Below are 72,089 nucleotides of genomic sequence, written 5' to 3' on the forward strand. Positions count from 1 at the left end.
AGTAGCATCTGTAACACTGCTCTTTTTTGTCCTTCTTTAGAAACTTACAAACTCTCAAGATTTTATTTTTTTAAATTAATTAATTTTTTTACTTTATTTTTTGAGACAGGATCTTACTCTGTCACTCAGGCTGGAATGCAGTGGTGCAATCACAGCTTGTTGTAGCCTTGACCTTCTGGACTCAAACAATCCTCCTGCCTTAGTCCCCCAAGTAGCTGGGACTATAGGCACATGCCACCATACCTGGCTAATTTTTCTTTTTGCATTTTTTGCAGAGTCAGGGTTTCACTGTGTTGCCCAGGCTGGTCTTGAACTCCTGGGCTCAAGTGATCCTCCTGCCTCAGTCTCCCAAAATGGTGGGATTCCAGGCATGAGCCATGGTGCCCAGCCAACTCTTAGGATTTTAATTGCCCATTGCGTCTATGGAGATGAACCCCAAATCATTATTTTTGGCCAAGTCCCCTTCTGCTCTCTACCTACACATTCACTTTAAATGTTGTTACCTCTAATCCAACTTATATGATTGATATTCATCTTCTTTCTTCTTACTCACTTCACTCAAACTTGGTCCTTCTGCTGACTTCCCTATTCTGTTTATTGTAGTAGCACCATTTTTTTTTTTTTTTTTTTTTTTTTTTTTTTTTTTTTTTTTTTTTTGAGACGGAGTCTCGCTCTGTCGCCAGGCTGGAGTGCAATGGCGTGATATCAGCTCACTGCCCCTTCTGCCTCCCAGGTTCCAGCGATTCTCCTGCATCAGCCTCCTGAGTAGCTGGGTTACAGGCACACGTCGCCATGCCCAGCTAATTTTTGTATTTTTAGTAGAGATGGGGTTTCACCATGTTGGCCAGGATGGTCTCAAACTCCTGACCTCGTGATCCACCCACCTCGGCCTCCCAAAGTGCTGGGATTACAGGTATGAGCCACTGTACCCGGCCATATTGTAGCACCATTCTTATAATTATTTAGACTTATGCTTCATAACCTCACCTTCCCCATGCCTATATTAATCTAGTCACCAAGCCCTAATGACTCCTTCCTGGAGGAATTACTCTCATTCCTCTCTTTCTTTCCATTTTTGTTGTCACCACTCAGTTTAGACTCCTATCATCATATGCTTAAGCCAGTTTGATTTCACAGCTTGCCACCTGCTAGCTGTGCATCTTTAGGCATAGTAACTTGCCTTTAGAAGCTTCAAATTTTGTATCTAAAATGTGGTTTTTAGGTGAAGCAGAAATGTGATCACACAATAAAGAATGCATGGAACATAGTAGTTTCTCAATAAAAGTTTATTATTGAACAATGAGTGGCAATTCTTGACATTAAGTCTTAAAAGACCCTCTCCAAGCTAAACATTTGAAAGTCTTGACCTACCTCTGAAGCTTTATCTCTCTCCTCTCACTTTTTCTCCATGGACTCAGTAATATTAATTTGTTTCCCATTCCCTGGATAGTGCAAGCCCTGCCAAATATTCCATGCTCTTACATATATTTCTACTCTCTGTGAGGTTCTTCTTTCTTTGTCTACCTGGGGAGCTCCACTCATCCTGTGAGATCCAGATTGAAAGTCTTCTCTTCTCTAGTCTTGCCATTACTCTCATGGAATAAATGGATTCATTTCTCTTCTGGACTCTCGCATATGTGGATTTTTGAGCCCCTATCTATTTCCACTCTTGGCCTATGTGCCCACTCAACACCAGGGCACATCTCATACCTCTTTAATTCCCATGCACACAGTTTAGGAGCTGTTCAATAAATTACTATGTATTTGATTCAATTTCATTGTGTTTTGAGCACAAGGAAAATAAAATATCATTTCTGTACTTTAATTCTTCAATAGACTCCAGATGCTTTTCAAACCAAATCCAAGCTCTTAACCATGCTTTACAAGACCTGCAGAGTGTGGGCTGAATTACTCTTCAGCCTCATCCTATAGCTCTCTGTCTTGCTCACTGTGCTCCAGATCTATTGGTCGTCTTTCAGTTTTTTAAAGAATCCAAACTCATGCCTGCCTCAGAGGTTTTGCATGTGTTCCTCCCAAGAATACCTCATTCCCCAAGATCTTTATATTTCTGTTTTTCAAAAAATCCATCAGGACCATGTTCTCCTATAGCCTCCCCCGCTACAATCCCCAACTGTCAACCAATCTATCCAGATTGGCAGCCCTAGCTTATTCATTACTCTATCACACACTCTCAGTTAATTTCTCTCTAAGAACCCATCTCCAAAATTGTCTTGTCTCTGTGCTAATGTTCACCATTTGAAAGTAAGTTTTTTAGAATAAAATCCAAACTTCGTATCCTTGTCTTACAAGGTCTACCCTCTCCAGCCACATCTCTGATCACTCTTCCCTTTGCTCCTCACACAGTAGCAATACTAGCTTTTTTCTGCTTCTCAAACATGGTAGTTTCATTTCTACCCCAGGGTGTCACACTTAACCATTTTCTCTCTTGGAAATCTCTATCCACTGCTGTTTTCATGGCTGTTCATTCCTTCATTTACTTCTTAGCACAAATACCTTTTCTCAGGAAGCCCTGCTTCCCCTGACCTCCCAAAAAAGAAGCCTAATTCTATATCATGCCATTCTTTTTATTTTCTTGATAAGACCTACCCTTATCTTAAATTATCTTCTTACTCATACTTGATCTGTATCATTCACTTTGATATCTCCAATGTCTAAAACAATGCTGGTTTAGAGTAAATATCTAAAAATATTGGTTGAACAAATAGAGCAAATAGGCAAATATTCTTAGGCTGTTCACTACTTCAGTATAAGTAATAAAATGTTTATTTCTGTACCCATCAAGCATGTTAATGAATGCATTAGTTTTCTATTGCTTCATAACAAATTACCCTCAAAATTTAATGGCTAAAAATAATCTTTATCTCACTGTTTCTGTAGATAAAAAACCTGAATGTGGCTTCACTGGTGGTTTTGGCTCAAGATCTTTTATGAGGTTTCACTCCTAAGATGTAGTCTGGGATGGATGTCTCATCCAAAGGTTCAGCCGGGATGGGAGATCCATTTCAAGCTCATTCACATGGTATTGGAAGTTCTCAGTCCCTTGCCACATGGGCCTCTACACAATCTCGCACCCATCAATGGCTTTCCCCAGGATGAAATGATCCAAGAGAGTACATGTGAGAGTGCACCAATGGTGGGAGTCACAATTTTCTTATCACCTAATTTCAAAAGTGACATCCCATCGCTTCTGTGACAATCTATTGATTAGAAGTACGTTGGTCAGTTCAGTCCATACTCAAGGGCAGGAGGAGATTATCAAGGACATGAATACCAGTAGGCAGAAGTCCCTGGGGGCCATCTTAGAGGGTGCCTATCACAGTCAACGACTTTTGGTTGACAAAACTCTAACAGAAATTACTTTTTCAGAAAAACAGGAAATATACTGGAAGAATACTGAAGCAGCTCATAAAATTGAAAAAACGTGCAGAAACAAAGCATCTCGGACTAAATATAGCACATCACCCCTTCCTTCTCTGACATTTTTCTTCATATTATTACAAGAACATCACAGTCCCCTTGATTTTCTCCCACCCACTTAGATAGTCCTTCTCAGATTCCTTTGCCAATTTCCTTCTTTTTCCTGATTTTTAAATGTTGAAGTGACTCAGGGCTCAGTCTTCATATCATTTCTCTTCTCTATCTAACTCCTCTCCCTAGGAGATGTCATATAACCTCATGCTTTAAATGGCATTTATACCCTAATTCCTTTACTAGTTAAAATAATGCTACCTGATATAACAAACAAAATCAAAAATATATAATGATTAAGCATGATAGACTCATTTCCAGCTGATATGAAGTCCAAACTGAATCTTCTTGATTAGTCAACAACACCCTCAATGGGGAGATGTAGGCTCCTTCTATTTTTTAGTTCTGCTGTCTTCGACTCATAGCTTTCAAGGTTGTCATATTTGATTGTAACAAGTGAGCGAAAAGTGAAAGGATCAGGCACAAGATATTTTTATGGGCCAGAGAATGGCATCCATCATTTTCGCTCATATAATACTGGCTAGAATTTGGTCATATGACCAGATTTAAATTGCAAGGGTGGCTGGAAACTTTAACCTAGATGTGAACCCAGGAAAAGAAGCAAGTAGGCTTAGGGATAAGTCTCTCAGCACGCTCATAAATTTTTACTTTTTGCCTCAACCTTTCTCTCTCTTTTTAACTCTTGACTTACATATCTATTTACCCAGTTGGCATCTGCCCAGGTGACAGCCTAAAAGCAATATGACAAGAAAGAAAAAGCAATATCTCTTTTAAAATTTCAATGTAAGGCCAGGCACGGCAATTCATGCATGTAATCCCAGCACTTTGGGAAGCTGAGACAGTCGGATCACTTGAGGTCAGGAGTTTAAGACCAGCCTGGCCAACATGGTGAAACCCTGTCTCTACTAAAATTACAAAAATTAGCTGGCTGTGGTGGTGGGCGCCTGTAGTCCCAGCTACTCAGGAGGCTGAGGCAGGAGGATCGCTTGAGCCTAGGAGGGTGCAGCAAGCCAATATTGTGCCATTGCACTCCAGCCTGGGTGATAGGAGTGAAACCCTGCTGTGTTTTTTTTTTTTAAAGAAAGAGAAGAAAAAAGAAATTTCAATGTAACATATCCCAAGGAAGACTATTACTGGCCCTCCTTGGGTCATCTGACTGCCTCTTGGATCCATCACTGTGGACAGGAAAATGGGATATTCTGATTGGTCTTGCCCACTCTGTGACCAAGAAGACTGAAATTTACTAAATGAATTGGAGGTAGCCATTGGAAGCATTCCTGTGAACGGAGCAGACATCACAATTTATACTTTCCTCACAAAATGCTGATGCTGATGTAAAGCACAGAGGTTGAGGTAAATATTGCTAAGGTATAGACTTTAATTCAGCAAGTTCACTGGGCTGGTGTGACACCACATAGAAGACATTGTAGTACTGATTTTTTTTACATTCATTCATTCCCTCACTCATCCATTCATTCAGCCTTTATTAAGAACCTGATATATAACAAGGCCCTGTGCAAGATGCATTAGTATGTTATACGCTAGGAACATGGTAGGCACACAGGAATGACAACTGAATCACTGTCATATTCTTATAACTCAGAGATGCTTTTATTCTGGGCCGGAAACTGCCCTGTGTGGCTTCACCTTAGTATTACGACTCAGTCTAATTAGTGCCACTACCTGATTCCTTGAGGGGTTTCTGCTGATGATTCTTAGAAACCACTAATGGGAAGAGAAACAAAACTAAGATTTCTGCGAGTGTGGCAGTTAGAAGAAAATCATGTAGCTTCTGACTCTTTTTCAATGAAGATTGCTGAAGAGAATCTGACTTCAAGCCCATCTCCTCCAAAAGGGTGATGAGCAAGTTGCATTCATTTATAATTGCTTGAAACAGTGTCTCTTGCATCTCAACCTTGTCAGCATTTCCCTCCACCCCCAAAAGCAGGAGAGCTAGAAAGTGGATAGAGTATGGGTGTAATCTAGAATTTGATTGCAAATTGATCCTCTCGCCCTCCTAAAAATTTCAGGTTCAGACATTGAACTGATCAAGTAGAGCACTCACATTCTTTGTTATGATACCATAAAGGAATTATTCTCAAAGTGAGGTTCCCCAAACCAATAGTATCAGTACCACCTGTAGACCTGTGAGAAATAAAAATTCTTGGACCCCATCCCACCTTGAGAAATCAGAAATGCTGGAGTTAAGCCCCAGCAGCCTGTGTTTTAACAAGCCCCCTTGGAGACTGTGATACCAGATCACACTCAGAACCACTGATTTTCAGTGTTCTGTTCCACCAAAGTGATTTTTCTGATGATGCATAAAATAAAAACTTTACCTTTTCTTGGCTCTACATTTCCAATGGTGTTCTATCCAAGAGTTAGAATGGTCTTAGCCTAGTTGTTATGCTACTTTTAATAATGACTCCCCTCCTGTATAAGGAATGAAGAAAAGAAAATCTGGTCATTGGCTGTGGTTTATATTTTGCTTGGCTTATTCAGCCCGATAAGAATATAGGCATGGCCTTCAAACAAACTCATTCCCATCCCAGTTGTTTTGAGTGGGATATAAGTAGAGAGGAAAAGTTGTGTTTTTTCCTCTATTTCCTTCCAAAAGCAGAGTTAGATTGAAATCCAGTCATATTGAAATGTGGAGTTTGACTATAGCTAATGGGTTTTTTTTTTTTTTTGAGACAGAGTCTCGCTCTGTTACCCAGGCTAGAGTGCAGTGGTGTGATCTCAGCTCACTGTAGTCTTGACTTTCCAGGGTCAAACCATCCTCCGGTCTCAGCTTCCTGAGGAGCTAGAACTCTAGGTGTGTGCCAACACACCCTGCTAATTTTTGTATTTTTTTGTAGAGAGGGGATCTCTTCATGTTACCCAGGCTGGTCCTGAACTCCTAAGCTCGAGCCATCCATCCACATTGACCTCCCAAAGTTCTGGGATTACAGGTGTGAGCCACCATGCCCTGCCCATAGCTAATGTTGTAGTTGCTAGTTCTCCATATTGATTAAAGCAACAACAATAGTAACCTCTACCCTTTTGAATAAAAGATAATGAGACTATTATAATTTCGGGCCCTCAGATGATGACTTCGATTTTCAAAATTGCATTTGACTATGCATGTAGGGAGAAAGAAAAGAAAGAAAGCAAAAAGGATATCATCTCAGATAATGGAATCTGCTAAAATCATGGAAGATGTTGGGAATGGTGTTGTTCCCAGGAATGTTGCTCTAGAATGTCATCAAGAATCTCAGTGAAGACTTTGCCTTTGGCTAGTATTTTAATGCCTTTCTGTTTCCACAAAGCTGTCACTGCCAGCAGAGACTCTGAGTGATACGCCTCTAGCACTTTTTCTATTTATGGCTATGTTATGACTGAGAATAGAAAGCCGGTGTGTTCTAGTGTACATTAAGACTTAAAAGGAACCAAATGTGAGCAACTCCTTATGAGTTTTGGACTGTTTAGGGAATTTGTTCAAGAGGATTTTGCACACACACACCCCTGCAGTATTTAACCGAAATATCATAATTCAAAAGACAGAGCGGAAGGGAATCTTGGTCATCATCTAGTCCAATGCCTTCATTTCATAGGAAATAGAGCTAAAAGCTTGCACAACTTGCAGAGTTGATTAGAGGATTCCCCTAATTTCCATACCTATTACATATTTGAAGTTGAATGACAATATCTTGAAACTTTTTGTCCAAAAAAGTAAATATTTCTCCAAATAATCTCTTTCCAAACCTTAGCTCATTTTGACATATTATTGGTGTTCTCTACCCAAGCATTTACTCTCTGCTCTGGCATAATAACCAATAACTATTTCTGCAAAGCAGAATTGTTTTGTTTTTGTGTTAGTCTCTTTCTTAAAGGCAAAGTTTTGGTCGACCAAGTAGTGGTCATAAGACATGAAAAGCACAGCAGTGGAATGACTCTGAGGAAGTGAGAGAACTGCTGGCCACTTGTAATTGTACTAAAGAACTTTAAAAACAATGTCAGGTACAAAGCTATAAATTCTCTATTTAAGTCATGGTAATAAACCATAGCATTTCAATGATTACTCTCAAGGAATCTCATCTCTAGCAGCCAAATGTCAGTGGAAGAGACGAATCCAGTGGGTTGCTGGATTACAATGTAAGTAGAATTCTCAGCTTCGTCAAATCTCCAAAGTGAAAATAATCAATTACAATTATTGAGCTATTTTATAATTTTTTGTGCTGAGTCTAAAGTATAATGTGTATTTTATACCCCCATCACATCTCAATTTAGACAAGCCAGGCTCAAGTGCTTAGGGGCCACATGTGCCTAGTTACTGGCTGCTGAATTGGACAGCAGAGGTATGGGCCATGAAGCCAAGCAGGCCAATTACCACCTCACAGGTTTAAGGAGAGCTGGGAGCCCTCCTTGGGTAAGTGGCTGAGCAGATAACTCACTCCCAGTGCATCTACTCCTCCTTTTCCACCAGCTTTACCTCAACCCACTTCTAAGAATTTATTGCATGCTCTCCATGACAAGTTGACCAGTGGGGAGGAAGAAAGTTTTATCTGGTTTCCAGATGACTCAATACACTATGTGGGCTGGTGGAAGCTGCAGGTCTAGAGCTTCAAGAAAATGGAAAAGAAAGAAGCTCATTGAGCAGAATCACAAGTGACACATCTGATTTCCTACTTTCCCTGAAAGGAGACATGTTGCTTTAGGACTGACAACTGGCAAAACTCAATATGCTGGTGTGTGTTGCCTGTTCTATAAGTGAGAGTTGCCCTCAGGCTAGAGTCAGCCACTCTATAGAAGAGATGAAATGCCATAATATACCTGTAGACCTACTCTGCCTAAAGCCTGCAATTTATGACTACATTCAATAATTTTGAGTTTGTTGGGTTGGAAGTCAACTGCGTTTGTACCTCAGTCCAAAGCAGGCTAGCTGGTAACATCCTTAGCTGGAGATGGCCACACTAAGGTGGTGGGTCACTGGCAAGGTGGGATTTAGGTTGTTGTCTTATCACTAGAGACCACTGTTTTTACTCAAGGTAACCATGCTTCTTTTGAGGACTTGCAGATGGACAGAGTATGGAGGCTAGTAGGTGAAATAAGTCTTCAGGTTTAAAACAAAATAAGATATTTTACTGCAGTCACCTGCACAGACACTTATTAACAGCACATGGATTGACATCTACTAAATTTTTGAGAGAACTTTACAGCTGATGAAACCCCAAGCCTGTCCTGAAATAGCTTGTGACTATAAAAATCCTTAAGTTTCCAGGCCCCTAAACACGTACCACCTGGAAGGGGACTGCTAAAGGCAGGTAACCCCAAGAAAAGAAATACTCTCCAATGTCGATGTCAGATGTGGTTGTGAAAGACAATGGAGAAAGAAGAACCTCCTGGGGCAACCAGTATAAGAGGCTGTGGGAGACAATGGCCATGGGAAATTGTCCCAGGGACAAGAGCCATGGGCTGCCAGCTGGGTCAGCAAGAAACCTTCCCATTGCCACAATCCTTTCATGGGTGTGCTGTTTCCAACCTGAAGAACTGGATCATTGCTGGAGAACTGGGTCATTGCTGCGGAACTGGATCATTGCTGGGAAACTGTAACAGCTATAGATTTTCTCCCTCCTCCCAACCCCAACACAAGGATTTTTTAAATGTGGTTTTCCTATTCCCTTCACTATCATTTTATATTTCATCTAGTGGAAGTAATAACTTGTCTTTTGGTCTTATAGAGACCACAGCTGAACCCTATTGAAAGGAATGCATGCTGAGGGATTATGTGCTTTGAGCTATATACGGTAAATGAATAAAACTTCTTCCATGCATAGAAATAAGTATATATATATATATGTGTATATATATATATATACTCACACATACACTCATTGTTGAGTTGTTGTCTTATAACTAGGGACCACTGTTTGTACTCAAGGTAAGTGCCCTTCTTTTGAGGGCTTGCAGATAGAGTATGGAGGCTATATATATAAAATATATATATATATACACACATACATGTATATATATATACACATACATGTGTATATATACACATACATGTGTATATATATACACATACATGTGTGTATATATACACATACATGTGTGTATATATACACATACATGTGTATATATACACATACATGTGTATATATACACATACATGTGTGTATATATACACATACATGTGTGTATATATACACATACATGTGTGTATATATACACATACATGTGTGTATATATACACATACATGTGTGTATATATACACATACATGTGTATATATATACACATACATGTGTATATATATACACATACATGTATGTATATATATATCTGAAAGGATACAGTTTGCTACTCACTACTCACTTCCCAATAATCATTCTCTCCTTCTTCCCTAGTAACAGAACCCTGGGTAATGGCCAAGCTGAAAAACTACATTTCTGAGATTTCTGTGCAGGTAGATGGGGCCGTATGTCTATATCTGGCTAGTGAGATGTAAGCAGAAGTGATATAAATAGAAAAAAAAAGTACAAGCTCTTCTTCTACTTGTTTTTCTTTCTGCTCTTTGGAAAGCTGTTGTAAAAACAATCAATTGTTGACCATGAGGGGCCTTGTAGACAGAAGTCACTTGTGATGTAAGAGAAAGATAGATGAAGCCTGGCCCCAGATGACTTTGTGGACCCTATTCCAACCCTGGACTGCTACTCTGCACTTTTTTTTTTTTTGTTAATGTGACAGGATAAACCCTTGTGTGTTTAAGCCATTGAGCTGGGTCTCTGTTACCAATGGCAGAAAACCATTCTGATATACTAGTTCAGATATGACATAGAGTGTTTTTCTCAATTTTATTGATTGCAAATAATAGAAGCCCAAATTAGCATGTTTAAGGGGGAAAATACTTTATTTGAAGGCAGCAAGATATCTGGTGCAGTGCAGTGTGCTAAATATCAGAATCAACTAAAAGAAGGAACTGGAAATCCAAGAGAAACTATGGCCTTATTAAATTATCTCTGCTCTTGTGTCTGGTGCCTTTATGTCTCTGTTTCTGTGTCTGTATTCTCTCCTTCTCTCTCTCACTGCACTGTCTCTTTATCTTAGCCTTTCTACCCCTGCGCTCTGCTCTGTCTCTATAGACCACCTTCTCACTTTTTCTGCTCCCATTTGTAATATCTCCACTAGAGGTCTGGAGCAGCAGCAGCAGCAGCAGCACAGACTTCAATACCACCAACCAATTTCATAGAATCTTAATATCTCAATTTTACCTTCCCAAGAAACTAACAATAAGTAATTTGTAAGGTGAAAGGATGTGGACTGAGCTGTAAAACATAGTTTCTAGGACACATTCCTACTGGTTGGTTGGTTGGGATATCAGAAGGAGGAGAAGAGAGAAATTCTCAAAAGAGTGCTGGACACAGGGCAAATACTCTTGTGTGTGTTTGTTATGTGTCGTCAAAGGGAGTCTGAACTAAAGAATGTAAATGTGTCCATGTAAATCCCTCATTACTACACTCATAATTTGCCAATACAGACATATATTATTTCCATGTATTCTGGAAGTTTTAGAGTGATTTCTCATATTTATCTCATTTGGAATACCTCCCACCACAACGCTTGTAAGAGGTAGGAATCATTATTCCCATTTTACAGAAAAAGAAAGTTAATCAATTAAAAAGAAACCACAGCTAGTAAAGTTGCAGATTCAAGACTCTGGTTCAGGTTGGTCTTGAAATTCCAAATCCACATTTGTTCCACAACACTTCCTTTGTTGCCTACCTAAAAACTCTATCATTAGTTCTCAAATATTGGCCTGAAAAGCTGCTTTATTTCAAAACAGTTTTTATTGGCTCTGACAATGCTAATAGTTAATGGTAGTTTGATGTTATTTTGTTTCATATTTTGTCTTCTTGTCTAATGGAACATTTAGGAAGCCTAAGTCTAGAAACCACTAAATTACATAAACTCAGCTTACACTGAGTTTAGCATTAAAGCCCTAACAAGCATACTCAAAAACTGAGCAGATGAAAACGCTAGGGCCTATGACAAAAAATATAAAAAAGGGCCTGAATATATTCTTTCTATTCACCTGGGTGACACAAGACGGTTGAGTCTGTTTGGGCCATTCTCAGATGATTGAGGGCAGATTGAGCTCACAAGAGCTCAAGGGTTACAAACTTGCTGAATTCACTTAGACTTTAACTCATTCATCCAATATACTTTAAAAAAAATACATTGGTGGTGCTTGCATTCATAACTTAATCTAGTCTTTCAAAAAGCTATATGATAACATTCAAAGATTGAGATTCCTTTTTTTTTTGAGACCGAGTCTCATTCTGTCTCACAGGCTGGAGTACAGTGGCATGATCTCAGCTCACTGCAAACTCTGCCTCCTGGGTTCAAGTGATTCTTCTGCCTCAGCCTCCCGAGTAGCTGGGACTACAGGCGTGCGCCACCATGTCCAGCTAATTTTTGTATTTTTAGTAGAGACAGGGTTTCACCATATTGGCCAGGCTGGTCTCGAACTCCTGACCCTGTGATCAGACCGCTTCGGCCTCCCAAAGTGCTGGGATTACAGGTGTGAGCCTCCATGCCTGGCCAAAGATTCAGATTTTTATATAATTTGTCCAAGACTGTATGTATCTCATTAACAAGCAGCAGAAAAAACAACTGGCACAGGCTAAAACACTAGCAGGGTATTTGTCGGCTTACAGAGCTGAAAAAACCAAGCAGATTGGGATTCAGCTGATCAACTAAAGTGGCTCATCAATGTCACCACAAACTCAGTTTATTTCCATAGATCTGCCCTGCCTTTCAAGGTAGCATCCTCTTTCTAAGGCTAGCTCACCTCACATCAGCAATACGACAGCCAACAGTTCCTAATATAATGATCTTTATCTTTCACCATCAGTGATTGCACCTTGCCTTGTTGTAGTTCTGTCAGAAGAAAAATGATTTTCTATTCCTCAGACCCTCACAAAATACCACCTGAGCCTCATTGGTCCAAAGCAGTCATGTGTTCACCTTTAAATCAATCAAAGGCCAGAAAATTGGGCAGTGATGATTGGTTTAAAGCAAACGAGATCCACGGTTGTAGCTGAGAACGGGGTGAATTCCATTCAAACTGCATGGCTAAGCAAGGGGAAAATCAGTCTACCAATCCCATGAAGAAGAAGCAGATGAGCCAGGACTTAGATCCAGATCTCTCTGGCTCCTAAGCCCATGATTTTGCAAGTAAACAGTACAGTTTCTGATCTCTAGAAGCTTTGAGTCTTAAGGGAGACAGGGAAACCTACCATAGTAATATAACAATTGCTCTGAGCAAGTTCTAAGGCAGTGTTGTGGAGCGCAGCGTACCTTTAAATGGCAAACCAGAGTCTTTAAGAGTCCAGTCAAACCCTAGTTCTGTCACTGGCTGTGTGATCTTGTGTGAGCTACTTAGCCTTTTCATGACTCAGTGTCTTGTCTGCAGAATGGAGCCAATAATAGTATTCACTTTACAGGGATTAAATGAGGACAATATTTGTAAAGTGCATTAAAAATGCATAGTATATATTATAATAGGTTATTGTTAAATAAAAGAAACAGGAAGTAACCTCTAGGTACAATGATGATGAGGATGATGATGATAATGATGATAAAATCATCTATCTCTACTCTGTATCAGGCACTCTGGGGATACAAATGTCCATAAATCACAGTTTCTGTCCTCAAAGAACTTGTAGTTTATTGGCAGAAAGAGGTAATTCGTAATGCGATGAACCCATTATGACATTTGAGGCAATCCGGGGCCTTCTGGGTGACTGGGAGCCCAGGGAAGGAAACCATGAGCAGTGGAAATTCAGTGTCTACATGACCAATTATCCTCTCGTTAGCTATTTTGAAATGGCAAATAGAGGAGACTATTTTGGGGGCCCAGGGAATTGAGGGATTAACATAATTGTCAGTTTTAGATGTATTTCCTTCTTCTCCCCTGTCGAGTTCAAGTTCCTCTTTTGATCATATAAGATGTTATGTACAAATGTGAAGCATCTCAACTGCCATGTAAAGGTGACACGATGGCTTGTCTTCCTCCTTCTGGGGTGTGCAAAAAGCCACGCTAGGAAATGAAATACTTTCCCTAGAAAACAGAAAGACCTCATGTTTTCATGACTTAGAGACTGAGGTAACCTTCGCTTTCTGACATACTTCTAGCAGAGTTAAGGAAGAAGACTCATTCAAGGAAATGTCTCCTGTATTCCTTCTTCTTGTCTCCAAAGCTGAGTCTTGTTTGCTAGCAATTAAAGAACAGCATGCTATTTATTCATCACTCCAAAATACTGTAAAAGCTAGAACTTAAATGACGCAGATTAGTAATAAACCTTGTAGAAAGTATTGTGTTTATAATAGTTATTCATGTACTAGTGAGATTATACTTACTCATTTTTCTTTTCAGTGAAGCGATGCCCATGAAATTGTCCAAGGGAAGATGGCTAGTAATAGTAGAATGAGCTTTAGAGTTAGCTATCAGCAAATTTAGTGAAAAACCTAGTGAAGCTTCTAAATCTCCAGTAGTATCTGACCAATGGTTTGTTATATCTATAAATACTCTCTCACCTCTACAGAAAGATATATAATAAATATTCCTCAATGGTGTGATGTTTGGCTCCACTGCATCTCGCAGATGGAATCTGGGTATAGTCTGTGATGAGTCCAGGTAACAGGATCTTAGAGTAAGTCTGCTTCAGTGTTGCCATTAGAATTCAATAGAATTGTGTATTTGGTACCTCAACTCACTGACATATTTAGAGAACTGTGTGAATATTCTTTCCCTTACAATGTTCATGAAATATTGAAGTAATTAGGCAGAAAATAACTTTTTTTTTTAAAGAAAATATATATTTTTTGGCTACTTGTGGTGGCTCACGCCTGTAATTCCAGCACTGTGGGATGCTGAGGCAGGTGGATCACTTGAGGTCAGGAGTCTGAGACCAGCCTGGCCAATGTGGTGAAACCCCATCTCTACTAAAAATACAAAAATTAGCCAGGTGTGGTGGCAGGTGCCTGTAATCCCAGCTACTCAGGAGGCCGAAGTGGGAGAATTGCTTGAACCTGGGAGGCGGAGGTTGCAGTGAGCCAAGATGGCACCACTGCACTCCAGCCTTGGCGATAGAGTGAGACTCTGTCTTAATAATAAAAACATATATAAAAATATTTTTGTCACTCTTTAATCTCAAAAAAAAAAGGATAGTGGAGGCATACCATCTTAATGATGGTACTCTCTTCCTCTTATTGAAAGAATCCATTAATAATCTTGGTTAAGCAGGCTATTGTCACAAAAATGGAGTATGAAAACATCCACACAGATGGTTTGCTTTGAATTTTCTTAATTTTAAATATTAGATTTGAAACATACCGAACAAAAAAAACGCAACTGCGTTGTAATAATAGAGTTTCTCTTCTGTTTTTTACATAGCTATCCATTTAAGAAAGACATTTATCCAAGAAATTCCTGTGCTGAGTATAGGGCTTAATCTCACACACAGACTTTCCCACATTTGATCCTGAATAGGCTGCTGAATGATAAGGTGATAAGTTGAACAAAGCAACACCAGCAGGTTGTTTTTCTTTTTTTCTCTCTCTCCTTTTTAAAGGAACAATAGGTTTCTTGTGTGGGTCTCCAAATGACAAAATAGCTTACTAAAAAATGCAGGTTTGAAGCTAGTTGAGGTTTCATTGCAGTTTAAAAGTCCTTTCCAAGCTTAGATTAATGTATTGATAATTGAAAACTATCTGGACACGTTATATGTTCTAGATATTAATCTGAGGCTTTCATGAGTATCTACACCTTCAGACCTCCACATTACCTAAGCTCCCTAAATCCTTTCTGGAAGAAGGCAGGGAATAAATACACCCATTGGTTAAATTAAATTAAATTTAATACAGTTGTTTCACATTTGTTGCGATGGCTTTCAATCTAGAGTATCTGTTCCTTTTACCTACTCAGCCTCGTTTAAGATGCAACTGCCTAACACAGCTTCATAAGGGCTGTGTTATAATCTGAATTCAGTGATTTCTTAGGGCAGTGTGAAATAACTTCAAGGATAATTTTACAACACAATGAGCCAAAGGCATTAATTTCATTTTGCTGCTGTTTTTTTTTTCTATTTAAAAAGATGGAATTTGCTTTTTCTGGAGAGATGTTTACCATAAGATGGTTTGCTTACAGTTATTTTCATGTGAACATAAACATCTCCCAGCCACAGAATTTCACACAGAAATCAAACAAAGGAAGGCTCTGCTGTTAAGGCTAAGTTTGTCATCACATAAACTACCAGAGACATCAGCCAATACCAATGGCAATGGGTTTTCTGTGACTTAATACCATTTTATTGACCACTGAGGGCAGAGTTTAGGCACTTCCAGTACATGAGTGAACTGGGGATATACAATTGTCCTGAACACTTAATTGAGTGTCTTTCCCCGGAGTTTGTTTGAAATGAGTCTCCAAGGCTCGAAACTTCTGGGCCTAGCTCTCGTGTGCTTATGAGACCTGGTGTGCTTTATGAAAAGATATAGCCAACCTATGGCTCGTCTTTTTTCCTATCCTGCTTCTTTTTAAATCTTCTTTATTCTGCTGTAGTTTTTTTTTCCCCTTGCATTAAGGTTTATGAGAACCATTATCATGGAATATAATTTTAAATTTCAAAGAAGACTTGGATTTGAAAGTAGTTTTATGATTTCCCCCACACTTTGGGCTGGGTGGTGATTGTATTCAATTGGGCTTGCATGGAAATACTATCATTAAAAACCCACGGTCTCTAGAGACAGGATTTGGAAATGCAACTCAAGCCTTTCTGATTAAGGTTATGAGAACTCCCACTTGTTTGCAATAGCTTTATTTTGCTTTTGATTTATAAGAACTCCCAGCTAATGATCCTGATTTGGAGCTAAAGAAATTCTAAATTAAAATTGTAAAGGAACTAGATGACTCTCAAAAAACATTCACATAGCAAATAAATTTATGTCCTCACCCCTGGCAGTGCACAATCTCTCAAACCTTCCTCCATATTTTTCTAGTAGAGACAGGGTTTCGCCATGTTGGCCAGGGTGGTCTCAAATTCCTGGCCTCATGTGATCCGCCTTCCTCGGCCTCCCAAAGTGCTGGGATTACAGGTGAGAGGCTCATGCCTGTAATCCCAGCACTTTGGGAGCCACCGCACCCTGGCTTGTTTCTCTGTATTTTTCTACCCTTCTTTGATTTGATTCACTGCTTCCTCTTTCTCTCCCTCTTTACCCTCAGGGGGCCTGGCTATTCAGCTGGGCTCTAGAATCTTCATCTGCTTCCTTTCATTCTTTCTTTCAGGATCCTGCAGGTCTTTAGTTCTGTTCCTCTGTCCTGCCACTAATTTATCTTGACTTTTCTGTCACGGGATCCTCCTCTGGGCCACTCCATCATCCTTCTATTCATTTCCTTTGACCTGAATCTTGGGGGACTTATTTTTCCCCCCTGCCTTCTTGTTCATTCTGTGAGTCAGAAGTCACCTCTTAACCTTGGATGGTTTTTTGTTTTTGTTTTGTTTTTCTGAAATTAGTTCAAATCTGGACAAATCTTTTTTTTCTGGAACTCTCAGAGCAAGAATTTCCTGGCCTCTGCAAACATCAGAGCATAGCATCCTATTTTTCAAGAAGAGATTGTTTTGGTTTAAGGATAGTAACTAAATATGCCCCTCCCCACTATAAGCTGTGAAAAATAGATCAATAGGTATAGGAGGCAGATAAGAAATCAAAATATCATCTAGTGATAAATATTGATGTTTATGGATAAATCCAGACTAGACACCCTGGCTTGGCCTACGGTCAGGGCCAAGTTTCCATCTTAACATCTCCCTGCTACACCTACTATGTGCTTTGCTGAAGTGGTGCAAGGATGAATGGAGCACTAGCATAGGGAAACAAATCACTGGAAAAAGTGGTCCTGCCTTCAAAAATGTCACTAGACTTTCCAGTTAGTTCTTTTTCATTAAAATAACAATAATTTTTTCTTTTACTGTTAAAAAATAAAATAAAATAAAATAATAAAATAAAATCTTCCTTTTAGTCATGGGCGGAGTAGCTGAAAAACCAAATGTGGAGAACTTTCCCCAGGTGTCTCACAGCATGCAGAAGGAAAGAATATTGGTTTGCCGGGAACTCTTGTTTTTCAGCCTATGCACTGTTCTTCACATATTATTCCCTCTGGGGAACATCAGGGCTAATGCAAGTACGCAGTTCAGGCTAATGCTCAGTCCCTTATTTTATCCGTTAAATCAAATCATGTGTAGGAATTAATTTAATCTATCTTTAAATCTAGTTCATCAATATATTTTAAGTAAAATTCTGACTAAACATCTAGTAACTTTCTGAGCCCCAAGGACACAAAAAATAAATTGCACATGGACACTGACTATGGTCAACATGATATAGGTGCATGAAAATTATTCATACATAACTATATGTGGAAATATTATTACTTATATGCAGAAATATTATTATCTAAGGGTCTGATATGAAAAGTCCTCATGAGGCAGGGCCATCTTTGGTACATGCTATGATAAATCTAGTTAGGCAGAATAGACAAGTTTTGTAGAGCCTGAAGCTTATAGAATTCGGAGAATTCTCTTTTTGAGAGAATACAAAATTCTGAATTCAAAATCAGTCTCAAAAGCAAATATCTAGAGTGAGGATAGAAACCACAAGAAAATTGCCAGAGGCTTGGAGATGCAGACCCCTGGCTTCTGAGATTTCTTGAGGTATTTTCACCTTGTTTCCCAGTTCTACCTAGAAGAATCTATAGCTGCCAGTGACTTGCAGAACTCACAGGAATGTAAAACTGGGGTCTGAAACTTAAGCTTCAATGGCTTCAGGGTAAAATTATTTTGGGGCAAATTTCCAGAGCTTTGGGGTTGGTTGGACCATTCCTTCAAATAATAGAGGCAACTGCAAAAAGGGGGCAGGCCATGGAACAGCTTTATACAGGGTGCTGTGACTGCTTCCTATACCACCACAAATCTTCAGGGAAAACGACAAAAACCACATTAGGCCCATTGTAATTGTGTTTTTTATGGAAATGGGTGAAAAAATTAGTTTTGCACCTTCGTTGGTGTGGGATCAAAACAGAATTAAGAGGTGTATTAAAACATAAGTTAACTATATTGCAATATCTTAAATGCATGATAGACATAAAGCCATGTGTCACTTAATGTTGGGCATACATTCTGAGAAATGCATCACTAGGCAACTTCATAATTATGTGAACATCATAGAGTGTACTTCACAAACATAGATGGTGTAGCCTACTACACACCCGGACTGTGTGGTATAGTCTATTGCTTCTGGGCTACAAACCTGTACAGCATGTTACAGTACTGAAGACAGTAGGCAATTGTAACACAGTGGCAAGTATTTGTGTATCTATAAGTGGAGAATGCATAATAGAAACACAGTATTACAATCTTATGGGCCCACCATCATATATGTGGTCTGTTGTTGACCAAAACATCATTATGTGGCACATGTGCAAAACAACATAGCTACATAACATATTTTCCCAACATTTAGCACCTTAGAACAACAAACATTTGTTATCTCCTAGTTCTGTGAGTCAGGAATCTGCACATGGCTTAACTGGGTCCTCTGGTTCAGGGTCCCTTGCAAGGCTGCAGTCAATTAGTTAATTAGTTTTCTGGGATTGCCATAACAAAGCACCACAGACTGGGTGGCTTAAATAACAAAAATGTATTTTCATACAATTCTGGAGGCCTAGATCAAGGTATCTGCAGGGTTGGCTTGTTCTGAGGCCTCTCTCCTTGGATTGTAGATGGCCATTTCCTCTCTGCGTCTTCTTCACATGGTCTTTCCTCTATATGTGTCTGTGTTCAAATTTCCTCTTCATATAAGAACACCAGTCCTATTGGATTAGGACTCATCCTAATGACCTCATTTTAACTTCATTACCTCTTTAATGACTATGTCTCCAAATAAAACCACGTTCTGAAGTGCTGGGAGTTAAGACTCAAACATATAAATTTGGGCAGGATGCAGTTTAGCCCATAACAGCCAGGTTGTAGGTACCTTAAGTCCCCACTGGGGAAAACCAGATTCCAGGCTCACTCCTGTAGTTGTTGGTAGGATTTAGTTCCTTGTGGACTATTGGACTTTAGGGCCTTAGTTCCTCACTGGTTGTTGGATAGAAGCCAATCTCAGTTCCTCGCCACATGAGCCTCTCTGCGAGGCACCTCTCAACATGGCATCTGTCTTCCCACAGCAACAAGAAACTCTGACACTGCCGGTAATTCATTCTTTGCCATTGTGGTCGAAATAACTCCATCCATCACCGTGAAGTATTTAAAAAAAAGCTAACATTTAAAAATATATATTTAAACTATCACTGAAACCTTCACTTTTATTTCCCTTGAGGCTTTCCTCTTCTGTTTGTGTTGGTCCAGGATCCCAGGAACCAATCTAGAACAAAGGACAGGTAAGTCTTGCTTGGAAACCCCAGATAGTAAGAGAGCTGGGACTCATCCACTGGTAATGGATTGTGGTTTTCACAATGTCTCAGAGGAAAACCTCCTGTGAAGTTGGTGGCTATGTATTTACTGCTGTGATGGTGGTCTTGCTGGACCAGGGTCTTGGTAGTTTTTAAGGTGAAGATAATCTGGGTCTCTCTAAAGGCCAAGCTATTTTCCTAATGCTGCCATATTTATGTTAGGAGATGCTTCTAGTCTTAGCCACTTTGAGCCAGACTCCCAAGACTTGATGCTGAGGCTTTATTACTAGTTCATATCCTTTGCCAAAGAGGCCAAAGGGGTAACCTCTTTTTTTCTTTTTTTTAACTGCCAAGAGACCTCAGTAGGTATCATCCCAACCCACTGCAGATGTTAAAAATGAATGGGATTGTAATCTCTTTCCTTCTAAGGCAGTGATTTGGTCCAATGCAAAACTTTTCCTCCTCTCCATTGTGGACCAGCTCTACACAGTGGGGATACTGGAAAGAGATTAAAGACACATTTATACCTTCCCCAGAGAAATAGGTGCCCATTCCCCTTATCTTACATGATTGCCTAGAAATAGGAATAGGAAATTACTATAGACCCAATATTCCATATTATGGGAATAGACAACTTGACTGCAGTGGGTTGTCAGTTAAAGAACAAAATGTTTGAGAGAGTTAAACAGCTGAGTAGCGTCCTCAGGCAGAGGGGTATGGACCACATATGGTCCTGATCACTTACGTAACTTTAGGTCAGGTTATTGCTACAGGTCCCAGCTGGACTATAGCTGGGCTTGTCTCCTTCAGGTTTTTCTGCTGTTAGAAAAAGGGAATTGGTGGAATTGCCATTCCATAAGTGTTCCAGTTTCTCCGTAAGAAGATGACTGCAAGAGCTCTATTTGAAGTGATCTTTTGGCAACTGGAAAACTAACTCGTACGCTGTTATCTCCCTTACTATTTCTTTCTGCTTTTTAGAAGTATGTCAGCTGTTTGAGGTGCCTTGGTTCCATTAAATATTCCCTGTTATTCTGGTTTATTTTTTTATTTGACATATTTTTTAAGTTTGGGCTCTAATACAAGAAGGAACAAATCTATTTTTATGTGATCACCAACAACCAACCTTGTTCTAAATTTCTATCCCAGGCTTTCATCAAGGCAAAAACTAAACAACCATTCAAATAAACAAAAACCTTACCAATTTTAAGAAAGTTTATTGTGCTTGTTCTGCCTTCCAGGCACTGTGCCAGGTGCCAAAAATAGAAAGATAAATTAAATCTAGTCCCTGCTGTAGAGAAGCTCCCAGTTTAATGGTGGGAAAAAACATGTAATCATGGTAAAGTGCATAACGACTCAATTAATATTTGAGTTCCTACTCTGTTCAAGTTTCTGCGGCTTCAAAAATGAACACAACAGATATGAAGCCTGCCTACATGTAGATTAGAGTTTGTCAGAGAGAGCAACCATTGAACTATTTATTACAAGCATGATCAGCGTCTCCATGGGAAAAAAAAAATGAAGCATTATGAAAATGTTTAACAGGGGCACCACTTCTAATGTGAAGGGCAGAACAAATATTCATTTGGAAATAGTAGTGGCAATTGGGGATGGGGTGGAGAAAGAGGGCAGGTAGAAGAGTTCCAAAATAGCATGTGCAAAAGATCTTTGAGGCTGGAAAGAGAAAGACGTGTCCTGAAACCACAGGTAAGCTATCATGGCAGGAGTAAAAATGAGGCAGGACAGCGGGCATGGCTTCATGGGTTAAAATCTTAGGAGTAGCTGAGTTCTCTCAAGTATAAAGATATGTCAATGTCAATAACATTTTTTTCTTTTTTTTTTTTTTTTTTTTTTGGTGGAGTCTCACTTTGTTGTCCAGGCTGGAGTGCAGTGACGTGATCTCAGCTCACTGCAACCTCTGCCTCCCAGGTTCAAGTAATTCTCCTGCCTCAGTCACCTGAGTAGCTGGGACTGCAGGTGCACACCACCATGCCCAGCTACCCTTTTTTTTTTTTTTGTATTTTTAATAGAGATGAGGTTTCACCATGTTGGCCAGGCTGGTCTTGAACTCCTGAGCTTAAGAGATCCACCTGTCTCGGCCTCCTAAAGTGCTGGGATACACTTTATCCCACTGCGCCCTGCCAGGAACTTCTTTAAACGATGAAACAATTGTAGAGTTTGCCTGTGTTGCTGGAGGTATTTATTTCTTCAATAAACACGTATTGAATGTTATTTATGTGTGGATTCTCTGGTACACACTGAGAATAAAAAGATGAGTAAGGCAGAATCTATGCACATCAAGTGGTTTGTACTGCAATGGAGGAAGATAGAAGATGTAATAAAAACAGAGATGAGAAAACAATTCTATGTTCATATTGTTTAAAGAAGAAGTGTACTTCTTAGGTAGCTATTATAAGATTTATGGCCCAAATCAAGTCTAAAAAATAATAAAGGAGCACTGACTGGCTGTGGAACTCCAATCTAGTGATGCATCAGAATGTTCTGGGCAACTTTGTAAATTGCAAATTCCTGAGTTCCTCCTTAGATCCAGTGGATTTTAATTTGTGGAGGTGAGACCCAAGAATCTATAATTCTTGTTTTTTTTTTTGTTTGTTTGTTTTTTGACAGGTTTCACTCTTGTTGCCCAGGCTGGAGTGCAGTGGAGGATCATGGGCTCATGGCTCATTGCAACCTAACCTTCTCAAGTGGCTGGGACTACAGGTGCATGCCACAACACCCAGTTAATTTTTTGTATTTTTATTAGGGACGGGTTTTCACCATGTTGCCCAGGCTGGTCTCGAACTCCTGGGCTCAAGTGATCTGCCTGCCTTGGTCTCCCAAAGTACTGGGATTACAGGTGTTAGCCACCATGCCTGGCAGATTTAGAATTCTAAAAAGCACTGTCAGTGATTCTGCATATATTCTGCAAATGGCATTTGGGAACCATTGAGGAAGAGCATGGTATCTGTGAAGCCACAGTAACATCTCTCTAAACGTGTTCTTCAGGCTGTTAATAGATGACATGGGAAAAAAAGGATTCAGTGGTATAATCAGTTGAATTACATCTCCCTCCTCAAATTCAGATGTAAGTTCTAAACCTCAGTACCTCAGAATGTGACCTTATTTGGAGATAGGGTCTTTACAGAGGTAATCAAGTTAAAATGAAGTCGTTAGATGGACTCTAATCCACTATGACTGGTGTCTTTGTAAACAGGTGGAATTTGGAGATAGACACCTATATGGGGAGAATGCCCTGTGAACATGAAATCAGCTATCTACAAGCCAAGGAGGGAGGCTTAGGACAGGGCTGCCAACACTTTGACTTTGAATTTCTAGCCTCCGGAACTGTGAGACAATACATTTCTGTTGTCTAAACTACCTAGTTGTTACTTTGTTAAGGCAGCACTCAAAAATGAATACAAGTGACTAAGTTAAAGAGAGTTATGAATAAAATGATTTCTCTGCTGCAGGGGCTCCAGAAGCTTGGATGTGCTCTGTCGCCCTCTGAGAACTGATAGCATGTGAATCTCATCCCAAATCTGAGTGCAGAGTGCTTTTTGTTTGGCATAGAGCATTTCATGAGACTGTTGTTCTGTGGTTCTGACTCAGAGAAACATCGAGTTTATTTCCCCTAAGGAAGCAGCCATGTCGTGGGTCTCACAGCTGCAGAAAGTTGAGCTTCATGGGACTGAGCTACTTTCAGGAAATAAGGATGCAGGTGAAGATTTTTGATTACATTTAGTTCAAATCCATTACACCTCCTGGGGGCAGAGCAGAACAGCTCCAAGGAAATAACCTACTGGAAATGATCAGAAGTCATTTTTCTTGATCCATGAATCCTTTGATTTGTGTTATTTTACATCTGTGACTCAGAAGCAGCCATTTGAAGAGAAAAAAAACCAAGAAGTACTAGGTTGTCTCCCTTAGTGGAGTGGTTCAGGAAATGCAGGAGAAAAATATGCAAGCGTGAGTTTATCAAATTAAAGACACCACTACAGATTTGCCTTTGGAACACTCCATTTATTCCTACTGTTTGCTCAGACCTTGACAAACTGATCCATCTGTCTTGAAATGGAACATTGGGAGAGAAATGGACGATAGTCATTGTCAGTGGTTAAAAAAGTAAGACTAAAGATTTAACTTGTGTATTTCAGTTATCAAACATGCACACATAGAGTGAAGGAAATGTGAACTGGATGAACACAAGCTTCCTGAACATTTGCAAAATCGCAATACTTCAACTTCTTATTTATCTGATGTGTTTTATATTATTTAAAGCTAAACTTATAAAAATTTTAGACTTGCTATTTGATCTACGGTTGTGAAAAGTATTTGTGTCTACATCTGGTGAAAACTTGGGATCATGCAGACAAAACATTCATCAATCCTTGTTTCATATTTTTAGGTCCCTATCAATAAACTTTACCCACCTCTCATGCTCATTTCAGTTCTCATCTCTCTCCCACAGTCCTTACAACCATCCCTGCAGACCCAGTGATCTCTCACCCTGATAACTCATTCAACATGTACTGCCAGTTTCTACAGCCTCCCATAACCATTGCCCAAAACCAGTGGCCACTTCCAACCGAAATGCAGTTTCATTGGCTCGACTTCCAGAGTTCCTGATTCATTAGGGCTGGGTAAGTTGAAAAGTCTGTGTTTTTAACGGGTGAGTCTAATGGTCAATTCCACCTGAGAATCAAAACGACTCATTTGGTATTTACCCTTTTATGTCTTAATATTGCAAGTGAGTCTGTCTCATCTTAGGCCATCCTTTCCTTAACTGAATTGATGTTTTTAATTGAAAAACCATGTTTTTGAATGCTGGAAAAGTTATTTTAATGCTATTTTTCAATTTTTGTAAGTATACTTTTGATTCTTTGTTACAGTTGTTATCTGTTTCTTCTGGAAGTTCTATTTTACTAGTAGAATATTCATCTTGGGGCGTGGGTTGTTGCTATTCCTCAATCTGGCTGCTGGGTTCCCTTTGGGTGTTTATGATTTTAACTGCCTGCCCCTGGTTCTAGTTACCTGGATTAGCTCTGAGGACACTTGAGTCACTGGAATGGAGGGAGATACAACAGTCTCAGCCCCGGTTAGCAAATCATCTGTACAAGTACAAGGTAAGACACTTCTCTACAAAGCTGCAACAAGTTTGACCAGCCTCAAGGGCTGAGAGGATCTGAACCTATCTGTTCCCCTCCCTCCATGCCCCTCTGAAGCTAAGGAGACTAGCAAGTACCCCCAAGATCATCTCATCAATCTGGCACATTGCCCTTTAGAGATTTCACCAATCTGTCTCTCAGGGCCACGCTCTCTGGGTCCTGGGAGATAGCACGGTGCTCTGATTCCTGCCCCAGGTTCATGACTACTGCTGCACAGGAATCAACTCATTGTCAGCTTTCTCCAACTAAACCTCCACAGATGGAAGGCCTTGCGTGTGACCTCTAGGCTCCCCCTATCGCCCTGTCCTAAAAGGTACTCTGCTTAAGATAGAGAGCTGGAAATTGATTAGCATTAGAATGGAAGACTCATGGGGACCTGCAGCATAGGCACTCAGGATGCAATTTGCACAAAATACCCTCATTGCCTAACCCAGGCAACTAGAACCAGGGGCAGGCAGTTAAAATCATAAACACCCAAAGGGGACTCAGCAGCCAGATTGAGGAATAACAACCCATGCACTAAGATGAATAGTCTACTAGTAAAACAGAACTGCCAGGAGAGCAACTTTCACAATCTCATTGTTATTGAACTTTCCATGCGTGTATGTCTGGTTTCTCCAGCTAAGGGGCTTTGGATATATCACCTATCTCAGTCTACTGTAAGAAGATACCTTAGGTGGGATAATTTATAAACAACAGAAATTTATTGCTTACAGTCCTGGAGGCTGGGAAGTCCAAGATCAATGTATTGACAGATTCAATGTCTGATGAGAGCTCACTCTCTGCTTCAAAGATGGTACCTTGTTGCTACATCTTCACATGGTAGAAGGGACAAATGAGCTCCCCCAGTCCTCTCTTATAAGGGTACTAATTATTATTATTATAACAGTATTCATGAAGGTGGAGTTTTCATGACCTAATCAACCTCCAAAGGCCCTACCTTTATGGGGCCTCACAATTACTTTGGTGATTAGGTTCCAACATACAAATTTTGTGGGGATAAAAACATTTAGTTTATAGCATCACATAGCTTCACCATGCCTCTTTCTTTAATTTGAAAACAGATAATAACCTCCACATAAAACTGGCATTTAAATCACAGCTATCACTTATTGTACATTCTTTCTGTGACAGGCACCTTGCTATGTACTTTACATGCATTAGTGCCAAATGAGATAATTTGAATAATTCACCTAGCATGTTACCTGGTACAGGTAGATGCACTGTACATGCCCATTGTTCTCTTTTGTTGTTGCTCTTAGCTGCTGACCTATATGGGAATAGGTATTGTCTTGTACTTTTTACTGTCCCCTTCTCTTCACTGCTCTTTGTACCCTAGCTTACATCGGAGCACTCGACATATTTCTTGGTTGACTAGCTGAATAGATAATGCCCTTCTAAATGACAATTTCCTGTTTTTTCTGTACTTGGTAAACTCAGTTAATTTTACGTGTTTCTAAAAGGCCTAGCTAAAAGTTTATTTCTTTTGCAAAACTATAGGTAATATCTCTTTTCTGATAGAATATCATCTATACATTTCATAGGTTATTTACCCCCAATTCTACCTCATATTCAAGTCACTTATGCCCATGAACTACATTCCTTACTGGAATACATCTCTATTCTGCTCCAAGTTGAGAAGTGCCTAGAATTCTTCTTTTAATATTCTTCCCCTAAAACTTAGGATAATTACCATAGAAAACAAGAACTGGAGGAATCCTCCCTTCATTTCTTTCAGAGAAAACCCCATCAAATTAGATGGCAAGAGATCATGTGAAGCAAGACAGCTTTGCAAGTTAGAAGGTGAATGTGCAGAAAGAAAATGATAGAACATTCTGGTTAAAGTGTTGTGTTAATCTATCTTGGGCATCTTGCTCTCTCTTATACTTTTTTAGGTGAGTTTTTCCACTAATGCTCATATGCTCGTCTACTCAAATTAGCATTTCATCTCAATTGACTCAAATTAAAAAAAATCAATATTTATAGTATAGGCAACTCATATCTTAAAAAAGCTTTCATTTATGGTGAATTTTACTTTGGAGTACAGCTTTTTATGAGTTGGAATTGAGCTCTAATTTATTGCCAACAGTTACCTATACAGTAGGTGCTAGGGTTTTGTTTAGTATAATCCACATTCCTTCATTGTCTGAAGTGTGCTCTGCTCTGTGGTGGGAACTTCTAAGAGAACCAGACTTGAGTCTCTTCCCTTAAGTGATTAGAAGTCTACAGAGGGCAGGAGGCAAGAGCATGAAGTTGGACAGCCCAGACACCAGGGTTTGAGTCCTGAAATACTACCCGCACACCCTCTGGACCAATAATGAGCCTGATGCATAACAAACTTTTAATATATATTAACTATTATTATTGGTAAGGGAATAAAATTCTTGCAAAAATTTGCTAAAGTGTATGCTCCTGGAAGACAAGGTCCCAGTTTTGTTTCTTTTAGAAAATTCCACAATGTCCAGCACAGTATTATTACAGGTGTTGCAGCTGACCTCTTTCAGAGTGTGAAATTATCACTGGAAGGTGGTTGTCCCATCTGGAAATAAATTTCTCAACCACTTTGCACTTAGGTATGGTTGTGTGATTTGTTAATTCGAAGAGCAAGTGAGCAGAAGATGGCTAAAAACAGGTACACCTTCTCAAATTTCTTTTCTCTTATCTTGGATAAATGCAGAAGACTTTGAAGCTCTAGAAGGTGATGGAAACACAGGATGAAAGAATTCTGGCTGCCCGAATCCTGTAGTTGCTTACATTGCACTGCTTCCATGAATAAAAATTACACCTTTAAGGTTTTAGGCCATTGTGATTTGGGGGTTTATTTATGACATCAGCTTGCATTGCCTTAACTAATACTGCTGTTCAACAAATTTGTTGAAGAAGTAAATGAGCTATATAACTAAATCACCCCAAGTACAATGCTATTTAGTATCTAAATTTATTTCATCAATCTGTCTGTGGTCTCATTACAGTCAATCAGAATTTAAAGTGAGGCAGTGAGATGGAGTAGCTCTGAGGCAATATAGTGGCTTTTTCTTTTTATATTTTAAAAAATACATCAAACCTTTGTTGTAAAAAAGAAATAACCAAAAGAACCTCAGAGTGAAGTGGGGGTGGGGAGGTTATTGTATATGTTGGAGTGTTTCATCTTAGTCATGAACTAACAAATTAAATAGAAAGCGTTTGTATGTTTTCTGTTCAATGTACTATGTATTTTGTCTTTTAAAAACATGTGGGATTGCAAAATACAGTCAATAATTCCCTTACTGAACTAAGAGAGAGTTAGAAAAGGCTGCTAATAGCTTTTGTGTTTAGAAATGTAATGCCTTCCAGTGAGTTATTTCATGGGTGAAGTGTCTGGAATTGCTTCTGAATACTGGATTGTAGATATTTTTCTTTCTTTTTTCTTCTTTTTTTTCCCCTTTCTCTTTTTTAACTAAGAGAACTTAAACATGATATTAAAAAAACATTTTATCTTGTGGTAGAAATGTCAGCCACATTTCAATTCACTCTTAGGCTTCCCCTAAAAGGAATGACTTTTATGCATAACAATAGCCTTGTTTTTATAAGTGGTTGGTAATATCTGCAAATGTGTAAGGCATTCATTTTCCAGGAGCTCTTTTCTCCCTGGTAACACACCACGAAATATCAGAGTGTTGTTATTTGAATGCTTTCTTGTGCTCTGACTCCCAGATGAACTGAATGAAATTCAACTTCACAGTCAAATGAGTAGCCATTTAAAGCTCAGGTGTGTATTTCTTAAGACCCTCTCGAAGGATATATAACTGCTTATGTCTTTCCAAAAGACAGCAAACTGAATTTTAATTGGATCTTGCCTCTCCCAAGAGATCATTATACTTCTACTCTAAGGCCATATATTATAAAGCTTCAGTATGAGTTGCAACATGAAGCCTATGTTTTGGTTTAGTGTTTAAAGCCGAGGTTATAACAGCTGACACTCTAGTCATTTCAGCAACACCCCCAATCAAAATTTTATTTAGTTTGAATCTCTTTAAAAAAATGAACATACACACAAGCACGCACACGTACACACACACGTATATAACTTGCATGTCAAAATTATGTAAACTTTCAGATTATTAAAAAACCGTTCCTTTTTTAAGGAAATAAGTCTCAAATGGGACTAGTTCCAATTTTTTCTTGTCTCAACCCCACCTTGACCTTGTCAGATGGATTTAAAAAAATGAGGCAGTGGAAAAATTTATATATATATATATATATATATATATATATATATATACACACACACACACCAAAGACCTGCTGACTCAGAACTGGATCTAGAATATCCTTTTGAGACACAGAATGAATCTTTTCATCAGATGGTATGGAAGACCACTGATGCATGCATGAGCACTCCTGGAGCTGGTCTCCCTCTGATCTTTGAAACTGACAAGACAACATCTAAAAGGAAACCAAAAGACTTGCAGAACCTAATTCACTAACTCTAAATAACACAGCCATATACTTCTTTGTTCTTCATAGTTTAAGCATCCATGGAAATTTCCAGAGGTAAATTAAGACTACGAGGACCAATGTTAAAAACACTGTGAAAACATCCCAGAGCATGCTGACGTGTGGAATTCATACTTTAAAACTCCTAAGGGGCAATCTTATGCCTCATAAGGAGGCATAAGACTTCCTTACGGTCTTGCCTTATACCATAACAAAGTGGACCTTTGTGTATTATATGTAGTTAAGACTAATTTTTTTATATATATATTTTCTTCCTGAAAAATACATAGGTTTATTCCAGATTTGAATGTTTTAGACATTTTTTTTTCCTTAAATTTGCTGACAGAGACGTGAATCGGGAACCAGGCCCCAGAATACAGAATATGTCTCTTAGTTTTTCTGAGACATGATTTCTTAAGTTGTAACATTAGGGGACTGAAGTAAGTAGCCTCTAGAACAGTTAGTGTTATAACATTTTATGGTTCTAAATTTCAAGTGGCTTTAAAAAAATTATTTATATAAGACTCAGTTACTAGTCAGCGTATATCCCTAGATTTCAGCATTTTTCTGCCATGATGTAAAAGAATATTTGGATTACGTACTCAGTACACTCAGTACTGGAATCTTAGACAGGCTTCAGTTTGCCTATTTATTTCTACTTAGTTATCTTCCACTAAATTTGCTTCTCTTTTATTAAAGTTTTTTTAATTGTATCAACATCTTAGTTACAAGGCTCAAAACCTTGAAGTTTTCTTCAATTGTTTATGTTCGTTCACCCCTAACATTAAATCAATCACACAGTTCTCTTGGGTGCACCTCTGTGAAGGGTAAGACTACTTTTACAAAACAGAACTGTAGAATTGGAAGTGATTTCCTTTCACTGCCTCACCAACGTTGTAGAATTGCTTTAGGATCTGAAGAAATATATCCACCATTTCCCAAGAAAAAAAAAACACATATACAATTTTTCATATAATTTCCAGGGATTCAAAGACTTCCTAAAGCTCTTCCATGGATATCAGATTAAGAATCCCTCATATAGGCCAAATGTTTTCAAAGTCAGAATTTCACTCAATAACAACCCTGGCAGGTGGCTCTCCGATTCTGCATCTAGTGACTGAAAATGCTCATTGTGGGCACTTTCTCTTCCCTTATTTGTAATGAAACTGTTATTGTTGAAGAACTTATTTGGGGTTAAAATATTTGCCCCAGTTGACCACAGGTCTTCATTATTTGAAGGTATCTCCTATATCCCACACAAATCTTCTATTTTTCATGTTAAATATTTACCATCTCTTTCTTGCATGTCTTCCAGACTCTTTCCTATCCTGGTCATTTTCCTCTAGACAGTCCTTAAGTGTCTTGACTTAATTTTGGTTCATTGAGATGAATAACATTTTTTACACTTGATATGAATAACCAATGCAAAATTCCTGGAAAATTTCTTTGATTTCAGGCACAGAGGAAAGGACTTGAGCTGCCTAACATTGGCTAACATGTTGGTTTTGATCTTTGCTAGCCATTTTGACTTAGTGCTGGTTACTTAACCTCCTCCATTTTTTCATCTGTAAAATGGGAATAGTTACACCTTCATTGTAAATTTGTTATTTTAGCAGATACTAGGTACCCAATAAATGGTGGATATTATTTCTACCATTAATTCAGATTATTTGGGATATTTTGAAAGAAACATCATATTGAAGACAGACAAACATAATCTCCAAATTATTTTTAACCAACATTAAACTTGGCCTTTCCTACCGCAAAGTCATGATATTAAATTTTTTTATTGAAGTACAAAATGTGATAATTACTTAATATTGCTAAATTGTTTTGTATTGGGTTTGGCTCATATGACAGGCTTCTGAGATATTGCTAAGCTCTGACCCTGTCATTCAGTGTGTGTTACCTGTCCTTCTTACTCTTGTGATCTTCAGGCAGGTGTACAGGCAAGGACCAAACTCCCCAAGACACATTAGCCACTTTTTCCAGAGTTGACATTAATTCACTAAACGACTTTCTATTGTGACCAGAGTTGTCATGTACCTTGCTGACAAAATGATACTAAGCATGTGGGATTTCCCTGACCGAATTATTTAAATAAAAAAGTGGGGGCGGGGGGAAGAAAGAAAGAAAATGACATTGGTGTGAAATGATTTGTGTGAGCTCATGCTGACTCAGTTGTCGAACTAAATCCTTTTCAAGTCTCCTAGTGATAAGAAAACTATAGGAAGAAGGCAGGGACTGTACCTTATTTGCACAGAGTCAAACAGATTTTGAGGTCCCTAAATGTATAATAGATCACTTCTTTGACTTGCAGATCAGAGTGAAAACAATTTCAAGAGCAAGTAAAAGGAGAAAGTCTGGCTCTTCAAAGCATGGTCTCATTCCCTCACACATAAGGTGGCTCTTATGTTCTTCCAGAGAACTTGTACAGAGCATGGCATGGCGGTGGGGCTTGTCAGAAGGAAAAGTGTGGGTGGCTGGGTGTGAGGCTCCTCTCCTTGCCCAGACCCTCTAATCCTCTCCGAGGTCAAGGACAGGAAGGAAAAATAATAAAGTAGACATTTATTCCTTCCAAAAGACTTGCTAAAAGGAAACTCTCCGAGAAACCCCTCGGCTATTTTTATGAATGAAATTTTTAAAAAAGGTTTTTAGATGAATTTTCCAAATACCTTTTAGTCTGAGAGAAAGAGGGGGAAAAAATAGACTCAATGCTAATACCCTTTGCATGAGCTCTAGTTTGCTCTTGCCTCCAGCTGTTGAATGAGTTAGGGTCATATTTGGAAAGACAGCTCATTCTGTTTGGAAGGTCATGCAAGGGAGTCCGGAAGAGGAGGGGCGTGGAGATGCCAGACAGAAGGGCGAGCCAGCAGACACACGTGGACAGGGCTGCAGCCAGCTCCTCTTACTCTCGGTGTGTCACTGCCTGCAATGGAATCCAAGGGTCTGCCGTCAGGAGTGCAGGAGTACTGTGACCTCTCTTGGAACCTGGCGGTGAAGTCTCCTAGAAAGCATGTTTATTCAGGGTCCCTGATCCACAACAGGAGCCTTCGCTTTGAATTTAGATTAATTGAGAGCTCTGTTAGTATAATTGAGTGCACTTTCCCGTCCTGCCCTGTATAAGTAAAGGGACAGTTAAAACATTTTCCTTTTATTAGAGTCTGTTCTAAAGTTGTAAGGTATGATGAGATGTAGGACGTGAAAGGTTTTACATTCTCCAGAGGAAGATGCAATATCCAATCAACATATTTCTCTTATCTTAACCTGATATCTTATTTAAAGCAAATAACAAGTGTCCAAAAACATCTGGCTCTATTTTCCTGGATAAAATGCAGGAATAAATTAAATCCCCACAATACATAAATTCTCTATATAAATTAGCACATGGAAAAAGGCAACGATCCTTTCAAATAAGTGTTTAGTACATAAAATGAAGCTAACCCCCATGAGAACACTTATAAATGGTATCCTAAGATATAGCAAGGAATTAATTTAGCTCTCTAAAAACTTACTACCCAGGAATGTATTAAATTAAGGAAGAATTTGACTCATTTGGAAAGGTGGCCCTTTTACATCATCTATACTATGTATATTTTTTAAAGATGTTGCCCAGGCTGATCTCAAACTCCTGGGCTCAAGCAGTCCTCCTGACTCAGCCTCCTAAATAGCTGGGAGTACAGGTGCATGTGCCACCATGCCCGGCCTTATAGTCTTATGTTTTTTAAATGATGCCTATCAAATAGTGTGGCCAAAAGCATGCTATTTTTTATTCTTTTATCAATAAAATTTATTTTATTTTATTTTTAATTGACACATTATAGTTGTACATATTTATGGGGTACAACGTGATGCTTTGAAACTGGCATACCATATGTAATAATCAAACCAGAGTATTTAGCATATCCATTACCTCATACATTTATCATATCCTTGTGGTGAGAACATTCAAAACCCTTTCTTCTAGCTATTTTGAAATAGACAATGCAATGTTGTCAACCACAGGCACCCTACTGTGCAATAGAGCACCAGGGTTTATTCCTATTTAACTGTAACTTCGTACCCTTTGCCCAGTCTCTCCCTATCTCCCCCTGCTCCCCTTCTCAGTCTATCTTCCATTCTCAGATTCCTAATCTGAAAAAAATGCCACCTAGCTTCTATCTTGCATACTTGTGAGTCTCAGCAATACCATCCATATATGCACACAGTTCTCAGTGCAGGAGATGCCCTCAGCAAATGGCAACCAGCCATTCCTCTATTTGAAAGACAGTCAGACACAATGGCCTGGGGTACTTGCCTTGTGGATGTTCTGCCGTTTCTAAGCAATTCTGCTGCAGAAGCACTACTGGGGGACACCCCCTCTTCAGGTGAACCTGCGTTGTAATGAATGCCTTTTAATACTTCGGTCATCAATTTCCCTTGAGTTGGTCCCACATTGAACCTGTCATAGGCTCACATCCGTTAATCTTAAGAAATACTGTTTGTTGAATTTTAGAGATCATGGAAATGATCATTTCAAAGTAGTTTTCCTCCTGTTTCATCTGGGATTTATAAAGAACTTCAGCCATTCCTAAATATGAGACAAAAAGGTCTGACAGCAAGTGACTTTAGAGAGATATCTGGCTCAGAAAAGACTACCAGAGTCCAGGAGATGGTTGGAAAGATGGGCCCATATGAGAATTCTGTGTTTATTTTGTCCTTAGGTGAATGCCTTTGCTGATAATGTTTCCAGGCACCACTGGGCAGTGAGTCATTTTTGGCCCTACCCACTTCACGTAAGAGATACGAACTGAATTTAAACCCAGATATCTGAGAAAGGCCATCTCATGTTCCTTCTGGGTACTCACAGCCCCAGCAGCAACAAAAGGTGGTGATAATGGCGGGAAGTAGAGAAGGAGACCCAGAAAATCACAGGCATTAACTAGAGTTTTCATTAACAGAGTTGAAAAAAAGAAGACATTTCAAATTTTAAATTCTTCTCCCAACTCCTGTACCTGGCTCTTTAAGGTTATAAAAATCAGAGGATTCCACTGGGGGGGATAAATGTTTTGAAGAAGTAATCCATTGATCACTTCCTCTCACTCGACATGTTTAACTAGATGGAATCAATACTTCTTAGCCTAGCAATGGGTTTGTAAAAACAAAAAACAACAATAAAAAAAAAACAACAAAAAAAAAACGGTAACACAATTGGATGTTGTAAGGCATCTTAGGATAAAAGGATCCTGTAGACAAATTCCTTCTTTATCCCTTACCCCACCTGTGAGCACCTATGATTAAAAGTCAGATCTGTATGGATATATCAAGTCACCGAATTCATGGAGGTCAGGGCACAAATAATTCTTTTTTTTCATTTTTCAATGCATTTACTTGTCATCCAACACCTGCCCTAATGACACACATGGAAACAAAGAATCTTGAGTTTTAAACTGAGCACAAGAAATTGAAAATATAACTATGTAAAACATCAAAAGTCCCACCCACTTTTTAAAAGAACTTGCTTAATTCAAGCATATTTAAGAAATAGTGCCCCTGTCTAACACATTTCTATTACATTAGCACGGTGCCTACTTGCAGGTTTTATTTCTTGCAGTTCAATGAGTACAGTACTTCAACTGGAGAACTCGAAACAGACACAAAGGCTTTTTTTTTTGTTGTTAACCCTTCAGAGAAAACATGCAGGGACAATCACCACTTCTTCATTTTCACTGTCACCTGGATTCACAGACAGTTTCAGATGGGCAGATGGCCCTAGCGGTTAATAGAGATGAGAGCGGGAAAAGAAATAAATGAATACTCTGTTTTCTGTGTAAGCAAATAAAAAGGCAGAGGAAACAAAAGGAATGAGCCAGCCATGGGGTTGAATCATCGAGTCTCTCTAAACATACCTTGACTTTCCCATGCAGGGATCTACTTCCCGATAGCCAGTTCAGCGTGGGTACTTATGCCGATGAGCCTAAGAATGTTTGCCTGTCCGAGATAAACACTGCATTTCTGCCTGCTGCACACAGAGTTGCTGGAACCTGACAATGCCGTGTGCGAGTAATAAGCAATCATGAAATAGTGAAAGAGTCAGGGCTCTTGAATTATGCTTGCTTTATACGGCTTGAATTGCACATCTAGGGCAATGTTTGGCCAAGTGAACAGGGCGTGCATGCAAAGACCTTGCTTCCTCTCTGTGCTGTGGGGAACTGAGACTGTGCCGGGCCTGCAAAGGCGGTGAGGAAAAATCTATTTGAATGCTTACTGCTGAATGGTGCTGGGCATTGTCAGCTTTTGTTTACTTCATCTTACATGTGAAGATCGCAGCTGTTCCTTTCAGTAAAAAGAAGTAGGAGAATGTAGCAACCAGCCTCACATTTTCCCCTCCTCCAAATGTTTGTGGAGCCCAACAGCTGTCTTTGCAAATCCTGTCACTCAGGATTGGAATGGTTCTACATAATCAAGAATGGAGTGGTGAGGCTGAGATTGTTGGCTGGCTCAAGGTGGCAGGTGGGAGTGAACTGTTCTCTTACTGGGCTCACTTGGTCTGTTCCTGCAGGGATTGACTCAAAAAAGAAAAAAGAAAGTTTAAAGGAGGCGATGCAGGAAAGTTGAACACATGTCTTGTATTTCATACGTATAGATCTGAATGGCTGTGAAGCATGAATTCACTGGTTGTTAGAATTGTAAGGGATTTGAAAGGTCCTCCTGTCTACGAGTTTTCAAATTATTTTTAGCAGCAGACTTTTTTTTTCTTTTTTTCCTCAAATGAAATCTTAGACTAGGGATATCGTATGATAAATGAAAATACCTACATAGAATAAGCGGGAGCATCAATGGAAAACTGGGCTGGGTATAAGAAAAGCAACTTCAATAACAAATGAGCTCAGTTGTGGGAACAGGGTAAGAGTCATGAGGACTGAGGCAAATTGGATGTGCTTGGAGAGGACGAGTGCTCCTCCTTCTCAGCACAGCCACGCGTGGCATAAGGATGTTTTGGTCAAGAAAGACTGCGTGTATGATAGTGGTCCCAGATTATAATACTGTATTTTTATTGTACTTTCTCGATGTTTAGATACAGAAATGCTGACCATCGCAACGCACAGGAATACCCTAGGATGGCAGCCAAAGCCTTCCATCTCCCACCCAGCCCATTTTCCTAAAAAATGTGCGCATTTAACGTTTTTCATCCCCAAGAATGGGGTATCAATAGAATCTCCAGGACCAAGACTTAAATGAAATGAATCAACAGTAACACACACAGTAGCAATTTTCAATTAGAAATTTAAGGAAAGCTTCATAAAATGTTCATAGAATTCTGTCCCAATTCACCTAGCCCATTTCAACTGTAGTGCAGAAGTCTGTTGTTAATAGCCTTAACATCTTTTTTGGGCTTTTTGCAAATATGAGTACAGTTTATGTCATTTACTCCCACCCAATAGATTAAATTCCAGGAGTCTGGAACACAGAGAAAAAAGAAGAAAAAAAAACTTACAAAGAGAACAACAGCAACAAAAATCAGCTAAGTCTGAGCAGTTTCAGGAAACATGCTGATTTTTTAAAAATATGCAGAGACTATCCAGTTATCTCAGATTCCTGGTTCGTTTTCCACTCAAAAGTTAGGTCAGCCAGCATCTGAAATAACAGTCCTTGATTATCTCTGGTTTTGAAAAACAGAAGAATACAACAGATTGCTTCTGCTCAGTCAACCAAGTTCTTGTGTTTTAGTTACCCTGACATCAACTTCAGGTGAAGGAAGAATGTTTACATATCAAAGTGGATAACATTTCATGCTGGTGGAAGGCCCTTCTTCCTCTGTTTTTCTGGCTGTGCAGGCTGCAGCCAGAACCAGGCTGGCCTCTGCCTGTTTTAAAGGAATTTGACTTATGGACTGGCTCCAACACAAAAATGCATATTCATCTGCCAGAACAGGTACAAAACATCCCCTGTTATTAATAATCTATAGCACCTCTCTTCTTCTCATTTCATACATACAAGCAGAACTTGACTTTCACTCATATCATATTTGATTTTTTTAACACAATAAGAAGTGGAGAATGACAGAATTTTACTCAAAGAATCTTTTTTGTATTTAGTTTTTTTTCATTCAGTGGTTATGAAAAAGCAGAATTATGTCTTACTCATTGAAATCTTTTGAAATGCTTTTAGACTTTCCTCAAATCTTTTAAATCACAATAAAGGAAATCGATAGCCATCTTTCCAGGTGAAAGGAGTTGAACCAGCTAATACATCACTCATTCTGATTAACCAATTCAAAGGCAGGCAGGCAGGCAGTTAAATATTTGCTATAATTCATTCTTGGGTGGTTATATATGCTTCAGTGGCAGATTTTATTTAATAAATATCAATAACCATGGCAATGCTCAAGGAGGAAAAACAAAAGCAAACTATAAAATTATAATTTAGGTGTCTCTTTTATTAAAAGTACAGTGGAAAATTATCTCAAGATAACCACGGCACATGAATTAGACATGTCTCAGGAATATGTTTGTTTGTTCTCTCTGTGCCTTGGGATAATTTCAATTAGTTAAATCTATAAATTATTTTATTACACATTACTCCAATTTAGTAGGTGTCTACAGTGTGGGAAGGTAGGACAATGTGGGTACAATTTAAATATCTTAGTTGGTTGCCTACAGCCTCATAGAGATTGGACTAACCCATGAAACAATACAAGTGTCATTAAGTACAAAATTTGTGCTATAAAAATTCTTATGGGCTAAAATTACTGGGGCAGGGATCATATAAAATTAGAATTGAATTAGGTAGGAAATCATGGGTACAATTTGGATCTGTGTAGAGAAATGAAACCTAGCAAACAGACAAGCAATGGCAGAGATACAAAGCAGCAATGAGCATGTCCTATATGGAGAGAGGACTGCAGGGACAGTGATGACCAGAGCGGAGGTGTATTCATAAGGCATGCCCATATCATGAAGAAACTTGAATCCTAGGAGGATAATCTGGGCCTTGTTCTGAGAGGCGCTGGAGAAGCATTGCTGGATGCTTTAAGATTACACTGATGATGGTATGCAGAAAAAATCTGAGGGGGGCAGAACCAAAATGTCAAGAATTACCAAGGAAGTTTATGATATGCCTGCAATAATGGTCCAAAAACAATGGTAGCAAAAGGAAAAAAGATCTAAAAAGTATAGAATGATGGTTGATTCCATCATATATTTATGAACAGATAAGAACTGGATGCCTCTAGATGTCTGTGGACACAAATATCTAGTACTGTCCCTGCCCTCATGGAGCATAGACCCTAGGAGATCAACCAGGACTGAGTTTGAGACCTATGTGTGGATTTCTTAGCAAGGCATCATGTCAAATGACTCTTACAACCAGTGAGACAGTCCAGAACAATAATTTTTTTTATCATACTTTAAGTTTTAGGGTACATGTGCAGAACATGCAGGTTTGTTACATATATATACATGTGCCATGTTGGTGTGCTGCACCCGTTAACTTGTCATTTAACATTAGGTATATCTCCTAATGCTGTCCCTCCCCCCTCCCCCCACCCCACAACAGGCTCCAGTGTGTGATGTTCCCCTTCCTGTGTCCAGGTGTTCTCATTGTTCAATTCCCACCTATGAATGCGAACATGCGGTGTTTGATTTTTTGTCCTTGCGATAGTTTGCTGAGAATGATGGTTTCCAGCTTCATCCATGTCCCTACAAAGGACATGAACTCATCATTTTTTATGGCTGCATAGTATTCCATGGTGTGTATGTGCCACATTTTCTTAATCCAGTCTATCATTGATGGACATTTGGGTTGGTTCCAAGTCTTTGCTATTGTGAATAGTGCCGCAATAAACATACGTGTGCATGTGTCTTTATAGCAGCATAATTTATAATCCTTTGGGTATATACCCAGTAATGGGATGGCTGGGTCAAATGGTATTTCTAGTTCTAGATCCCTGAGGAATCGCCACACTGACTTCCACAATGGTTGAACTAGTTTACAATCCCACCAACAGTGTAACAGTGCTATTTCTCCACATCCTCTCCAGAACCTGTTGTTTCATGACTTTTTGATGATCGCCATTCTAACTGGTGTGAGATGGTATCTCATTGTGGTTTTGATTTGCATTTCTCTGTTGGCCAGTGATGATGAGCATTTTTTCACGTGTTTTTTGGCTGCATAAATGTCTTCTTTTGAGAAGTGTCTGTTCATATCCTTTGCCCACTTTTTGATAGGGTTGTTTTTTTCTTGTAAATTTGTTTTAAAACACTTTACAAGTGTCTACGTTGCTTTTTTTAATCACTAGAAAGCCTAGTCAACATATGGAAAAACAAACAAGGAATAAGATATGTTTAGTGATCCTGCATCTCTATCAGCTTCAGCAGTGGCTAAAGAGTCACCTCTGAACTCCCAAAGCCCCTCCCCAAAATCTCAGCCATCTTTGACATCAAAACGGGTGGGAAAAGCTCTGGATTAGTAGTCAGAAGTCTTCTGATTTGAGTCTTGACCCTACCACTTGTTTAGTCATGTGACCTTGGAAGTCATTTATATTCTTTGAGTCTCATTCACCTTCTTCATTTATGAGACTAATACCACCTGCCTGGCAAACTCAGAGGATTATTATAAAGATCAAAGGAGAAAATATCTATTAAGGCCACTAGGGCATAATGATGTTGGTAGGAGAGTAAAGGAGAATGAAGAACTCTGCTTGGGTAACTCTTTGTCTTGACCTAATTATTAGAGTCTAATTTTTAAAAAAGATACATAAGAATCAAGCCTTGATCTAAAAAAAGCCCCAATCTAAAGAGGCAGATCTTGACTAGTTAAGTACTAGTTAAATGTTTCTGCTGAAAAATGTCTTTTTTAGCTCCAAATGAAAATTTACATGAAACTTTAAATATATAAAACAGAAAAAGTGAGTCATTTTCATATAAAGGCTTTAAAACAATTTATAACATTTACTTATTATAAAGCCAATCAATGGGAATAATAAAGTTTTTCTGATTAACACAATATTAGAGATGAGAATCTTATGTCCACTCAGCCTCCAATTTTAGATTGTTTTTACTTCAGTTGCACAGTGTCAAGACAATTTTGATTCACACAGCTAAGTGGTTACAAATGGTAAGAATTATTTTTATCAGCTTACCTTGAATTCTCTGCAATTTTTTTAAATAAACAGAAAGAACAGGAAAAGCTTTGCTTCTATGTCTGTGTAAAAGTTAACTGACAACACAAGTTCACATATAGAGTGAGAATATGTGCTAAATTTGGTATACATTGCATGAATATATGTTTCTTTTTATTAAGGTATTTTAAGTAGTGAAAAATATTTTTTTAACAGCATTTAAATCAAACATTTGTGGAACTTCTGAAGGAACTCTCTGGAACCTGAAGTGTCTGCAGAATTGTGGTCAAAGCTAGCCACATGCATTGAGCAGAGAGCACTGTTCTAAGCGAGTGCTGTTTGTGGTTTATTTCTTAATCCTCCTAGCCACTCCATGAGATAGGGGAAGATTCTGAGACACACAGAGGTCTAGTAATTTTCCATACAGCACATCATTAGTAAATAGCTGAGCAAGATTCAAATCTAGGTTGTTTTTGACTCTGTGGCATGTGTGCTTAAGGGCTGAACCTGATGGAAGAGAATGGGTTCATGGTCTGGCCACACAGCTTAATAACCAGGTAGTTTCAGTTTTCACACCTACTGAATACAGATCAGTTGTGAAGCTTATTTATGACACTGTCTGGAAACCTTGGAGTTTAGTGGGTGTTGAATAAATGTTAAAATGGCTGACTCCCATCACAAATACATCTAGGTATTGTGCTCTTATCCTCTTTTTGCCATGTGAGGATACAAGAAAAAGACAATAGTCTATATCTGGGAAGAGGGACTCTCTGACCTAGGACTCCCTAGTTTCCAGAACTGTGAGAAACGTATTTGTAAGCCACCCAGTCTATGGTACTTTGTTATAGCAGCCTGAACTAAGACACAATGCATATTCATTTACATGTTGTAGTGATCACCTAATTCAGGGGTTGACAGACTACGGTCTTGCAAGCCATGTCTGGCCTACAGTGTACTTTTGTAAATCAAGTTTTATTATAGCACACTGCAGTGGACTGAATGTTTATGTTCTTCCCCAGATTCATATGTTGAAATTCTAGCACCCAATGTGATCTTATTAGGTGGTGGAGCCTTTGGGAGGTGATTAGGGTATGAGGGTGGAGCCCTCATGAATGGGATTAATGTCCTCAGGAAAGGGACTCCAGAGAGCTCTCTTGTCCTCTTCTTGCCATGTGAGAATACAAGAAGAAGACAGCAGTCTGTAACTGGGAAGAGAGACACTCTGACCTAGGGCTCCTCAGCTTCCAGAACAGTAAGAAATATGTTTGTAAGTCACCCAGTCTATGGTACTTTGTGATAGCAGCCTGAACTAAGGCACCTACTTATGCGTATTCACCTACATATTGTCTGTGGTTGCTTTCCCTCTAAGATGGCTTAGTTGTGTCATTGTGACAGAGAGTACATGTCTCACAAAGTCTGAAATATTCACTTTACAGGAAAAGTTTGCCAACCTTTGACCTAATATAATACTGCATTTTCTGTCGGTCAACTTCCCATAATACAGAACCATCTAAGGTAGCAATTCCGATATATGCTGAAGGAGAAGGCAAGGAACTTGTGTAAAATCAGAACTGGTTGGGTTGTTTTGCTCTCCCTGTCATATCCTGACTGCTCAGGGTCAGCATACCTGACCAAAATCCATTTTGGTTTGGATTAAAAATATTTTCGCATGTTTTATGCATCATAAAACACGGCTAAGTTTGTTGAGAGGAACTTAAAGAAAGGATGAATAAACTCAATCTACGGATGGCTCAGAAATGATTAATACTGTAAAAATGGTTTCTAAAATTCAAGAATGAATTAAAAAAATTTGAGTTATTTTCTGTCTGAAGAAAAACCAAACAAAAGACATAGTATTAACTTGTATGTTACCTAAAGTAATTGCTTCCTTTGAGTTTTCATTGTAGTTTGTGGAATTCCTTTTCTGTAACTTAAAGAATAAGTAATTTGGAGGAAGTAAGGAAGTGTTATAAGTACTATATTTCATTCTACCAAGAGAACAGGGGCTTTTTGTTAATCCATTGAGAATTTCAGGCCTCATCTGCCATTCTGATGACATATTTGAAAAGCTATTAAGGGTCAATTATTTGCTTCCCAAAGATCTGGGAACAAAGATTCAGGAACTCATTAGAAAGTGACCAGAATAGATTCTAAATTCGAAAAAGTTCAGTTATCTTTCTCCTGCTTACAATCTTAGTGAGCTATTTCTGTGGGCAAAGTTTCTCCTATTTATAGAAATATGTATGAGTTTAGAGTATAAGGGTATAATATTAAGTTGCAAGTATAAAAGGTAGCAACAGAAAATTCGAGTAGGAATTTTTGTCATTCATTCATTCATTCGTTCAACCAAAAGATACTGAGCAATGATGTACCAGGCATGGAAGTAGCCACTGGTTATACATGACATCCAACACAGATGTGGTAGCAGCTCTGATAGACCTGGCAAGAGAGATAAGAAGTAACACTTTTTGGTTTTTGTAAATTGTAATAAGGAAATGAATAGGGTGAAGTGATAGAGAAAAAACTGGGAGGATCCAGCTCAAATGGACCACGGTGGTAATAAGGAGTGAGCAGAAGGAGATATCTGGATATGCAAAGGCCCTGAGGCATGAATGAGCTTGGAGTGTCCAGTGAACTGAAAGAGGACAGTGTAGTTGGAGAAAGGGGTAGGAGGTGAGGTTAGAGAATGCATGCAAGACCTCCTAAGCTGTGTCAAAAGAGAAGAACAAGTTAAGGTTTTGTGTTTCTTAAAAATGAAAACATGTAGCTTCATTTATTAAAGAAAAATCAATATAGGGAAAGTTTTCTGGGTAAACTTTTGTGGTCTTTTTTGAGGGACATAATTTCTCATCTATTTATTTTTGAAATCTCCAAGGAAAAGGTAGTGATTGTGTAACAAGCACACACCTTTTTGTGAATAATTACATAATAATACTACCAGAGTAAAGCATTTAGAAAGAGGAGGTGATTTTATTCTTTTCAACCTGGAATTTTTAGTAGATAAAGATAAAACATTTGAAATTGTCTGCAAATACATTGCTATCTCTGCGGGGATTCAAATTACTGTTCTTTCTGCCTTTTACAAAAGAGTCATATCCTAATAATTTATTACACTAAAGAAAACATTTATATAAACTTTGCATATTACATTCCTGAGATACCACAAGAATCAAAATAAAGTCATTAATGCAGAAATATACATATATAATATTTAACTTCCTAAAAATCTACAGAGTGTAGCAATATAACAGAGAACTTGACAGAGAATTACAGCTTCTGAAATAGTATTTTGCAGATGGTAATTTAAGACACTATCACTGAATACCTATAAGAATATGATCTCAGCAGGTATTCTAGGCCAGATTGAAATGCAGGGAACTCTTAATAGAAATGATAAAATAATGGTATGGTTTGGCTCTGTGTCCCCACTCAAATCTCATGTTGAATTGTAATCTGTGGTGTTGGAGGTGGGACCTGGTGTGAGGTGATTCAATCATGGGGGTGGTTTCTAATAGTTTAGCACCATCTCCCTGGTGCAGTCTCATTATAGAGGACTCATGAGATCTGGTTGTTTATATATATATACACATACACATACACACACACACATAAATAAATAAATAAATGTGTGTGTGTGTGTGTGTGTGTGTATATTTATTTTGGAAACAGAGAGTCTCACCCTGTTGCCCAGGCTGGAGTGCAGTGGCACAATGTCAACTCACTGCAATCTCCACCTCCTGGGTTCAAGCAATTCTTGTGCCTCAGCTTCCCGAGTAGCTGGGATAACAGGTATGTGCCACCACTCTTGGCTAATTTTTTGTATTTTAGTAGACACGGGGTTTTACCATGTTGCCCAGGCTGGTCTCAGACTCCTGAGCTCAGGCAGTCCACCCGCCTTGGCCTCCCAAAGTGCTAGGATTGCAGGTGTGAGCCACCGCGCCCGGCTGAGATCTGGTTGTTTAAAAGTGTCACGTTTCCCTTCACTCTGTCTCTCTTGCTCTGCCATGTGAAGATGTGCCTACTTCCCCTTCACCTTCAGCCATGATTGTAAGTTTCCTGATGCCTCCATATCCATGCTCCCTGTACAGCCTGTGGAACCGTGAGTCAATTAAATCTCTTTTCTTTGTAAATTACCCAGTCTCTGGTAGTTCTTTATAGCAATGCGAGAACAGACTAATACAAATAATAACAATGATGATTAAAACAGAAGCCACTCCTAAGCAGCTAGACTGAAGAGAAGGGTTGGATTTAATGACTCTCTAGAGCCAAGAAGGTAACTAAGCCCTTTTTATGTTGTGGGTTACTCTACTTTGAAGGGCTTGGTTTTGAAGCACTAGATGATAGTCATGTATTCCCTTAATATCACAAACCGTCAAATAGGATCAATACAGAAATGTGGAAGATAGTGTTTCAAGTTCTATAGTTTCCTCCTGCAATTTCACTGGTAAGTGGAAAAGCCTAAGTTGATTACTTAGAAGATTAAATTCCTATTACCATAAAACTGTTATGAGGAACAGATTATATGTCCTTTCTAAGTAAGCTGTTCTGGAAGATCCTCTGTGATATCTTGGAAAAAGCAGGATTAAGAGTCAGAAGACTTAATCTTGTTTACTCAAGACTAAGTATGACCCAGGACAAGTCATTTAACCTCTTTAATCATCAGCTTCCTCATCAGTGAAATGAAAACAAACAAAAAAAAAAGGGCTCCTTTGCTTACTTAACTAGGTTTTTGAGGTCAAAAGATGCCTCTAAACTTAAAATAAAAGTTACAAAAAGTAAATTGTTTAGTGTAAACTATACCTCAATAAATCTGACTTTAAGAAAAAAAAAAAGAAATCACCTGCTACTCTGTGAAGCATTGTATATTCGTATTATGTTTTGTTTCCCAGTGGGAGCAGCGAAGTATTATGTGGTCACTTTAGTGTGGTCAATGTTTGTGCCACATCACACTTAGTCACCACTCACATCTTTGGGATACAGGGGACATCTACACCTTAGGAGGTGCTGCAATGAATGGGGGCTGGGTGGGGTTGAGGATATGCTATATCTTTTTAGTTATACTTGGTCTCATATAAAAGCAACTCCAAATAAAAGCATTCTTCCCTTTGCCTAAAATTACAAGGTGTGATGAGAAAAATAGTACTCTTGCAAGAAGAAGAAGGCAATTAAATAGGCCCCAATCAATGGGAACTTTTCTTGTCCCTGACAAAATGTATAAAAATACCTGTTCACTGGACATCTCTTATGGAAGTTTCACTACTCTCAATGTGTCTGCAAGTTAATCTGTTTCTCTTCCTTCTCATAATGAATAATATCATCATCTCTTTCTTTGCCAAACCCAGAAACCTGGGATTTATTTTAGAGTTTTCTTCTCGTTCAATTCTCATGTTTAAACCCAGCACCAATTCTACAGATTCAATTTCCTTACTGTGTCATATAGCCATACCTTCCATTGTATTTGTGTGGCCTCTGCCCTTGTTCTAGTCCTCATTTCTTCATACTTCATACTTCATTACTACAGTAACTCCCTACCTGGCCTCCTTCGTCCAGAACTCACTCTTATATGTCACTGTCTTCAATGGTGGAATACTAAACGTTCTAAATTGGAGATCTGACCAAATAATTCTCTTGATAAGAATTTTTAAATGCTCCCTGGACCTTTCAAGATAAATTATCTTAGCACAAGTGATTTTTATTCTCTAGCCTTCTATCAGTCAAGCCCCATTATCTCACACTTCGCTACACACCCTTTACTCTAAACGTATCATACTGTTTCCTGCTTCCACACTTTCATGCTTGATGCTAACATAGCCTAGAAAATTCTCTTCCCCTCTGTATACCTGGCTAAGTTGCTCATTTTTCAAACTTTAGCTCTATTACCAACTCTTTCCAGACACTTTCCTGATATTCTTTCATGTAAATGTTCCTTTTTTTGGGCTCTGATGATACTCTGTGTATACCACTACTGAATTCATTAGTCTTCATTAATCCCAACCCTAATATTTTCATGTGTATTTCCAGATACTAACGATGACTGGCACATAAACTGGCATTCAAGACATTTCTTTTGAATGGGTGATTCAGCACCATCCAATATGGTGGCCACATCAGAAATGAAGATATTATAAAAACCTGAAACTGAGTTGAATAAAACAAGGGAAGCCAAACTGTAAAGCTGTTACCTGTTAGAGTTAATACTTAAGGAAGCCAAAGGGAACAAATTAAAACAGAGGAGCAAGGAAGCCAAAAAAAAAAAAATTGGGGGATAAATCTTACAAACATAGGGTTCTGGCCATGAGTTGACATGTGCATTAGGTTATGAAAAAGTCCTTAAAACTACAAGAGTGCAGCAAACATGATCGTTCTTTGCAGTGGCACAGGGAGAAGGAATAGCCAGTGCAAAAGCCTTGAGACAAGAGTGTGTTTGAAAACTATGCAGAAGACCAGTTTAGCTGGAACACAGTAAGTGAGGGTATTATGGGCTGAATTATGTCCCTCCCCTTATCAAATTCACACATTGAAGCCCTAACCTCTAGTATATCTAAATGTCCTTGGAGATAGGGCCTTTTACGATGTGATTAAGTTAAAATGAGGCCTTTAGGTTGGGCCCTCATTCAATCTGACTGATGTCCTTATAAGAAGAGGGAATTTGGGCATGCACAGAGATACCAGGCATGTGTGTGCACAAAGGAAAGACCATGTAAGGACACATCAAAAAGGCAGTCATCTACAAGTCAAGGAGAGAGGTGTCAGAAGAAATGAAATCTGCTGACACCTTCATTTTAGACTTCCAGCCTCTAGGACCGTGAGAAAATAAATTTGTGGCCAGGCTTGGCGGCTCATGCCTGTAATCCCAGCACTTTGGGAGGCCAAGGCAGGGGGATCATGAGATAAGGAGTTCAAGACCAGCCTGGCCAACATACAGAAACCCCATCTCTACTAAAAATACAAAAATTAGCCGGGCATGGTGGTCCATGCCTGTAGTCCCAGCTACTCAGGAGGCTGAGGCAGGAGAATTGCTTGAACCTGGGAGGTGGAGGTTGCAGTGAGCCAAGATTGTGCCACTGCACTCCAGCTTGGGCAACAGGGTGAGACTTCGTCTCAAAAATAAAATAAAATAAAATAAAATAAAATGAAATAAAATAAAAAAAAAACACATTTGTGTTGTTGAAGCTCCTCAGTCAGTGGTATTTCATCACGGGAACCCAGCTGACTAATACAGAGGGAAGGAGTAATAGATAAAGCCAAAGAAATAATAGGCTGTACAGAGGGTTGGGAGAAACTATGCTGTGAGGACATTGTAAGGACTTACGTTTTTATTTTAGTGAAATGGGAAGCCATTGGAGGATTTGGAGTGGATGGATAATAATATCTGACTTTTACCTTCATGGATATTGGGAACTGATTCTTCAGTAGTTATACCGATAAGGCAGTTAAAATTGTCAATTGTGTAGGAGAGAAGATGCAGAAAACAGCAAACAAGGAGAGGACATTGGAGAGATCTTTTTGCTTCCATTTTACAACAGAGAAAACTGAGGATTTAGAAAATCAAGTCCCTTGCCCAAGACACACAATAATTGCCTAGCAGTTCTACAAATAGAAATCAGATGTCCAGCACTCTTTACTACTTTGTGCTTGGAGAAAGATGAATTTGGCTTCTCATGTAAAGAATATGAGCTTGCTTTTGTTTTAGGGAGGCTGGGTTTATCCTTGAGAGAAGATATTAAGACTTGAGTGAGTTATGGTGGCCGTGGAGAGCACTGTGACACTCAGCTGCTCACCCATATCTCCATGACTCAAAGGCACGTAGCTTGAAAGACTGGCAGGAACAAGTGGAAATTATTCATGGGCTGCTGCCACAGACTTCCCAGTGACATCCTTCAGGATAGGTCATTTCACTGATGCCGCAGTTTTCAGAGATGATAATAGCAATGTCTGGTCTCTAGACATTCTCCAACATGCTAGGAGAAGGGCCTTTCGGTTCTAGGTAAATGAAGAATTCGTGTATGTATGTGTATATAGTATTTATATATATGTATAATATATATGCAACAAAGAAATATCAAACCTGAAGATAATAAAATATGCTTAACAGTATAAATACACTCAATCTGTAGGATGTTGAAGTTACAACAGCATAGAGACCTGAGTTCAGATAATAACTCTGGCTCTTGGTTAACTACATGAACTTGGAAGTTACAGAAGTTCAGCAAGATTCAATTTCCTCATCTGAAATGTAGGATAATAATCATGACTAACTCATAACGTTATGACCAGATTAGAAAAGACACTTAGCATAAAGCACTTAAGATAATGCCTGGTAAGTGTTCAATAAAGGTAGCTTTTATTTTTGTTTTTAACTTTTGCTTAATATCCTCTTCTTTTTCTAGTTTTCTAAGGTGGAAGCTGAGATCACTGATTTAAGAAAGCCTTCTTCTTTTCTATCATAAATATTTAATGCTATAAATTCTCTAAGCACTGCTTTAGTTGCATTCCACAATTTTTGATATATTGTGTTTTATTTTCATTCAGGTGAAAATCTTTTCTGATATCATTTGTGATTTCCTCATTGACCTATGGTTTGGTTTCCAAATATTTGGAGTTTTCTGCAGATATATTCACGTTATTGAGTTCTAGTTTAATTCTCTTATGGTCAGAGAATATACTTTGTATTACATTAATTCTCTTAAATTGATTGAGACTTGTTTTATGACCCAGGATATTGTCTATCTTACTGAATGACCTTGAAAAGAATATAGATTTTCCTCTTGTTGTATGGAGTGTTCTATAAATGTTAATTAGGTCAAGCTGATTGACAGGGTTATTCAAGTCTTCTATATCTTCACTGATTTTTCTGTTTACTTTTGCTATCAATTACTGAGATTGAGGTGTCAATTTGCCAACTATAAGTATTGGAACTATAAGATGTCATATATTAATATAGTTACTCCAGCTTTCTTTTGGCTAGTGTTTGCATGGTATATCTTTTGCTATTCTTTTATTATTAATTTTAAAAATCTACTTTGTAAGTACTATATTTCAGGCAGTATGTAGTTGAGTATTGCCTTGTAATCTAGTCCCGCCAGTATCTGCCATTTAATTCAAGTGTCTAGGCTGTTAACATGCATCGTAGCTATTGATACTGTTGGTTTTAAATCTTCTATATTGGTTATTTGTTTTCTATTTACGTGTCTTCTCTTTGTTTTTTATTCCTCTCTCCGTTATTATTTTTATTAGTTATTTCTATTGTTTTATTTTATTTTTACTATTGTCTTGTTAGACATAACTATTTCTAGTGGTTCCTCTGAGGTTTACAGTACATATGCATTTTAAATTTATCATAGTTCACCTTCATGTAGTATTATACGACTTCACTCATGGTATATGGACCTTGCATCAGTATCCATCCATTTCCTCTTTAATCTTTTGTGCTATGTTGCCATGCTTTTTACTTCTATGTACGACACAAAGTCCAGAATTTGTTCATTTTTGTTTTTAACTTTAAAGAGTTATTCATCTCTTAAAGAGGCTGGAAAAGAATAAAAAAGCTGTTCTACATTTATCCATATATTATTCATTTCTCTCTTCATTCCTTTGTGTAGGCCCAAATTTTCCACCTGTTATCATTTTTCATCCGCCTAGATAATTTATTTTAATATTTGTTTAAGTGCACATTTGCTGATTATGAGTCATCTCCTCCTTTTGTTTTCTGAAAATCTGTCTTTGACTTGATTTTTGAAAGATATTTTCATTGTATAAATAATTCTTGATTAACTTTTTTTTCATTTTTATATTTTAAAGATGTCTCTCTATTATTATTTGGCTTAAATAGTTTCTGGCAAAAAGGATGACTTTATTCTCACCTTTGTTCCTCGCCATGTAACCTATCTTTTTTCTCTGGTTGCTCTTAAAAAATGTTTTTTTCACTGTTCTTCCCACTCTCCTGCCAATTTTACTGTGATTTTTTCTTGGCTTCCTTTATTGCTTAAAAGCCTTTCTTCTGCTTGAGCTTCATTGAAATTCTTGAGTCTTTGGGTCATCATTTTCATCAAATTTTGGAATTTTTAGTCATTATTATTTCAAAATATTCTGTTCTCCACTTCTCCTCCTGAACTTCAATTATGTGTAGGTTATAACAATTATATTTTCCCATATCACACTGATTTTCTGTTTTTTTTTTTTGGCTTTTCTTTTTTTTTACTCTCAGTGTTTGTTTGGGGTCATTTTCTTTTGCTTTATGTTCAAGTTCACCAATATTTCTTTTACAGTGTCCAATTTTCTATAAATCCCTGTAGTTACTTTTTGATCACTCATTTATAATTGTTTTCTCTAGAAGTTCCATTTGAGTATTTTTTATATTTTCAATTTTTCTCTTTATTATGCTCATCTTTTCCTCTACCTTACTGAACACATAGGGAATATTTATAATAGTTTTAGATTTTTGTCTGTTAGTTCCAGCATCTCCATCATTTCTGATTCTTTTTCTATTTCTTGACTTGCTTCTTGATTTATGGATTTTGTTATATTTCTTTAAGTAATGTTAGTTTTTTTTTATTTTTCTGAAACACAGTTATTTGGAAGCAATTGGATCCTATCCTGTGAGCTTTGTTAGGATGGGCCCAGAACAGTCTTTAGCCTAAGGCTAATTTATCCTCACTGCTAATATAGGGCTCCTCTGAATATTCTACCCAATGTTTGTTGGATTATGACAATTTCCTTTCTTTCTTTTGGGATCACAAACTAATTGCAGCCCTGTGTGAGGGTCCAACGGTTTTTCACTTACTTTTTTCTGATATTCCTTTCCCCAGCCTTAGATAGTTGCCTCTTGCTATGGTTTGAGTGTCTCCTCCAAAACTCATGTTGGAACCTTGATTCCCAGTGCAGCAATGTTGGGAGGTGGAACTTTTTAAGATGTGGGATCTAATGGGAGACATTTGGGTCATGAGGATTCTGCCTTCATGGGAAGCTTGGTGCTATTCTCATGGCAGTCAGTGGGTTCTCACTCTCACAAGATTGTGAGAAGTGCCATCTTGCTCTCACAAGATTGAATTAGCTCTCACAGGGATGGATTAGTTCTTAGGAGAGTGGGGTGCATCTTGCGTTTGATCTCTGTCTGCTTCCCCTTCTTCTTGTCATGTTCTGTTGCAGCACAGGCCCTCACCAGAAGCCAAGTGGATTCTGGTGCCATGCTTTGTGGACCTCCCAACCTCCAGAATCATGATCCAAATAAACCTCTTTTCTTGATAAATTACCCATTCTCAGCTATTCCATTATAGAAACACAAAACCGACTAAGACACCTCTCATGAATGGTCAGATCAGAGCTCAAGTAACTGAAAGGGACCCTTCTGCATATCTGTAGTGTACTGTCTCACTCTTTGTGCAGCTTTCTTCCTTTTACTACTCACCGTTCAAATTCTAGCCTCCTTGTCTCTCTAAACTTTTGCCTCTATCTCCTCAATTGAAGCCTGGCAAGCTATATAGGGGTCTCTCCTTCCTGTGCTACAGACTGGAAACTTTCTACAGGCTGCCAATTGGTAAAAACACAGGGCTTTCAGATGAACAACTTATCCTGGTTTGGCCAGGACATTTTCAGTGGTAGCACAGAAAGTCTCATGTTCTGGGAACTCCCTCAGTCCCAGGCAAACTAGGGGAATGGGGATGGTTGGCCACTCACAATCACTCAATGTCACTTTATTGCTTTCCCTTATTTTAGCATCACAGTGCTATATTACCTTTAGTCAAACACCTGAGACCTCCATTTTGGTCAGAAGTAAAAACCCTGATTTATTTTCCAATTGCAGAGGACAAAAGTGGGAAGATAAGTTGGTACCTATTACTGCGGTCTTAGATGATGGTGGCTTAGACATAAATGGTGATATGTATGATAGCAAAAGATACAAGGAATTGAGATACATTTGAGAGATAGGTTGAACAGGTCAAGGCCCTAAAACAACTTATAAAATACTTTCTATGGGCATATTTCAATAATCCAAATAATTATAAATTCAACTACTATGTTATAATTTTGCCTATATTTTTGAATTTTGACCACAAGAAATCATGTATGAGATCCCCAGACACCCAGGACCCACACCCACTAGACAGAGAATCCATTGAGAAATTTGAAAGAATTGAATTAACAATTCACAGAGGGAGTAGAGCAAGAGACTGCTTTTCAGAGTATAGAGGCTAGAATATTTGGGTCCCTTCCTGTAGTAAAAATTCCTTTTGAGCCTGTGGCAACCAGTAGAGAAGGGGAACCTACTTAGAACCTACCACTTCTTTTGCCATCTGCTATCTTCATAGCTATTCAGGCACCATCAAAGGCCCGGCCAGTCCACATTATGCATAAAGCTGAACATCATCAAGCTGTACCCATGGTACTCATTTGTATCCACCATGTTTTCCTTCACACCATTGTCAGGATTCAGCTGCCATAGTTAAGTTAACTGGATGTAGATCTTCTTGGGAATCGAGGAAAGCCACGCATAGAAAATTCCCAGGACATTCTCTGGGATACTGTAGCCCAGAAGGTAAACGAATTCTGTCACTTAACACAGGTCTCCTACTTCGCCTGCAAGAAGGAGACAGGATGTTGGATTTGGCCTGTTCTGAAGTAAGGTAAGTGTGCACCTGTGTGTATGTACACGTGTAAACACCTGTGTGGTCATGTGTAGTAGGCTGGTGAAGGGGAAGAAAATTGCCAAAAACTGTTCAGTGCTAACACATAAAGAAAACCTTTGTCAAAATGTCTCACAGGAAGCCTAGACCAATCCAAATGACTGATGTCAGATCTTTTCTGAGGGAGCAGAAAGAGTAAAATGTGGGGAGTTGACATCCAATACAGGGAAAGGAGTCAGACCTAAGGGAGAAAAAAGAGGTGGATGACTTTATAACTTTATCAAGAATTTTCCATACTCAGCTGAAATCGATCAAGGATAGAAAGGAAAGGTGACCAAAGCATTTTTGTTATGCTTGGTTGTGAATGCACTTTTAAATTTTGTTTTATAAAAACACATCTATTTTACAACACAACTTCTTCCTCAGGTGATTTGTATTTTTGTGTTAACAAATAGTTTTGCAGTGGCAGAAATCTGAAAAATGACATAGAACAGATCTCTCCAAAGAGATTTTCAAACTAAGATGAGGACTAAAATAAGCAGTCCATTAGATCATAAGATCTTTGAGCGAGAGGAGCCCATTTGATATATTTAATTAAACCCCAACACCCATCCTCCATGCCTGCACATGGTAGATGTTCAGCAAATATTTAATGAATGGAAGCCTAAATATTTGGGAATAATAACAGTCTTTGAACAAATGAGCTTGAAAATGCCACACCAGATATTCTTTCTTATAGAATTGTTCCCTTTCAACACACATTAAAACATTCTATAAGACCTACAGTTAAAAACAAAAAAAACAAAAACAAAAAAACCCCTATTTACTTATTTATTTATTTTATTTTTTTGAGGTAGGGTCTTGCTCTGTCACACAGGCTGGAGTGCAATGGAGCCTTCATAGTTCACAGCAGCTTTAAATTCCTGGACTCAGGTGATCGTCACACCTTAGCCTCCCAAGTAGCTGGGACTACAGGCACATGCCACCACTTTCAGCTGTTTCTTTTTTAGAGACAGGGTCTTGCTATATTGTCTAGGCTGGTTTCCAACTCTGGGGCTCAAGTGATCCTCCTGCCTCATCCTGCCAAAGTTCTGGGATTATAGGCATGAGCCACCATGGCTGGCCCCTATTTATTTTTTGAGTGAACAAGTTTGTCACCAATATCTTTGATCATGGAACTCTTTTTAAGGACTACCTATTAGCTTCCTGCAGAAATGTTGCTGTAACCCAATATATCTTTAAGGTACCAAAGCTGAATCCTAAAGATGAGAATTTTGAAAGATGACTGTGGTATCATGTTGTGCCCTTGTTAAATTGAATCCACATCATGAAAACATTTTATGTGTTCAAGTTAAATTAGTTTATTTTGTATTATTGTATAAACTGGACTTCATAGGTTGCAAGTATAAAGGATTTTTTAAATTTTGCTTCTGCCCTTCCAAACCTGACATTTTGAGTACTCACCCTCAATCCCCAGGTTCCTCTAACTGATAAAACTCTGAGTAGTTCTCTGTTGGCTTTTCTGATTACCAACAGGTAATAAATTTTTTAAAAAAGCTTTTTTTCCAAGGTAGTAAAAAGTCTAGTCTTATCCATGTAAACTTAAGCTCTGTCTTTTCTCACAACTCTGTTATCAGATTGGAAATCCAGGAATAGGAGGAGAGGCCAGGTTGGTTTTCCCATCTTCTCTCTCTATCTCCTCCTCCTTTCCTGTCTGTGATTTCTGGCCTCTCCAAAGACAAAGTATTCAAAACAAATTATAAAATACTTTTTATAGATGTATTTTAATAATCCAAATAATTATAAATTCAACTACTATGTTATGATTTTGCCTATAATTTTGCATTCTGACCACAAGAAATCATATATGAGATCCCCAGACACCCAGGACTCTCACCCACTAGACAGAGAATGCAGTGAGAAATTCGAAATAATTGAATTAACAATTCACAGAGGGAGCAGAGCAAGAGACTGCTTCTCAGAGTGCAGAGGCTGTGGGGGAGCAAGAGGAAGAGTATAGAGGAGTGTGGGGGAGCAAGAGGAAGTCATAAGATGGAATAAGAAGTTCTAACTTGACTGGCGCTCTTATAATCTGTCATTGTGATCCTCTGAGTATAGTGAACATCCCAACTGATATGTGTTTCATAAAGCATTGTGTTGAGTTTGGGGTAGCTCCCTCTTTTTCCCTACATTGCAGGACATCTCTCTCAGTAACTGTTCCCCTGACTCCGGTTACACCTTCTCAAGCTAGTCATCCATGACTTCTTTATTCTCTTGGCTTCAAATGGTACGTTCCCCCTAATGGAGTCGTGACACCCTGCCAGGCTATTTCTTTCAAGATGCCTCAATCTGCCTTCTTTGAACAGGGTCCTTATTTGCTTCAAATTTTGGAAGTCCTGCTTAGCCTCCACATAGCTCTGTTTCAGACATAGAGAGAGAGAGAGAGAGAGAGAGAGAGAGAGAGAGAGAGAGAGAGACAGCAGTTCTAGTTATAGTGTTTTCAGGTATGAGTCAGACCTCAATGACATCTGTCTGTTAAAATCCAGAGGACACATGTCAAGCTCTCCAAGTGGTCCCATCAAAGTGTCTCTCATTTTGTTTGCATTAAGGAAGAAACAAACTTATCTGGAAAGGTGAGGCATGAAGATGAAGATGCTTCCTAAACTGACAATGCCCTCCAGAAAGATCCCCACTGCCAAGTTCTTTAAAGTCTCTCTTGATAAGCTGGAGGCTGCCAATGTGATAACTTGGGTAGAACCTCTTAGTGTGTCCTTTTATAGGCAAGCTATCATCTGGTTTTAGAAGGTGAGCTTCCTTGGGACCAAGTGTATTGGGCCTCTTCTGATATAACTAGACAAGAGGGAATGCCCCATTTAACATTCCATCGTACATGATTTCATATACTCAATCCACACTAACATCCTTTATGAGAAACATAGTAAATAGCAAGAGGAACCAAAGCTGAAATAAGAACTAGCCATGGATACAACCGCTGAGACTTAGTCATGTTATTTATAATGCATAAGACCTGCGAAATAAGGAAGAAAAAACTGAAAGTATTAGTTTTATGCACCATTTGCTAGCTTCATGGTGAGTTTTACAGCCATTAGAATGTGGACAAAGATTGAATTGCTCTTGTAAAAGGCTCCCTTTGCTCTACTGTCCACTTTGGTTCAGGGCCATCAGAAAAAAAGTTAATTTTCCCTATAAATACTTATCTGTGCTTAGGGCTTGCACTTGTCCTTTTGCTTTCGTTGTGTTTGACTTCTACAACTATACCCTTGTTTTGCCAACGGATGTCTGTTGTTAGCTGATTGCTAATGAGCCCAAAGATATTAATTATGGCCATCAGCAATGATGCTAGAGAGTTTTTAACTGGAACTCTCAAAAGAGTCTAAAAAAAGAAAAGAAAATGCCATTTATATTGAATGTCAATTCTCTGATCCATGTTCACAGATTACATGTATCTTGATAAGATCGTGTATCTTATCAAGTTAAAACCCAACTTTCTGTAATGCTTAAACTTTCTCACAATACCCTAACATAGTGGTTCTTATTCATGGTTGCATGCTAGAATCACTTGAGAAGCATTTGTAAAATCCCAGTGCTCAGGCTGCAGTCCCAGGTAACACCCAGGTATTCCAAAGTGCAGCTAAAGTTGAGTCACTGCTAATCACTTTTGTCTGGAATCTAGCCTCTATTCATTCACAGAACATACAATTAAAGCCCTTAAGGAACCACACCCCATCTACATATAGAAGAGACATGGGGAGTACATTGCTTAGGCTATATGTTTGATCTTGCCTGCTCAGTGCCCCTTTAAAAGTTTAAAAATGATGATTAGATTTCATCATGTAAAAAAATCAGGGGTTCTAATGACAAAAATCTAAATGTTCAGTTTCTCTTGAAAATTCAGCCGTTCTGGCAAGAGTAACTTCCTTCTTCCATGACGAGCATCTGGTATCACTAGCAGCAGACCACTTCACAGGTGGCCTGGGCTTTCCAGTTTGCCCACAGGCCTTAACCTGCCTGAGTTCCCCGCCTGGTCCCTACAGGCAGAGTTCTGAGTATCTGCTATCGTCCCAGTTTGAAAAAGTCTCTCAAAGCTTCCTCCTCTTTGCCTCTTCCATTTTCAAACGCCGGAGACTCCAACTTGTGCCAAAGAGCCTTCTTTGATCTGAATGACTCAAGCAGTCCCTTGCCTCCTGGATTGTTTAAAATGTTATTAGGTTTCTCTCTTCCATTCTCTACCAGCCCATTTTCCCCCTAGAGAGTTTGTTTTGTTCTTTTGCTTTAAAAATGAAAACAAAGTGTGACTACACTTGTATTCTCCAAAGACCAGGTCCTCAAGGCTGAGAGCCAGATGCCTGATTTGTTTTCCATCTAGAGCTGTAAATGCAGAGAAAGTCGTCAATGCAAGGCCATTCTGCTTTTGACCTTCCTAGGGCTGAATGCACAGCTAGTCAACGGAGGAGCTGAAAATAGACCCCAGGACTTTCAAATCATTGTTCTGCTCACTGGGCTGTGCTTCCTCCCATAAGTACTTGGTTAAACAATATCCTGTTTGGCAAAAGCAGAAATCATAATCTACGTATGAGAAACTAGATGGTGAAGAAACGTGAGCCCCACCCTTGGGAAAGATGGCACTGTAGTGTAAAAGGAGTGTGAATTTGTTTCTAGCACTGCAGCTTATAAGTTGGATGCACTAAAAAAAAAAATTATGTGTTTAGAATCATTGGCTCTGTAATGTGTGGCATTTTGAACAAGGAGTTCTTACTGACTGCCAAGAATGAGTTTGCTTGACAACCCACAGAAAGGAAATTTAGAACATTAGAAAGGTTATCATGAAAATGACAGAACCTGTAAATAAGACATTCAGGGATGTGGAATCTGGGGGCTGGTTTTTAGCATAGGGTAGCCAGTGTTATGGGAAGGAGCCAGAAGATGGGTAACTCCGTCATTCTTCACTCCGAGTATGTGTGTGACCCATAGAGAGGGCAGAAAGCAGGGCTAAACAACTTCCCCAAACTCTGAGGAAGAGTTCAGAACTCGTGCGTCTGTGCTGTCATTTTGCAAAGGACGTACCTGTCTTTTAGGGATCATCTCCCTGGGCTGATTTATAGTGATCTCCTTGAGAGCAGGAACCCTATGGGCCTCATTGCTATTGCCCCAGTGCTTAGCACATGGCCCATCCCAGGAGACAGCAGAGCAGAGCCTATAGCCAGTCTTTCTGAGTTTGAGCCCCACCTCTACTGTTTCCCAGATGCTAGGCTTTGAACAAGTGACTTTACGTCTCTGTGCCTCAATTTCCTCATCTGTAAATCAGAGATGGTAATAATATTCTTACCTCAAAGAGTCATTATAAAAATGAAATGAGTTACTACTTGTGATGTGCTTCGAATGGTACGTGGTATGTAATAAGCATTCCTCAAGTTTAGTTATTATAGGCAATCGATGCATAATTTGTGAACGGATAAATGTTCTAGCTAACAATAATGGCTAGTTATAATAGGCCAGGTGACTTGCTAAGCACTTTACATGAATTATCCCACTTAATTCTAAACACAGGAATGTGAGATCCCCTAATTCTATCAGTCCATGTTACAGAGGAGGCCATTGAGGCAGAAAAGAACTGGGTAACTTAAGCTCGCACAGCTGGCTGAAGTAAATTTATTGTATGACACCACATCTTTCACCACGACTCTGTCAATGAAATATCTATTTTCTCGGAGGAATACTAAGGAAAAAGCTGCTTTATGATATTTGTATGAGGCTCAAGTATAATCATTTATTGACACTTTGAAAGCATTAAAACATATATACACATATGTGAGATGGTGTTGATGACTAATAAACCCATGAGAAATCCCATTTTAGTCTCATTAGCCTGATTTAGCATATCAAAAGGTGTTTAAAATAATAATTAGCTTTAGGAACCAACAAACAAGTAAAACCAGTCACTTTGACACACCAAAATGCAATTTGATATGCAAGAATCACCTACTCAAGATAACAGCCACTAAATAAATGAACAAAAGAGAGTGTTGAGAACTGAGGCACCATAGTCTTTTGCTTATTTCTTTGCTAAGATGTACCCATCTGTGATATACATTTTTTATTTATTCACGTACTTTATCTCTTTGAATAGTTCCCTCAGCCAGAAATATGAGTAGAAAGGATGAGTTGCTTTTTTTCTTCTCAGATATTAGTTGGAATATTCTAGGTTGTCATGGAAAGCAAACCAAACTTGAGGCTGAGAAATGAGGTTTCTGATTCCAGCTTCACTACTAAGTAATTCCCTCGAGAATTTGAAGCAAATTTCTCAGTCTACCTGGGCCTCGGATTTCTCTGTCTAAAAATACAGCTTTGGATCCCATTGACTCTAAAATTCCTAGTACCTCTAAAAATATTTCATTTTCCTCCTGGGGATTTTTTTTTTTTATTATACAGCATACTTTTCCCACCTCTACCCCCACACACAGATTTTAACGTTTTTGAAATTAGATTGTTTCACAATTAGAACACAAATTAAATTTAATCATTTTTTCTCTTCTTTCCCTTCTTCTCCTCCTCCTCCCCTTTCTCTTCCTCCCCTTCTTTCTCCTCCTCCTTTTTTATCCTGCAAAGTTGTCTTTAAATTGATAATGTATCTCAGAATTAAAGAAAAACACAAAACTCAAACATAAACAACACAACCACTACCACCACAAACAATAACTAATCTGTCCCAAAGGCTTGGTTGATGTGTAGATAGATTTGCCTACTGAAATTGGAGAAAGAGAATTTCAAGTGTTATTACTACTTAATTTCTTTTGAGTTCAGGCCCTCTTCCAAGGAATAAATCATAATTTATCTGTAGCAGCTATGATCCCTGGGTTTCCCTGGCCAAGGGTGACAGCACTGTATCAGAGACAAAACACTTACTTTTTGGAACTAAAATGTCTCAATACATTTGACTTTGTCATCATCTGCGTGTACGTATGACTAATCTACGTGATGCCAATCATTTCTCTGTAGTCAGCTGAGAATACTTAGGGGCCCCCCTTTACTCCAGGCACATCCAAGTGGGAGAACAGATGTTCTTTGTTTCAGGAAAGGATGGGGTGAAGGTTAGCTCATGGGTAGAGTTTCCTGTTTGTAATGTTTGAAGCCAGGGAGGTGCCAACAGTTTTAAAGGTCTTATTAAAGAGAGATAGTTCTGCTGGGGCAAGATGCAATGAAAGTAAAATTTGCTCCCCAACTGGTGTCTTGGTACTTCAGATGTACATAATACTGACCATATTATTTCCTTGCTAACAATCCTTCAATGAGTCTCCTTTTGCCTGCCAGAGACAGGCTAAATGCTTTAGCATTTAGCACTCTCTAAACTGTACCCAAAATTACAGGCAGTTCTATGAACTCACCTTGTTCCTCTGCCCTTGAAATGGATTTCCCACATCTTCACTTGGGCAACTTATTTGTCAAGACTTAGCTCAGGGCCAGGTGCGGTGGCTCATGCCTGTAATCCCAGCACTTTGGGAGGCCAAGGTGGGTAGATTACTTGAGGTCAGGAGTTTGAGACCAGCCTGGCCAACACGGTGAAACCGCATCTCTACTAAAAATACAAAAAATTAGCCAAGCATGGTGGCGGGTGCATGTAATCCCAGCTACTGGGGCGGCTGAGGCAGGAGAATTGCTTGAACCCAGGAGGCAGAGGTTGCAGTGAGCCGAGATTGTGCCACTGCACTTCAGCCTGGGTGACAGAGCAAGACTCTGTCTCAAAAAAAAAAAAAAAAAAGACTTAGCTCAGATGTCATCTTCCCTTTGCAGCCTTTAGCACCTTACCAATTAGAGTAGGGACCTCTTAATTGTGGTCCCAAGGCAGCCCATACTTCCCTCTATCCAAGGGATTCTCAAACCTCGCTGCAGAATGGAATCACCTGGAAAGCTATCAAAACACAGCAATGCCCAGGTCCTACTCACAGGAATTTTGATTTCATTGGTCTGAGTTGGAGTCAAGCATCAGTATATAATATAGCCAGGTGGTTCTATTATTCAGCCAATGCTGAGAACCACTGCTTTATTGTAAATCTTGCAACATATTGTATTATAAGTTTTTGTTTATCCTTCCCAAGATTAAGTTTCTTGAGAACTGAAATTATTTTGTATTGATATGCATATCGCTTGAGATTTTTAAAAAAATTCCAAGCACTAGGAAGTGTTCAATAAGTAGTTTATAAATAATAAATGTATGACTGAATGAATGAATAACACGTACACAACCCAACCGCCCACCCGTCTATGTTTAGAAGCTTGCTTACATTCATGCAGCTGTTCAGGGTTAGAAATAGGGGGAAATAAAAGAATCAATGTGGATCCCAGGTGTCTGGAGATAAAGGATGTAGTCTAAGAGGAGTTTCTGAGCAAACGAATAAAATATGGCCTGAAAGAAAACCTGCAAAAGTTTGAACTAATTAAGAACAGGTGCTGAAAAAGGAAATCTGACCTCAGCAAGAACTTTGGGAGAGAGATTAATACAAGAAGAGATTCTAGGGCTTGAGATGGGGAGAAGGGAGCAACCAGCCCTAATGCAGATCAGCTTCTACCTACATAAGATAGAAATACAAGGACGAGTCTTAGCTTTCCCTTAAGGCCCAGAGTCCAGAGCCTGAAAGTCAAGATGTCCTAGTAGCCAGGTGGAGAATCAGCAGAATGGGAGTCAAGCTTGATATTCAAGCTTGAGTATCATAAGACACAGCAGTGCTCCATCTGCTCTGTGAATCTGTATCTTGGGGGTCATAGCATGTGCTAAGTGCTTTATATATGTTATCCCATTTAATATGAAGAATTAGGTTTATGAAATAGGCTTTATTATTTCCAGTTTCACAGATGAGGACACTGAGATTCTGGGGAGTTGAGTAAGCCTCCTAAGTCACCTAATTTTAATTGATAAATGTCACCTTCTAAATGGCCAGTAGGGATTACTGACCTGACAACCCTGTATGGAGGAGACGTATGGGAGAAGATGGAGAGATAGGTTGGAGCTCCAATATCTCTTATCAGGAAGAGGGCTTTCCCTGCCAAGTTCTGCCAATGGACTAGGAGACAGCAGATGAAGGAACCTTTGTGGATAGTTGCCTTTAATTTTAGAAAGCTCCTACTTGTTTGGGCCAGGAACCACTACGTGACCTTGAACAGTGAAAACACGATACTCTCCACTTCTGGACTCCCAGTGAATGTGTTTGTGGAGGCACGTACCGGTTCTCAGAGAAGGAGACATGAACAAGAACACTTCGAATTCAGTCATTCTATAAGATAGAAGAATGTGTATAAATATTGGATTGCCATTTTTTAAAAGAATGAGTTCTTTTTATTACTTTCATAACATGAAAACTTCTTATATTCCATCTAATGTGTTATTAAAATTTACATATTTGATCTGCCATGTTAAGGGGAATTCCCTCTTCCTCGACCTCCCTCTTGACTATTCATAGTCTATGTTCAGGAAATCTTGTCTTCTCTCTTGTCTTAATGGACATTTAGGTTCCAAAACAAAGTCTGAGCTTATTAGTCTAGCCAATCAGTTTTGTCTGTCTACATTAAGGAGTGATGAAGATGCCTGCAGATTTTAGTCTGCTAAAAGATATCTTCTCTTTTCAATCACCTGTGATGACTAGTTTACCTGGAATAGTTCATGCAGTCACAGCCTTGATGCCAAGCATGTTGGAGCTACTGTTCTTTCCCCCAACTCTGTACACAATTTCTGTCTGTGGAAACCATAATCACTCTTGCTGATAAAGATGCTAGGAATAGGTTGGCACTGGAAATTTCTTTGGCTTATTGGGAAATAGCCTGGGCTTTAAACTCAGCTGCAACTGGGTTCAAATCCTAACTCTGCCATTTACAAACACTTCTAAGGCCAAGGAATTGTCAACAAATGTCAATTTCATTTTTTGTCCTCTTCTGTTGAGGAATAGTATACACTTCTTTGATCATCTCTATGATCCAATCATATGTGCATTCAGTCCAACACACCTACACAAAAAGCACACAGTTATGGATTTTACTCTCCTCTACCTTTAGTTTTTTGATAAGAAGCCAAGATTTCAAAACAGCTCATGAGCAGTCTGTATTTTATGGCAATTTATTATTTGACCTTTCTCTAGAATGTGAATGTTATATTACCCCTGGTTCCTTGACATGTGAAAAAATACATCCCTTCCCTCTCAGCCTGTCTTCTGATAACAAGTTCCAATGATGATTTTCTAAATAATAAAAAAGAAGGTAGCTACTATAGGCATTTATAACTGACCTTATTTCAAGAATTTGGTTGGGCAACTCTTTGCTCGCTTTCAAGAGAGAGGCAATGTGTGAGTCATGAGAAGATCTCCCTAGAGGTAGTAAAAACAATTGGCAGTGCCTGATCTTGGCATCTTCATCCGCTGCTCTGGTCCTGGTTTTCCCCTATGTGAAAGGAAAATGATGCCACAGAACATCTAAGGTCCATTTCTCCTCTTAAATATCTGTGTCTAGTTACTGCTTATTTGTAAGAAAATAAGTTGGCTTGCCCAAAGATAAAAAGATACTAAATGGCAAATATTTCACAAGAGAACTGGTCTTTCTCTGCTCTTTCTCTTTTATGTCTGGGTTGTAAAATTATTATAATGATTACTCTTCATCACCCACCTAATCCCATAAAACATCTCTGACTATGTAAATGCACATGATCTGTTTCCCTTTAGCGATTACTCAATTTACCCATGGGAATCAGGTTTTTGCTAAAGCCCACTAAGGGAAAGTGCCAGCTTTCTGTTAGGAGACTTAATTTTTCTCTCTGGGCAAAAGGTTTCCCGTAGCTGAGACCAACTCAGCATTACTCTATTGTCTTCTACTAAGGGAGAATTAACAGCTAGTATTTAGTACCAAACACTGGTAATGTGCCATAAAAATGAGGGAGAAGAAGGAAAGGAACATCTATTAATAGGTATCTGAGTTCAAACTGCTACACTGAAATACCATAGACTGGATGGCTTGAACAACCAACATTTATTTCTCATGGTCCTGGAGGCTAGAAGTCTGAGATCAGAGTGCCAGCATGGTCAGGTTCTTGGGAGGGCTCTGGTTATGTCCTCACATGGCCTTTCTTTTGTGGCTGCGTGGCAATGGGGATGAAGGGAGAGGGAGAGGGGAAAAGAGAAAGACAGAGAGAGAGATTTCATGCTGTCTTCCCTTGTGTTGTTGTTGTTTCTGATTTTTGTTAAATAAGGGCATTGATCTCATCATGGGGGCTCCACCTTCATGGGTTCATCTAAACCTATCTCCCTCACACATGCGCCCCATCTCCAAATACCTTTACAATGTGGATTAGGGCATCATCATATGAATTTGTGGTGGGCGGCGGACACACACATTCAGTTCATAGCAGTGGGAATAAATGAAACATAATAGATTCTCTTTATTGTGCCTTGCTGTATGGCTTGGTGTTAACTAATGCATATTACATAGTTATCTCATTTATCCTATTTTATGCTCATCATTATTCTTCAGAGCAATTCTTATGCCTCTTTCAAAGCTGAGAAAATAGGGGCTCAGAGATATTAATGAATTACCCAAGGTCGCCTAGGTCTCTGACTGTAAAGCCTGTATTAATTTCATTTTGTTATCATGGGCCTTGCCAGCAAATGTGTCTGTAGTGGGTAAAAAAAAAAAAATTATTCTAGAATGTGGAGAACCCCTGAAATGACCTGCACTACTGAAGAAAGCCTGCCTGAATGGTGTATTCCACATTTGTAAACTTCAGGGAAACACCCCTCCAATAAATTTGGAAATAAGTACTAAAATATTTGACACCCCAATGGCAAGAGGATTTTGCATCCTTTTCCCCAGTAGAATCACAGAAGCCAGATGTGATTTGACATGTAATAATAATGGATATCATTGATTGAACACGTTACACTCTTGGCTGCGTGCTGCATACTTCATAAGTATTATCTCATTTACCCAATGCCCCATGAGATGGTTACCACTTTCTTATGCAGTTGCAGGCATTGAGGCTTATAAAGAGTTGTAACTTAGCCAAGTCACATGGATTGGGAAGATGGGCATCTGGGTATATCTGAATGTAAAGCAAATTACTCAACAATGCATCTTCACTGCAGAGCAAAATAGAATGCAGGGAGTCCTATTCTTTCTTCCTGTTGGGTTTGCACTTCCAAAAAACTTAAAGAACTTGTGAGAATCACTCTTACGAGTACAGAATGTCCACAAGTGGCAATCACAGTTACAGGAAAGGTCGACACTGTCAGTTCTGACTACATTTACATTAATTAAAAACAGAAATTAAAAGGGAAGAAGGCAAAGGGGAAAGTCCCACTTCCAAATGAGGTCATTTAAACAATAAACTTTTCTCAGTAATTATTTAAAGGGAGCAGAACTGATTAGATATCAGAAATAGAACTAGGCCTTTTGGAGAAGAGGCGTTCTCTAGAAGCCACTTCCCTTGCAGAATTTCCCTGAAAGATCACTTATTGCTTAGTTTAATATTTTCAAAAATAAGGAGTAACAAGATCTACTAAATTAGATTTGTTAGAAGATAAAGGATTACCAACAGTGGAATGTTTTCAGTTGATTGCAGCATAAAGAAGGCAAATCTAACAGGTCATCATGAAGGAAAAGCATGTAAATACTGCCCTTGGATTTCATAGTGACAATATTTAAGGGGTCCTGGCCTAATTCAAGTTTGTTTGCCACTAAGTGCTAGACTTTCTTATCATAGCTTTCATTCCTTAGCTGAGAAATGATTATGAAAGCAGATATTTTCTTGGGAACTGAGTGAATTTCAAATATATGGTGACTTGATATCAGTAGATTAGGATTGTTGCAGCTGTGTGGGATGAAGGGTAGCCAACACACTCCCTGGAGTCCTGTAGAATGCACTTGTTATGAACCGAATGTTTGTGTCCCTCCGAAGTTTATATGTGGAAACCCTAACCTTCAGTGTGATGGTATTTGGAGTTGGAGCCTTTAAGAAGTAACTGGGTTTAGATGAGGTCATGAGCTTGAGGCCTCCATAATGGGATTATTGTCCTTTAAGAAGAGTAACAGAGACTAGAGAGTTTGCTGTCTCTTCCACGTGAGGACACGGCAAGAAGGTGATCATCTGCATTCCAGAAAAAGCCCTCATCAGAATCCAGCCATGCTGGCTTCTTGATCTTGGACTTCCCATCTTCCAGAACTGTGAGAAGTAAATGTTCATTGTTTAAGCCACTCAGTCCATGGTTTTTTATTGTAGCAGCCCAGCTGACTAAGACAGACTGGTCCTAAAGTTTGTACCAGCCCTTTTCTGATGGTCACCAATACTCACATGACTTTTATAAAATGGCAGAAATAAAAGCTCCTGTGCTTGTACTAATTTAGAAACTTTACCATCTCCAACTTCTAACTCAGTCCTAATGTATAAAGATAGTCACTGACTGCTGATGGTTTGACTTTATGATGGCTTTATTGGAGCATTAAATGCATTTTTGAGCTAGGTGCAGTAGTTGATGCCTGTAATCTCAGCGCTTTGGCAGAGCAAGGCAGGAGAATTGCTTTTAGCCCAGGAGTTCAAGACCAGCCTAGGCAATATAGTGAGACATTGTCTCTACTAAAAGAAAGATGAAAGGAAAGCAAGAAGAAAGAAAAAGAAAGAAAGAAAGACTAAAAAATAAAAAATACAATAAAATGCATTTCTGACATAATATCTTCTACTTATGCTGAGCTTTTCAGAATGAACTCCATCATAAGTGGAGGAACATCTGTATAGGCATTTCAAAAGGTAATGAGAAAACAAATTCATTCACTTTCCAAGTTGGTATTGGGCACCTACCAATATGCCAGGCATTCAGAGTAAGTGGCATAGATGGTGGAATAGGACAAAGGCCACTGAAACACAAATAGCAGGGCGATAGGGTCCACACTACATACCAAAAAGAGGCAGAGCCCAAATATGCAAACATATGAAACGACCACTGACAGCAGAAGGCTTAACAACAAAACGACAACACTAACAACAATGCCATGAACTGTTCCAGACACTGGGTTCATCACAGTCTAGTGGAGAAGGCCATGGGAAGGGCTGTGAGAGGGCCAAGGGCACTGAGGGAGGCCTTCTTAGTAAGGATGTCATACAGACTGCCACAGAAGAGGGAATCCCTTGGATGCAGAGGCAATGGCACGGGCAAGAGCAGAGTGGTGAAAATGGGTGTGCCTGGGTATCAGTGAATGATCTAATTTGGTGTGTGGCCCTTTCCCATGTAAGTGGATCTGCTCAGTGAAAGAAAGCTGGCCTTAATCTGAAACAAAAATCAGATAATCGACTGAGTGAGACTCCATCTCCAAAAAAAAAAAAAAAAAAAGAAATCAAATAATCATAGAGGAATAGAACAAAGAGAAAAGATGATCCAATCCTCTCATTCCTGTACTATCACTCTTTCCTATAGCTCATTCTGTAACCTCAGGGAAGACCATCACTGGCCATTAGGATAAACTTTGGGCCAGATAGTTTAGGCCAATCCTAATTTCATACATTCTATCCAAATATCCCTAGTATTCCCATTAATACACTCACACATGTAGGCTGAGAGACACTTAGAAACTTCCATGTAGAGAAACATCTTCACCACTGGCCTTCCTTTGGGCCATTAGTTAAGATGGCCGGAAGGGGGTAAATACAAATCCATATTCATGTTATCAAAGAGAACAGCACAGCTCTAGAGGAATAAAAACCATGAATAGAAATGCTCCAGCCCAGGCAACATAGTGAGACTGTCTCTAGTAAAAATTAAAAAATTAGTCAGGCATGATAGCACATGCCTGTAGTCTCAGCTACTTGGGAGGCCAAGGTGAGAGGATTGCTTAAACACAGGAGGTTGAGGCTGCAGTGAGCTATGATCTTTCCACTGCACTCCAGCCTGGGCAACCAAGCAAGACCCTGTCTCTAAAGAAAAGAGGAAGGAGAAAAAAGAGGAAGAAGAAGAAGGAGGAGGAGGAGGAGGAGGAGGAGGGAAGGGGGAGGGGGGAGGGGGAAGGTAGACAGGGAGAAAAAGAAGAAGAAAGAAATGCCTTGTTTGGTGCAGTAGTGGTGGAGAAGCATTGTCCAGCTCCCTCTTGAAGGACTTGCCACCCAGCTGTGGGTAGTGAGATAAGCAAACCACTTTTGGCTATCAGCCCCTTCTGATTGACCTCATCTGCAGGCAGCCATTTTGCCCAGTCAAACCCTTCCCAGGTCAGCTTGCATCTGACAACTGAACCAGGCAGAAGCAGAAACACCCAGCAATGTTGACCTGACCCAGGTCAGCTCTAACAGGTGACACTCATTCCTGAGCTCTGTGCAGGGCGGGCTGAGGTTTTCATTGTGTCACAGCTTGGCTTCTCACTGAGCCCAATCCCACAGCTTCCCATCTTCCTTTCACAAGAGTCAATTCCTATTAAACGTCTTGTACCTTGAACTCTGTCTGTATGTTTGCTTCAGAAAATCTAAACCTGTGACGGTTAGAAATGGGGGTGGGTCAGAAAAATTTCAGGCAAGGAGCTTGTACCAGGAGAAGAGGGAAGAATCCCATACCTCTAGGAGGCCATGTGGATGTCTGGAGATGGGGAGGTATATCAATAGGGAGGGGGGACCCAATAAGGGTCAGAGGTCTCTGATGTATGTTAGAGAAGAGGGAGTTTATTCCTTTCTTCATTCAATGATCACTTGTAGGGAAGACACTAGGGTAGGCACTGAACTATGGGGATAAAAAGACATATTCCTGAACTCAAGGAGTTACAGACCAGACCCTTACACTCAAAGAAATGCAAACTTCCTTAAAGTGGAATGTTTCAGGCAATATTGCTTTTTGGAGATTAACCTAGATCTAAAGATGGTTTAGATACTTCAAAAATCTAGACCTCTCAAACAAAAGAAAAAGGAAATTCACCCATCTAATCCCAGAATGGTAGCATTCTGAGAAGAACTAGAAGAGACAACAGTTCAAAGACACTTTTTGTTTTCTATTTACTTCTTAATCCGAGAGCCATACAGCATTGTTTATAAGAATAAATTCTAATAGAAGTCACTATCTTCCAGCTTCTATACACACAACAACAATAAAATAATTAATAATAGTATTAATAAAAATGAGGCCCAGAACCACCAATTAAAGTGGCCCAAGAGTAGTGTGGCAAAATTCAGGTGTCTTGACTCTGTATTGTCTCCCTAATCTTAATTGTGACCTTGGCCTCTCTAGTAAAAAAGGTATGAGGTTCTCCCAGAAAAGGATAAATAAATGTAAAATTGTAATAACTGAATCCCTGGCAGTCTCCTATCAAGGGAAAAAATAAAGGAGATATAAAGAAATACGCTCTGTAACTTTCTAAAAGGCAACGCGAATTTAGAGCAAGCTCCCTGTCTGCATTTGCAAGACGTGGCATGAAGATATTGATCCCTGTGCAGCAGGACATTTTCTGTCTTCTTCCAATGGAGCACTTTCCACAAGCCTAATATTCATAGGACATAGGGTTACACCTTGGAGTTTCCCTAAAGCTGAATAGAGTAACATCTTCAACTTTCCCTATCCTAAATGACATATTCTACTTTCCTAAAAAGGTAGATCTATTTATGTATAAACAACTTGATATCTTCACTTCCCCTGGATCCTCTCCAATATTCTCTCCCAACCCACATCCCCAAGGAGTTGATGTCATTACTTTCTTTAAAAAAGGGTTGCCAACTGTTAAGCTTTGGATTTGTGTTCCTGCCCAAATCTCATGTCGAATTGTAATCCCCAATGTGGGAGAAGGGGCCTGGTGGGAGGTGATTGGATCATGGAGACAGATTTCTTCTTTGCTGTTCTCATGATAGTGAGTAAGTTCTCATGAGATCTGGGTTTTTAAAAAGTGTGTGGCACCTTCCTCTTCTTTTTCTCCTGCTCTGGCCATGTAAGACATACCTCCTTCCTCTTCGCCTTCCATCATGATTGTATATTTCCTGAGACCTCTCCAGCCATGCTTCCTGTGCAGCCTGTGAGCAAAATACGTGTTACTGTCTTAAGCTACTGTTTTGGGATGTTTTGGAAACAGTGAAACATGATCGAAACAGGTTCTGAGAACTCGAAACTAGGTGCTGCTATAATGAAACCTAAACCATGGGTATTGCTTCTGGGACTGGTTGGTGGGCAGAAGTTGGAAGGGGCTGAAAGAGATTTTTAGTAGAAGCTTGGTAGACCTTGAGGAGGCTATTGGTAGACTGTTACTGAAAACTGGAGAAAGGGATCCTTGCTATGTAGTGGCAGAAAGTTTAGCAAAATTGTCACCTACAGTGACATGGAAAATACAAATATACCTAATAAACTGGTAGATTGGGCTAAGAAAAATTCCAACCAGAATGTGGAAAATGCCAGGGAGTTTCTTTTAGTCATATATAATAAGTGTGTAGGGCGAATGAATTTTAAGAAAAAGAACCATTACATTTTCAGGAAAATTTTAAGATAATCTATTAAAGATCCAAGATGTTACATTCAAATATAAAACTATTTCTCTTTGTCAGTCTCTCCATAGAGCAGAGGAGTCTCAAATTAAGAAAAGGTGTCAGCTCAAAGATCAAACTCAAAAGCCAAAGACCTTTTGTTTGTACCTTAGAAAGATATAAGGTAATGTCTCATAAGCCCTTTGAAACAGAGTTCGTCTAAGGATCTAAGCATATGCTAGGCAGATTCTCTCAGTTAAACAATAAGTCTTCTAATAATTTTAAGGTTATGTGGTCCCATCACAGCCTTACAGGGATCTCAGGTAGAGAATGCCTTATGTCAAAGAGATTTTTGTCTGATGGAGTATTCCCCAATAAGAATCACAGGAAGTCCCAGAATTTTAAACAGAATTGTACAATCATATTTTGCCAGCTTGAACTTAAAGGAACAGAAATAGTATTAAATGAAAAGAGGTCCAAGAACCAAGAACCTGGAGGGAAGACCCAAGAGCAGTAGGGAATCCAGGCAGTAGGACTGAGGCCTAAAAAAAGACCTGCTTGTGTTTGCTGTCTGGATATCAGAGTTGCTATGAGCCAATGACTGTTATGTGCTCTCATTTTCCTCTGTTTAAAACAAGAGTGTCTACAGTGGCTGTCCTGTGTATAGTTTACCATTGAATATAGGGTATGTAGGTTACAAATAACTTGTCTCTTAGTTTACAAGTCTCCAGATTGAGAGGATAAATACATAAGAAATCTTCATCTGTACCTGCAACTGAGCCTTCTAAGGAGAGAATGTAGGAGTGTATTTTGCATGTATATATAAATAATCTGCAGCCTGTAAGTGGACTTCAGAACTTTAAAACATGTCTACAATTTTTAAAAACACTTTTCTTAATACAGATGAAGTCTAATTCCTATCCCCTTGAATATGGGGTGACCTTAATAACTCACTTTTTAAAAATAGAATGGGATGGAAGTGATGCTACATTAATTCCCAGGCTGGGTCTTACACAGTAATACAGTGTCATCCTGGCTCTATCTTGAAATGCTCACCCTCACACCACAGCCGCCTTGCGGTGAGGAAGTTCAGGCCACAGAAACCTCCCAGGGACCCTAGCACTCAGCCCCAGCTGAGCTCCCAGCCAAGAGCCAGCACCAACTTTGCAGACATGAGAGTGGGCCATTCTGGAAGGGCATGTGCCAGTCGGTCAAGCCTCCCCCTGCTGATACCACACAGAGCAGAGACAAGTCTTCCCAGA

General features: G+C 39.0%; 1 long non-coding RNA gene across 1 annotated transcript; it reads right to left on the reverse strand.

Moving 5' to 3' along the window:
* Positions 1–18,552: 18,552 nt before the first annotated feature.
* Positions 18,553–35,854, reverse strand: LOC100599664. Its single transcript, XR_121280.3, has 2 exons — positions 35,528–35,854; positions 18,553–20,499 (listed from the first exon to the last, which is right to left on the reverse strand). It is a non-coding gene; the product is annotated as an uncharacterized LOC100599664 (long non-coding RNA).
* Between the last annotated feature and the right edge of the window lie 36,235 nt (positions 35,855–72,089).

Source organism: Nomascus leucogenys, chromosome 10, assembly GCF_006542625.1.
Source record: "Nomascus leucogenys isolate Asia chromosome 10, Asia_NLE_v1, whole genome shotgun sequence".
In the NCBI taxonomy this organism is placed as follows: domain Eukaryota; kingdom Metazoa; phylum Chordata; class Mammalia; order Primates; family Hylobatidae; genus Nomascus; species Nomascus leucogenys.